The 70,674-nt window shown below is 43.2% G+C and overlaps 5 protein-coding genes across 6 annotated transcripts; 1 reads left to right on the forward strand and 4 right to left on the reverse strand.

The window, feature by feature from the left end:
• Positions 1 to 3,657: 3,657 nt before the first annotated feature.
• On the reverse strand, positions 3,658 to 8,631 carry rps4x (ribosomal protein S4 X-linked). Its single transcript, XM_079184794.1, has 7 exons — positions 8,597 to 8,631; positions 7,929 to 8,006; positions 7,198 to 7,378; positions 5,998 to 6,095; positions 4,832 to 5,003; positions 4,586 to 4,743; positions 3,658 to 3,801 (listed from the first exon to the last, which is right to left on the reverse strand). Exons 1-7 carry the CDS (start codon positions 8,597 to 8,599, stop codon positions 3,700 to 3,702), a joined length of 792 nt encoding a protein of 263 aa, XP_079040920.1. The 5' UTR covers positions 8,600 to 8,631; the 3' UTR covers positions 3,658 to 3,699.
• A 4,689-nt stretch (positions 8,632 to 13,320) lies between these two features.
• On the reverse strand, positions 13,321 to 18,399 carry cited1 (Cbp/p300-interacting transactivator, with Glu/Asp-rich carboxy-terminal domain, 1). Its single transcript, XM_079185159.1, has 2 exons — positions 18,307 to 18,399; positions 13,321 to 14,619 (listed from the first exon to the last, which is right to left on the reverse strand). The coding sequence occupies exon 2, from the start codon at positions 14,596 to 14,598 to the stop codon at positions 14,023 to 14,025; it is 576 nt and encodes a 191-aa protein (XP_079041285.1). The 5' UTR covers positions 14,599 to 14,619; positions 18,307 to 18,399; the 3' UTR covers positions 13,321 to 14,022.
• Positions 18,400 to 22,797: 4,398 nt separating this feature from the next.
• Positions 22,798 to 43,699, reverse strand: hdac8 (histone deacetylase 8). Its single transcript, XM_079184987.1, has 11 exons — positions 43,478 to 43,699; positions 42,944 to 42,996; positions 42,598 to 42,728; positions 41,721 to 41,862; positions 41,473 to 41,585; positions 40,822 to 40,899; positions 40,617 to 40,725; positions 40,229 to 40,401; positions 39,605 to 39,699; positions 30,786 to 30,891; positions 22,798 to 25,199 (listed from the first exon to the last, which is right to left on the reverse strand). The coding sequence occupies exons 1-11, from the start codon at positions 43,595 to 43,597 to the stop codon at positions 25,177 to 25,179; spliced, it is 1,143 nt and encodes a 380-aa protein (XP_079041113.1). The 5' UTR covers positions 43,598 to 43,699; the 3' UTR covers positions 22,798 to 25,176.
• An 861-nt stretch (positions 43,700 to 44,560) lies between these two features.
• Positions 44,561 to 60,346, forward strand: phka1a (phosphorylase kinase, alpha 1a (muscle)). 2 transcript variants are annotated; one of them, XM_079184985.1, is made up of 31 exons: positions 44,561 to 44,829; positions 46,597 to 46,755; positions 46,977 to 47,024; positions 47,171 to 47,339; positions 47,528 to 47,610; positions 47,698 to 47,778; positions 48,396 to 48,494; positions 48,601 to 48,747; positions 48,971 to 49,024; positions 49,901 to 50,023; positions 50,119 to 50,214; positions 50,303 to 50,410; positions 50,599 to 50,677; positions 50,749 to 50,883; positions 50,981 to 51,090; positions 51,544 to 51,688; positions 51,833 to 51,911; positions 52,467 to 52,624; positions 54,048 to 54,212; positions 54,298 to 54,392; positions 54,477 to 54,622; positions 54,807 to 54,960; positions 55,086 to 55,244; positions 55,343 to 55,472; positions 55,608 to 55,709; positions 55,820 to 55,935; positions 57,386 to 57,430; positions 57,584 to 57,745; positions 58,398 to 58,451; positions 58,638 to 58,838; positions 58,922 to 60,346. In XM_079184985.1, the coding sequence occupies exons 1-31, from the start codon at positions 44,752 to 44,754 to the stop codon at positions 59,093 to 59,095; spliced, it is 3,654 nt and encodes a 1,217-aa protein (XP_079041111.1). In that variant the 5' UTR covers positions 44,561 to 44,751; the 3' UTR covers positions 59,096 to 60,346. The 2 variants fall into 2 exon arrangements, with proteins under 2 accessions (XP_079041111.1, XP_079041112.1); XM_079184986.1 differs by lacking the exons at positions 57,386 to 57,430; positions 57,584 to 57,745; positions 58,398 to 58,451; positions 58,638 to 58,838; positions 58,922 to 60,346 and adding an exon at positions 56,817 to 57,370.
• Positions 60,347 to 66,547: 6,201 nt separating this feature from the next.
• Positions 66,548 to 70,033, reverse strand: leap2 (liver-expressed antimicrobial peptide 2). The gene is made up of 3 exons (XM_079185033.1): positions 69,740 to 70,033; positions 69,001 to 69,176; positions 66,548 to 68,309 (listed from the first exon to the last, which is right to left on the reverse strand). The coding sequence occupies exons 1-3, from the start codon at positions 69,815 to 69,817 to the stop codon at positions 68,255 to 68,257; spliced, it is 309 nt and encodes a 102-aa protein (XP_079041159.1). The 5' UTR covers positions 69,818 to 70,033; the 3' UTR covers positions 66,548 to 68,254.
• Positions 70,034 to 70,674: the final 641 nt, after the last annotated feature.

Raw genomic sequence — 70,674 nt, forward strand, 5'->3', positions numbered from 1 at the left:
TGTGTGTGTGTGAGTGTGTGTGTGTGTGTGTGTGTGTGTGTGCAGCCAAAACGTTGATTCCCCCCCCCCACACACACACACACACCAAAAACAGAGAGAAGCAGAAGGGAGCGGCCACATTACGTCATGCGTACACAGCTCCTCGTATCTATAGTTGTAATAAGAAATACCTTCAACGAGCCAACGAGCTCCAGTCAGTCAATCACATGGAAGCAATTGATTAGAAACAGCTGTCCTCACCCACTCGCTCCTCCTCCTCCTCCTCCTCTTCCTCCTCCATCCTCCCACCCTTCTTCATCCTCCTCCTCCTCCTCAGATGACTGAGTTCATTGTTTCAGCAGCTCAGCCCACTTTTCTCTATTTTTTTTGCACAAAGCTCGCTCTCCAAATGAACCTCCATCACTCCTCCCTTCGTCTCATTATTGTGTTTTTACATTAATATTAGTTTTACTGATATTTTATGAGTTCATTTTATTATTTGTATTATTATTTTGGAGGAGGGTCACGAGATGATTAAAGTAAAACCAGAAATAACAAAATAAGATCTTCTCTGATTGGCTTTTTTCTTACTTGTAGGTGTTTGAAGGCCAGAGGAGGTTGTAAACAGCTGCTTCATAGAACAGAGATTAAAATGTTTATTTCCTGCGTCGGGTTGCACCATGAATCCTTCACCTTCTGTAAACAGGAAGTGACCGCAGCATCATGAGCTGTAACAGAAGCTCCTGAAACTAGTTTCACATTAAACTTTGTAAATGTAGACGGAATGTTGTTTTTATCATCCTTTCATCTGGAGATGCAGCTTTACATCAGGCGTGTTTATTTAACTTTATTCAAGATAAAGTTATGAATGTTTGAGTGTTCGATCTAAACGTGCTGCTGTGATGCAGCAGGTTTGGGGGTCGGGTGCAGTTCGAGTTGTTGATTAGTTTTCTTTTGCTTCTTTAATTCTGGTTTATAATATAAATATGAATATTTAGATCTTATTTGACTGTCATGTGCTTCCATAAAACAGACTTTACAAAGTGCAATTAAAACACTAATAAAACGGTTAAAATAGATGAAACAATTAAATAAAAGCAGTAAAAAGACAACGTCACATGAAAGCCAGTCTGTTAAAAAGAGTTTTAATAAGTGATTGAACAGAATGATCGACACCCAACATCTAACTCACACATGTCATATATATATATATATATATATATATATATATATATATATATATATAATGTAAACTCGTGTGATGCACTGAAAGCAGCACGAACACATGTTGTTTTTAACGCGGTCTCCTTCCTGCTCTCTGTTTAATCCTCTGTGAGATAATTAAACATTTGGGTTTTCTGCTCTTTCTCTGCAGCTCACTTTCTTCTGCTTCTCTCACCATCCAGCCAAACGCACTTCAAAGCCTCCACAGTGTGTGTGTGTGTGTGTGTGTGTGTGTGTGTGTGTGAGAGAATCAAATGTGATTGTTGCTCTGCTCACCAGCGGGATGCAGAGCAGGACCAGAGCGTCTGGCGAGTCTCACATTTCAAATGTTCAAAGGCTGTTTGTACGGAGTCACAGGCCTGTAAAATATATATTTAAATATAAAACACTGATTTTATTTGCTGTCGCATTACCACACACACACACACACACATCTGTTGACACTGCAGCCTCCAGTCATGTATCAAAGTATGTACGTTATGTGTTACTTGTACTTTATTGTGGGAATATTTTCCTGCACGACGACTACTTCTTAAAGTACATTTAGCTGCTAAAACATGCACGTTTGTACCGGAGTATTTTCAGTGTGCTTGTAGTACTTTTACTCTGGTGTACTTCTGAAAATACACCACGCTCACTGTCCTCACCTCTCACTGCCAAAAAACACCGGATTACTGTCCCGAACACCGGGTCAGAGAGCAGACGGTCGAGTGTGTGTGTGTGTTGTTATGAATCATGTGTTTTGAGGGACGGGGTTGGAAATGGAAGTCACGGGAGAGAAGGGCGGCTCACACACACACACACACACACACACACACACACACACACAGTGTTGGGCCAGGTTTCTGCAGAGCAGAGCCGGCTGTTTCCCAGCAGTCACCATATGGACTGATACTGAAGTCCGAACACAGAGATGGAGGGAGGAAGAGAGGAAGGAGGGAGGAATTACTGTAGGAAGAGGGTGGTGGGAAGGTAGAAAGTGTGGTAAGAAGGAAACAGGGAACTGAGGATGGAGGGAGCGAAGTTTAGGCAGCAAATAAGGATGGAAGGTAGGAAGAGGGAGGTAGGAATTATTGAGAGAAGTAAAGGCTTTGGGGAAGGATGCTAGGACTCGATGGAGGTAAGGAGGTAAAAAGGTAGTTAGGAGGGACAGACCAAAATATAACGATGTAGGAATTTGCAGCAATTTGAGGATGCAAGGTGGAAAGATTGACAAAAGGAGAACAAGGAGGGCTCTAGGAGAAAAGGAAAGGAACGAAATCATGACAGATGCAAAGGACGACGAAGCGAGAGGGAAAGGTAGAGGAAGGAGGGATAGGAATCAATCTGAGGAAGGAAGGAAGGTCATGGAGGATGCAAGATGGGAAGAAGGTAAAAAGAGGGAGCTAGGAAAGAGATGGTAGGAATCAATGCAGGTAAGGAAGGATGTGAGGGGGCCAGAAAAGAGGAGGGAACTAAATTATGAAAGGAAAGATGCAAAGGAGGAAGGGAAGAAACAGAGGGATAGGAGACAGAAGGTAGGAGGGAGGGAGGGATTACAGAGGACGAGACGAGAGAAAGGAAAGAGGGATTAAGAGGACAGATGGATGCATCATGACGGAGAGACGAGAGGAAAGAGGGATTAAGGAGGGAGGGAAGGAGGGAGGATGAGCTGCCTCCAGGTGAGCGACGGATCGTTGGTTCATTTACCAGCAGAGATCATTAAAATAATAGAAATATAATTAATACGATTCTTTCGCTTCAGATTTACTCAAAAAACAACAAACAGACTATTAGGTTTCTATTTACCGGACAATAAACTAAATCACTCTTTTCATAATTAAGTCACATTTAAGATAAATCCTAAATTAATTAACATAAAAGGGTTATGAAACCTGGTCCTGGATCAGCATTCTGAGACGCTGCCAACAAGTATGACCAAAAGTATTTGCATCAAAATACACTTAAAAGTACAAGAAAGTAAAAGTTCTGATGCAAAATGATCCATTTCAGTCAAATATACGATGAATCAGCAGTGAAGCAGCTCATTGTTCTACTGCTGAGCTGCTTAATGGATCAATAAACTGTTTATTAATAATAAAACTGATTTATTTGATTATATTTTGTGTTAATAATAAATAGAACGTGACTAAAGTTGAAATAAATGTGCTGGAATAAAAAAGTACAATATTTAAATGTGAGATGTAAAAGTATAAAGTAGTAAGAAATGAAATACTCAAAGTACAACTACCTCATAATTAAATACCTTAAATACTGTTAAGAGTCTCAAACAGTCGTTTGGTTTCTCCGGACTGAATAAAAGTCACTTTCATTTCAAACCAAATTAAAATAAAATCTTAAAGTTAAAGCGAATTTGGATAAAAATGCATCAAACCGTCTTCCCTGCAGACGTTCAGCAGGAAGTCTCGGGCGTTAAACGAACGTTAAAGAATAAAAACCAGAACAACAAGCGAGTGTTTTTGTAAATAACAGTTTTATTTTCTGCCCTTGGCGCGTTTAGCTGCTGCCCTGCTTGGCGGCGAGCCTCTTGTCTCTCTCCTCAGCGATGGTCAGACGGATTCCCTTCCCTCTGGGCAGGGACACCCACGGCTTGTTGCCCTGGAGAGGAGGAAAGGAGGCGGGGCAAGAGAGGAAAGGGGCGGGGCATAATTAGAAAGGGGGCGGGTACAAGAATGCAGGTTTAACCCGTGAATGCTGCAGCATCCCTTCACTATTTATAGAGACTGGATATTTAAAATCTTTCATATCTTAGTAACAATAAAGGCACGTTTCTGACAATTCAATAAATGTATAATATTAAGATATATATAAGAGTATAATCTACGTAACTGTGTATCAGGATATCTCAACATGATGTAATTACGATAAGACTCATGGAAAGACATTAAATTATTGTCTATCGCTACTTAAATGTCTAAATTAATGAGCAACAATAGATAATATTGTTATTTTTCAAGCATAAAAAATGCCAAATTTTCAAATTTCAGCTTTACAAATGTTTAAATTTACTGTTTATTTGTCAAATTTGGCGGTTTTTGGACCGAATATTAGATAAAACTAAGAATTTGAAGGGAAACTTTGCAGTCAGTTAAAAAAAACTAATAATAAACTTCCTCACGTGACGCTAGTATTTATAGGGATCGTGCACATTATTAAACATTTATGTATCATAGAGAAGTTATCTTAAAGCTAGCTTCCATATTGTTTAAATAAGATGAATTCATGACGTGTTCTAGTCGAGGAGCTCAGAACTTCTTAGAGGAATTCTCATCCGCTGATCAAAACCAAAATCGTCATCACTGCTCCGCCCGAATAAAAAGAATGAAGTGAACTCGTTGGAGTTCAGCGGTTCCATCCACAGACTGCTGCTACTCTTCCTCACCTTGCCAATGATGAAGATGTTGGAGAGCCTGGTGGCGAAGTTGTTGCCCGTGCTGTCCTTGACGTGGACCACGTCGAAGGAGCCGGGGTGACGCTCCCGGTTGGTGATGATGCCGATACGCCCCAAGTTGGCGCCGCCGGTCACCATGCACAGGTTACCTAGGAGGGAAGAGGACGGCGTGTCAGGAGCGAGAGAACGCCGAGCGGCTCGTTCTTAATGTGCGAGCGGCGGCGGCGAGGAACCTACTGGTGTCAAACTTGATGAAGTCGGTGATCTTGCCGGTGTCCAGGTCGATGCGGATGGTGTCGTTGACCTTGATCAGGGGGTCGGCGTAGCGGATGGTGCGGGCGTCGTGGGTCACCAGGTGGGGGATTCCCTTGGTGCCGACCATGAGCTTCTTCACCTTGCACAGCTTGTACTGCGGGAGGAAGAGGAGGCCGGTTAGGAACAGAACCGGGAGCGAGTCGACCCTGAAGTTCAGCCCAAGTTTCTCCGATTTGTTCAATCGTAGCTTCATAAACGCTTTATTTGGGACGAGATTTTAAACGAGACTAAAACGTTTTGATGAAATATCACAATTCTCAGCTTTGTTTTGACGGCTTTTTATGCCGGAAGCGTTTCGTCACACATGACGTGTTAAAGGACTGTCAGAAAGATTTGTTTTTACAGCTTCTGGCTGTGATAAACACAATAAACCATTCAACCTTCAGGAAACTACTTTATGATGTTTTATTTTTATGGTTATTACAAATTTAAATTCTGCTTGTTTTACCGTCGTCTTACCGTTTTATGAGTACTTCATATACTACTTGTTTTTTCACATCTCTTATTCGTATACAAACAGTTAATTTTGTCGCACTTTGTGCCTTTAACTTCCACGACACCAGATGTTTTGCACCGTAGGAATAAAAAAACAAAATAAAGTAAAGAGTTTAAAAACAAAGATGAATTTGTGACGCGTTTTAGTCGAGGAGCTCAGAACTTCTTAGAGGAATTGGTCGTTTATTTTCACCGCTGATCAAAACCAAAAATATCATCACTGCTCCGCCTGAATTCTGTCTCAAATTAAGACGATAAAATAAGTGAATTTGTAAGTTAAAACTCGAGTTTAGCTCTTAAATTCAGTCTAATTTAAATGACGTCGGTCTGTTGTTCTCCCCACAGCGGAGGACTTTAACCAGAATTGACTGAGAGGCAGAAACCAAATCCTGAAAAGCTCGTCTCACATGTCGATTACACCCGTTTACCGTCGTCTGAATCTCAAAACTCAGCCGGCAGAACATCCAACAAGAACCTGACGATGACTTCTCCCCTTGTTTCCCCGTCTTCTCTGCGTTCATATTTTACTGGTGGAGCTCGACCGTTGTGCGATCATCCAAGAGCATCAAAGAGACGGCGCTTCCGTTTCTTACCTTGGCCTCCTCAGCGGTGATGCGGTGGACGGTGAAACGTCCCTTCACATCGTAGATCAGACGGAAGTGCTCGCCGGTCTTCTCAATGCTGATCACATCTGAAAAAACACACAAAAAAAGGGTCTTAACATCCACATCATGCGTCTGTTTTAAATATTCCACCTGCAGGACGCTGGTTTACTGCCATCTCGTGGTGTTAATTTCAACCATTAACGCCGACACACCGAGTCACACACACACAACAGTGTTCAGTCGATTCATTGTAACAAAATGCAAATTACACCAACGCAACATCTCGTCTTATTTGACAACGTTCAGCCCACTGATGTTCTCCTCGAGCTACTAATGAATCCTCTCAAAATAAAACTCAACACCACGAGAAGACGCGACAGCCCAACAGCCACAATTAATACCAAGAGACACATAGAAAGAGGCCCAAGTGTCGTGTTTTTAGTGTGTATAAACAGGCAGCGGTCATCGTGCTGCGATGCCTCCCGTGGATTTAGAAATTAAAAAACACCTCACCTCCACACGGAGGCTGTTTGTGAGCGTCACGTCTGAGAGTCTGGACGAAAACCATTAAATCCTCAGTTCAAGACACAACAACTCGTTTGCGATCTTAACAGTAAAGCAGAATGTTTGTGTACATGAAGCTAACCCCATAATATACATAACGTTCAACAAATAAAGCAGCTTTCCCCTCAAATCCATCAGCGACGAGCTCACGCTGTCCCATCTTTTCTGTGGCGTCATATGTGGACGCTCGACCCGTCAGACAACCAACTAGGACAGTTTCAGATCCGACAACCAAGACTGAACCAACAGCTTCACAAATAAGAGTTTATAAACTCTCTAAAGACGCACTTTCCTCAGAAGAAGACTGAAAGTAAAGCCTCACATTTAGTCGACTAAAGTAGAAGGAATGTAAAGTCAAAGTCACACTTTGGAGGAAAACAGCTCTTCACCCTTACTGTGCAACTAGTTTACGAGCTTCCAACGACCTCTCATAATGAGTTAAATACACAACAAGTGTTGTAGTTTGAGGTTGTGTAGTTTCAGCTCATTGCTGATCAAAACCAAATATTCGTCACCGCTCCTCCGGCCTCCTAATAACCGACACATCCAACAACACCGTACAGACTTCCTTAATCTCTTGACACGTCTGTAAACGTGAGATGTGATCCGTCTTGGTGAACTCACCCATGAACCCAGCGGGGTAGGTGATGTCGGTGCGGACCTTGCCGTCGATCTTGATGAACCTCTGCATGCAGATCTTCTTCACCTCGTCCCCGGTCAGGGCGTACTTGAGGCGGTTCCTCAGGAAGATGATGAGGGGCAGGCACTCCCTCAGCTTGTGGGGGCCGGTGGAAGGACGAGGAGCCTGAGAACAACAACAACAACAAGTGTTATAACAGTCAGCTGATGCTTAGAGTGGTAGAAACAATCACAGCTGTTCTTAGTTATTGTAGTGACAGATACACATTCTTAATCTGAGATTTTACTACAGTTGCACCGCCATGATGTTGCATAACTGATTTTTCGAAATGCATTGACGTGAAGCTCACATGAGCCAGATGTTAGCATACATCCTATTATAACGCTAACACCTGTCGGTCATATTTAAGTAGAAAACTTTACATTTTACTCTGATATTAAATGTTTATCAGTCAGCTGGAGATGAAGTGCTACACATATGGGCCACAGACTGGCCTTTAGTAGAGAAACACACGTGTATTCTGGTACATATTAAAATATATACACACAATTAAGCTTAAGTGAGCAACCACCTATTTTTATAACATTTTACATGTGACTCCCAACATGCAGAACTATCTTACAGCTGAAACAACAACGTGTGCAGAGACTTAACTGAACAATATATGAAAAATATGTAAACAAATAATAAAATAGTACAAGAAAATGTGACTTACGAAAACTCCAGTGAGCTTGTCAAGCATCCAGTGCTTTGGCGCTGCGACGCGCTTCAAGTGCTTCTTCGGTCCTCTTGCCTGGAGAAAAGAAGGTAAATATACCGGTTAACTGACGGAGCAACAACCGAGAACACAACAATAACCGTGGATTTGTGTTTAGCAGAGCCTGAGGCTGGAGACCCCGGGAAAGAGAGGGTAAACTCGGATCGGTGCCGTTAGCATGGCATGCTAACGTGGCATGCTAAACATAGGAATGAATGGCGATTAGCTGCGGCCTAGCCATGCTAACGTTAGCACACGATGAGCAGAATTTATTTAAAGCTTTGTATATTGTTTAACTTTTACAACGTGCTGCGACACATGTTCACAAGTCTCATTGTGCCGCGAATTTAAGAGCGACGCTTCAAACACTGAAGAATAGTTGTCCGTTAATGTAGCAAGCTAACAGCGATAGCCACGGTCAAGCTAACAAGCCGTGGGGTTTGAGATCCATTTTTTAAGTCATCTATAAAGAGCAACCATCGATGCTTCTGGTTACAATTTAGACATCGATCGTTTAATAAGACGTGGGATTTCAACCTAGGACATGTATGTTGGCGATATTACAGCAGCAAAAAGTGATGTTTAGTGATTATTTCAGAGAGGAATCGTGAGGAGGAACAGCTCACCATGTTGGAGTCTGCGCGGAAAAGGACCAGCCGGCTTCCGGTTTAGAATGATATGGCCGACGACGGCAGACTGGGAGGGACAAAAGTACGGAAAGTCGCAATGTGATTACCGAATACTTACCAATCGGTTTAGTGTACTATCGATATTTTTTTATCTGTACTCAGTGATGCAAGTATTTTAATTACTTGATATACTGCTGGGAACATGAACTTATAATAAATAATATAATAATATATCATTATGAATTGCAAAGTAACTAAAACTTTCTAAATAAATGTAGTAAAAGTTTAAATGTTTACCTCCAAAATATAGTAGAATAGACGTATAGGGGAGCATAAAGTGAAAGTACATATATATATACTTGTATGATTCTGACATATCAATATGCAGCATGAGTCCTTTTTCTTTTGGTGCTTTTAAGTGTAATGCTAATACTTTTGTATGTAAAAGCACAAACGTGTTTTGAGGCAGAGCTCCAACACCAGTAACCTACATTGTATTCAGCACACACACACACACACACACACACACACACACACACACTTCAGCCAAATTCAAGTGCATTTCCAACTTTGTACGCCCAAACCAGATCATGATTTAAAACTCATCTTAAATTATCAGCATCAGTTTCTATTTGTTAGCTGTTATAATCACATTAATTACGTAGATAACAATATATTTATATCAAATACTTACTGTTCCTATTGTTGTTTCTGATGATTTTATTGTTTCTACTCTTCTTTGTTTGTTGTTTTCTTCTGTTTTTTTGGGTGTTTTTTTTACCAGTGGTGGAATGAACTAGTACGCTCTTAAGTACAAATTCAAGGTACTTGTACTTCGCGTGTGTATTTCCATCTTCTGCTACTTCATTCTCCTCCTGCACTGAATCTCAGCGGTAGACCTGTTCGTGTTGTCTCACAGCTTCAGTGATCAGTTACTGTCCTGTCCAGTGAAAACCCGCCATCACCACTAGAGGGCAGCACTGCGTTAAGCTCCTCAATGAGTCTACAGAGAACATAGTGAGTTTAAAGCTGTTTTGGGACGAAAGACTGAAAGAAGTGTGTCAAATAAAGACACACTCATGTGGTGTGTTTTATTCCTTTATGTAATGATAATAATAATAATACTCAAAGACACTTATTATAGAATAATCCTCAGCTTTAATGTTAAAGTCCAGTTCTATTTGCTGCCAACATAACTCAACTGATCACAAATAATAAAGCAAAATGTGGGATTATTTTAATTCCCAAATAAAATGTTCTTTTATTTTGAATTTCTAATAATTTCCGAGGATGTTTCTTGGAAATAACTATATCATTTGGCACTAATTCTAATAAGAAATAGATGAATTGCACGCCTCCAATTACAGTAATTAGTTCCACTAAAATGCTATAATAGCAACACAGAGAGTCTAGTGTTTAAGTAGAATACGTAGTATTTAGGAATAAAGTTTCCCATAATAAATTAACAACAAATTACTTCTTTGAAACGGAGCACAGAACAGAAATAACTATGTATTGTTGTTGTATTTACCATCACATGCCAGCAGATGGAAGCCTTGTACAATAATGTTGAAGGACCAACTCTTTATTAAACATTTATTTAGTTATTCTGTATACTAAACCTCAACGTGTTCTATATTGTTTTACGTTTTATTTAACGCACATGTATCTGTTGATGTCGTTAAACTTAATAATTTTATTGGAAAAACCTTTAATATTCATTGTGTTTGCTTCAGCTGAAGTCTGTCTTCTGTTTCAATGAAAACATTCACACCAGCTCAGTTTTCATTGTCTTTATTTATCCCCCCCCCCAAACTCAGAGCCGTAACAAAAATACAAGCATTTCATTTTAATATGATCTCAGTCATTTACATATTCATATAGAGATGTACAATGAGAGCCGCTGAGCAAAAGTGCTTAAAAATCATCTTTGAATAATATTCATTTAATAAGAAAAACACAAATAGACTCAAATCTACAGGTTTAGAAGTAAATATGATGAAATAAAAAACGGAATAAATCAGTGCAGAGTCTCCTTCACCTCCACGAGGTGAGCTGGAGGCTGAACGCGGTCGCTGCTGAGGAGAGCGGGGACCTCGCGGGGACCTCGCGGGGACCTCGCGGCATCGACCCTCAAACACATATATCACCGCTCACCTCGGAGGCTCCGCAGGCCTTCATGTGGTGGAACATTGGTCACGACCCTGAGGCCCCGCGGGCCACAAATCACCGCCGTCACCGGCAAAAACCTGTAAATCCACCTCACGCGCCCGCTGCCCGGGACCGCCAAGGTTTACGTGGACGTAGAAGTCAGGACGAGTCTCGGCCTCCGAAGGGTCGTTTCAATCTGAATAGAGAACGTTTGTTTATCCCTGCAGTCGTGGAAATGGTCTTTATAGATTGTGTGTGGGGGGGGGGCAGCAAGACTGACAGACCCTTAAAGTTGTTGTTTAGTCTCTTTTTGTCGTTGTTTTTTGTGTCTTTGTGGACATTTTGTGTGTCTTTGTAGTTGTTTTGTCTCTTTGTAGTTATTTTGAATCTCTTTATGACTATTTTGAGTCTCTTTGTCATTGTTTTTTGTGTCTTTGTGGTAATTTTGTGTCTCTTTGCATTTATTTGTATGTGTCTTTGTAATTGTTTTGGTCTTTTTGTCGTTGTTTGGCGTCTCTTTTCAGTTGTTTTGGTGTCTTTGTCTTTATTTTGTGTACATTTATAGCAATGTTGCGTCTCTGCAAGGTTGTTATACCAATTTTCACAGTCATTGTGAGTCCCTTTGTGTCTCTTTTTAGCTGTTTTGGTCTCTTTGTAGTCTTTTTGTGTCTTTTAGCTGTTTTATGATTCTTCGCCATCATTTTGAGTCTCTTCCTGGTCGCTACACGTCTTTTTTAATGACATTTTGTCGATGCCACGTGGTATTTCGAAGCTAAATTGAAAGCAAAAAGAGGAGTTGAGCTTTAGTCATCAGACACCAGATCACTGTGAGCTACATTTGGGTTCAAAAGGTCTCTGCCGGGGTTAATCTGCAATATCGGGCGTCAAGGAGAAGAGGAAATGAAACCTCAGACGATTCAAACATCTCGACCGGGACACTTCTCAGAGGAGGAGGAGGAGGAGGAGGAGGAGCAGGGGGGGGGGGCTTCATACAGCAGAAATAACATTCACTCAGCTGGGATCAAGGCTGGACCAAGACACACACACACACACACACACACACACACACAAGGAACTTTAAAACAATGTCGAGCAGATGGAAACAAACACGAGACTTTCTGTAATGTGAAGAATGTTGTTTTGACCCACTTAGTCGACGAGACGGGCCGGAAAACCAGAATCAGAGCGTCTGTCTTTTGGATTTGAAGGCGATGAGAAGCGTCTTTCTGCTAAATCCCTTTTTTATAAAGTCAAATTACTCCCGTCGTCAGGTTTTCATTAATCACCGCTTCATGCGTATCATTTAGGAAACAAAAAGGAAGTTTAATGACAGAAACCGAGACTCTGATGCACATCAAGAGCTGGCATTAGGCAGCGTGTGTGTGTGTGTGTGTGTGTGTGTAAGCCGACCTGTCTGTATCTAAATAAATGAACGAGGCACGGCGCGTTGTTTTCCCTCCGCCATGTGGTCTTCCTGCTGCTCATAGTTTCCCCTCTCACACACACACACACACACACACACACACACACTTCCACCTCCAGACGCTCTTATCTCTTTTCAAACAACCCCAATAACCCGTGAAGTGTGTGCAACTGAACAAGTGCCGGTTTCACGGCTGCTTCTCCCGTTTCCCTGCTGTAACACCATCCCCAACGCTCCTTTGTATAGCCCGCCGCTGTAGCTTGGTGTGTGTACGTATATATATATATATATATATATATATATATATATATATATATATATATACACGTATGCAGGTGTGTTATTTCATGTGTGCGCGGTCCAAGAGGAGACCCACAATGCCCGGGATGACAGACACGCCGGGTTGAGGTGAAAGGCCTTTGTTGCCGTCGCACGGTTCGAGCCCCCGTCTCTTCTTACCACAACAGATATATTAGGTCAGACATGCAACCGTCTACAGGAGGAACCAGCAACGGTGCAGATCCTATAGGGGGGCGAGAGGTGGAGGGGTGGGGGTCAATTCAAACCCCCGGGGACACGACGCCCCGTCAGGTGGAGAGATGACGTTGTAAGCACCGCGTTTTCTTTACCTTTCGAGACACAGCAGCTAAAGCAGTGAGAACGATCAGAAGCTGGGAGCTAATGATGCTAACATGTTGATGCAAAACCACAGTGTGTGTGTGTGTGTGTGTGTGTGTGTGCCTCCAGGTCTAATGATGGGGACGAGTGGTGATAATAGGATCTTTTGAAGGCCGGACAAACTTGTTTTGACACAAACATCTAAAAGCGATAAAACAGGAAAAGCCAAAGGCTCGTGAGTTTATCCGTCTCTGCAAGTCAACAACCTCGTAACCTCCGTGTAGGAAGAAGTGTCATCAGGATCACTTGACACCAAACCCAGGTCAACAAAACATGTATCGGCGACTCACATGACCCGACAAAAAGGCCCCGCGTCGTTTTTAATTGGGACTGAAACAATCTCCTCCATTCAGGGTCCCGTGCTCCGACCCCCCCCCCCCCCCCTTTGATCTAATTCATTACGTTCAGAGAAAGTAGAGCCGATCGCGAGACGCGCTTACAGACGCGCTCCTTTGTCCAGACGTCCGGATGCATATCGGCCCGCTGTCTTAAATAACGTGTTCTGTGAATACGACTGGTTGATCTTAATTCAAACACACGAAAAAAAAAGGAAAGAAAGGAAACAGAACATTGAGAGAACCAAGTTCTCAAGACAATCGGTGTCTTTGTGAAGGCGAGAGACGGGAGTCCAGAGTCTGATGTTGTGCATTAAGAAAACAGGAAACGTGGTGTTTGTCATCGTTCACCGATCTCCCCGTGAAGTCCTCGTTTTCCTAAAAGTCGATCGAGAGAGAAGAACGCTGAGGAAAGTCCAACAGGTGTGCCGATGATGTCATCGCTTCCGTTCGGGTTAGACACGTCTCCGAGCGTCCGCCGATCACCTCGTTTCTGTTCGTACTCTGCCGATGATTCGTTAAAAAGGGAGAAATAAAATAAAAACATGTGTGCAATGAGACTTCTTAATCCCACCAGTTTCATCCTGGAAAAGACAAACGCACGGACCGAATGGACCGAAACACAGTTTGCTTTCTTTTTATCCGTCGGTCGGCACAAAGAGAGCGTGAAAGACACGATAGAAACAAGAGTTTGCTTCCAATCTCTTCCTGTTTGTCACTCAGCGTCTCTTCATTTTCCTCATTTGATCGACCAAAGAAAGGGAGGAGAGAGAATCTTCTCTCTCTTTGTCAAACAATTCGCGCTGCGTCTCGGTAGTTTCTTTTGTTCTCGTCGGTCAGCAACCGGCCGGCACGTCCGACATGAAATCGAACTCGTTCTGCCCGAGCCAGAGCTCGGGCAGCTCGTTGGCTCGGTCCAAACCGAGCTCCACCACCAGCGACATGAGGACCTCCTCGTCCACGGGGTCAAAGTCGATAATCCCGCCGGCGGCGGAGCTTTGGTTCCCCCCCATGCCGACGCCCATCCCGCCTCCGCCGAGGCCCCCGGACGCCCCGAGGAGCTGGTTCCCGGGGCCCAGGGGCGAGGCCCCGAAGCCCCGCTGGGGGCCTCCGGGCGCCGGGTGTCCCGGTGAGGCCCCGGCGAGGTTCTGGTAGTGCGAGTTGAGCTTCTGCAGCTGCATGCTGGCGATGAGGTGGGGCCCCGTCTGGAGGCAGAAGGGCTGCGGTTTGGCGAGCGGGGCCGACGACAGCGACGACCCGGGCGGCGAGGCGGCGCCGGCGGACGGGGAGAACGGCGCCGCGGAGGTCTTGGAGGACGGGTAGTGGAGCAGGGAGCTGAGCGGAGAGGAGGAGGAGGAGGAGAGGTCCTTCATCGCAGCGTGGGCGTTGCCAGGGAACAGCAGCGAGGTCATCACCAGGAGAAACACCAGAGCCTGCCGGGAGAAAGAGGGAGATGTTACCCAATGTCATGAAAGTGGGACGTGAAGGGGACGAGATGAACTCGTTAGATAAACTCGTTAGAGGCTCCATCATGGAGGCTGCATGTCATGAAACACAAGAATTCACTGTAAACACACAAGAGAACCAAACAGGAAATGTTTTTATAACTTTATTGTAGCATGTTTCATATATCTAGATTTGATTCCCTTTAGAAAAGCTCTCATGTTACTGCAGCAGGTCTGACAGTCGGCCCCTCTCAGGCCTGGTTCTGGTTCTCCCGTGCCCCCCTTCCCTCCAGCGGGTCCAGCAATACGTCCTGGGTCTCCAGCAGCGTGGTGTCGGTGCTGGAGACCCAGGACGAGAGCGGAGGAGGAGGAGGAAACGCTGCTGCCGGGAGCTGAGCTCTCCTCCTCCCTCCGGAGCTCCGACTACGGGTCCAAGGCTGCAGAGAAGCCGGATCTGGGTCGGTCCACGGTGGACCAGGTCTCTGCTGGAGTCTGAGCTGAAGGAGGTTCTGGTGAACCTGCATGAGTTCATCTGGTTTCACCAGAATCCGACCCGGTGGCTCCGATGACGAGCATCAAGAATAACTCTATAGAAACAGACCATCTTCTCTCTGATGGTCTCTTTACTGATGGAGGTCTGATAGAGGATCAGGACTACACTGAGACTGGTTCAGGACCAGATAAAACTTCCCCACAGTGACTTTTAAACGCTTCCACTCACTAAAGAAAGGACGACGAATAACTTAAGTGCTCGTTAAACAGCGTTTCCTGACAAACACGCGGCTGCTTTCAGACCGCAACACAACGACGGCGTTGTTGACTTAAGAGCGGCTTTACTCCAGTTCCTTTAAATCACCGGAGTCCTGGTTGTCTGAGAAACGCACAACGAGCCGAGCCCGGTGACTGGGCGGCCGCATGACTCGTGTGTGTGTGTGTGTGTGTGTGTCTGTGTGTGTGTTCGCTTGATGTCTGCTTTTTCCTCTTGACCTATTAAGCAGCAAATTAACCGTGAGAAGGCCTGTGGGTACTAACGGGGTTAGTGAGTGTTTATAGGTCTGTGTGTGTGTGTGTGTGTGTGTGTGTGTGTGTGTGTGTGTGTGTGTGTGTGTGTGTGTGTGTGTGTGTGAATGGAGTTCCCAACACAACAGAGCCTTTGAGGATCTCACAGAGTGATTGGGTCACATGGTAGGATAAATACATATGGGCCCTGAGAACAGAGCATATGTCTGACCGTGTGTGTGTGTGTGTGTGTGTGTGTGTGTTGTGTAAAGCCTGACACATTGAGAAAATGTGTGTATTTTACTCTGTGTGTGTGTGTGTGTGTGTGTGTGTGTGTGACTGAAAACCCTTTTGCAGAAAAACTCCTCGAGGCTCACGTTAAAGTCCCCGAGCTGGTTTATATTACATGCAGTTCAAACAGCGTGTGTGCTTTACCACACACACACACACACACACACACACACACACACACACACACACACATCATGCGGCTATCCTTTGAGTAAGTCAATCACTTAATATGTGCACACACACACACACACACACACAGCCCCTCCTCCCAGCACTGGCTCGTATTTAGCGAGAACATAATTGCTACAGGCAGGCATGCAGCTGCACTCCACTGATAGAGTTAATACACACACAAAGATACCAAACAGCTGTCAATGAAAGGTCTGTGTGTGTGTGTGTGTGTGTTCATTATTCATTGACTGATTACTGTCAGGGCACATGGTGCCTCCGCTCAACAGCTTTCCAGCACATTGAGTCCAGAGGACACAAACAAATACAAATTAAAAGAATGAATGCACACATTCTGTTTTTGGAAACAGAAGAAAACTGCTTTTTTTTTAAAGGTTTGGACTTTTAAAAGCTAAATATAAACGTGTTTTTAAACATTTTATTCTGGGGACATAAAGCCTTTGTGGTTTGGGTTAAAATAACTCATTTCAATTTGGTTCAGGTAAACTCTGGTCTCTGGGTTTAAGTCTTTGCTCCATCATAAGAGGTGGTTCTTGCCTTTTAATACTTTGTCACTCGCTGTGGCTGCTGCGTCGCGTTGATGCGTTTAATTTGTGTTTCCACCACGAAAAAAAGCATCCTAACTGACTTTCCATTGGCGTCGTTTTCACCCGAAACATCACGACAATTCCTGTCCATGTACACGAAAACCAGCAGATTGACATTTGGTTTAAATCCCCACAGAGCTCAAACCTGAGGAATTATGGGTATCGAAGCAGAGAAACCTTCCGGTTTGCTTTTGATTTTGTGGTGGGAGCGATTTTAAGTCTTTTCTAAGAGCAAATTTCTTGATTTTAAAGTTTTTAAAACCACACATGTTAACGTAGAAGACTTGCTAAAAGAACTTGGAGTTCATCTCTCTGCACACAAGTTGTTTTTTTATTCCTAAACTAAATAAAGTGAAGAAGTGGATGCTCATAACAGCCGTTCTTGTGGCTGCAGCTCCTCACAGCAGCGCTGAGTGGAGGAGGATGCTGCGTGAAGCCGCTGGAGGAGAGCCAGTGCTCACTGTTCTCAGCTGACCCGACTCACTGTGTTCCTTCAGCGCGCTTTATGAGGCTGTGCATGTCGGCGCTGCAGCTTTAAAACATGTTCAATTTAGCAGCTGGGCTGCCGTCTCGGCCGTGAACCGGTCTGCGTTTACTTTAATGATCTGAAAAGTCTCCTCCTGCTGTACAGCGCTTACATAATCAATACGCAGTCTCCAGGTGTGAACCAGTAGCTGAACCAGTAGAAGTGGATCTCTGCGTTTGGTCAATAAATGTGATAGAAATTAAATAAAAGTACAATAACTTCACTACACACACCAACAACAACAACAACAACAGCAACAACAGCGGTTTCAATTACACAATTAAAGCGTGACGAGCCAATTGAGTCCCTTTCACTCACACACACACACACACACACACACACACACCATATGCCGTCCCAGCATGACGCATTCACCATTTGCTTTAATTGCCTCCAACTCCACATTGAAGGCGGTTAATGAGAAGCCAATTAAAGAAGAAGACAAAAAAAACAGACTGCAGCAAAGCTTTTAGTCTGCTGTATTATTTTGCAAAACTTAGAAAAAGACGCTTATTACTTCTTAAAATGAAGTACTTTAAAGTATTATTAAGACTATAATGCTTAAACTGTACGATAACTTGAGCAGCTCCATTAATACATAATTTATACTTTTACTTGTGTTGTATATTATGTACATAATTTACATTTTTATTCTACATAATCCCTTTTTCCTCCCCGGGGATCAATTAAGTATTCCGATTCTGGAAAAACTCCCAATTAACATTAAGCTGGTGTCACATGTTTTATCGATTTAATTGTGAAATGACGTAAGATCGCAAACATGCTTCAAATAAAGCAGAACTGGTTGCATTTAGAGAAACAAATCGTTCATTTCTACTATTAAAGATGAAACCCGGTGGGCATAAAGAGACTTTATGATATTTAAAAGCTCAAAACCAAAAGAGGAAATTTAAATTTCACACGAGCTCCCGCAGCGAAACCCGCTGAGCTCGAGGCAGAAACAAACAGCCGCTTGACCTCATTTAAATGTTATGTAAACACTTTAGGAGGGAGACTCACTCACACACACACTGACAAGTCCTGTCAGAGCAACAGAACCCCCAACAGAGGGAATAAACCGACCTGTGAGGAGGAGAAAACCGAGCCCGGTGCAGCCCGGAGGAGTCCGGTACGAGTCCGGAGAGTCCGGAGAGGTTTGTTGTGGAGATTAAAACAGCTAAAAGTGTTTCTTAGAGGCCGAACTGCAGAGACTCTGGAGGGTTAGTCAGCTCCTCAATGAGCTCCTTACTGAATGAGGAGCGCTCAGTGCCTCGCGCTCTCCTCTCTGACCGGCCCGGTGTGTGTGTGTGTGTGTGGGGAGGGGGGGGAATCCCCAAAACCAGGAAATGGATTCACAGAGGATCCGGATGGACAGATCTTATTGGTTGAGGCCAAATAATGATCGACTCAAATTATGAATAAAGCAAATTATCACGCATACATAATCATTCATATGCGTTTTATGCTGCTTTATAGGTCATTTAAATAAAAAGAAAATATCCAAAAATTCACACATTTTAATGGATATCACACAAAATATCACACATTTTCCTCAAGGAATAAATAACATCAGGTTTTTTGTATTTGGTGTATTCGTGTTGTACACGCCCATCGGCTGCGATCGTACCACAAACTGGATTCTCGGCAGTAGAAGCACACGAGGTGCAGCTGCAGCTCGGAATGGGCGGATGAATACTTATTCTTCAGAGCTTGTTGACGCTGAAAAGACTCCGCCGTGTGAGGACTTGTCCATAGAAAACAATGGGTGTGGGTGTTATTTAAGGTTTTAACAACTCGTCGGATAAAGTCGTGAGTTGCTTCTTTTCCCACGAAGCTTTCGAACCAGCTGTGCTTGTTAAGCGTCGACACAGTGACAAGTCACAACAGGCGCGAGTAGCGTTGCACAATTCAATCTGCTTCCTGTGATTCTGACGGATAAAAACCTGCCTTATTTTTGAAGAGGTATTTTCACCTTTATTTGACAATCCAGAGGGAAGAGGCAGACAGGAAACGAGGGGAAAGAGAGAGGGAGGTATAGAAATAGTTGGCTGGCTAGTTAGCTGGTTAGCATCCCCGTCTCCGGAACGGCGGAGAGTGAGATGGATGGACTGTTCGGCTTAATTTTCTGTAACCAATGTAACATTAAAGCATGGTGGAATTAGCAAGTTAGCTAGCTAGCTAGCTAGCTTGCATTCGCTGTCTTCCCAGACATGTGTTGTCACCAAAACAACAAACGGAAAAACACTTCTACTCTTATTCTATTTCTATGATAAAATGTTACATATTGAGTAAAGAAATGATTCTAAAAATGTATCATTGAGCATTCGTAAATGCAACATATTAACATAATGAAACTTGTCGTGATGTGTGTGTGTAGAAGATCTTTCAAGAAATGTCCCCGTAAACCATGACAGCGGGACAGCAAACCAGCACTACTATACCAGGACCCTGAAACTGAAGCAGCTAAATGGAACCCAGCCATCGCTCTTTCATGTTATGTGTGTGCTTTTTTTTTCCTGAGACGTGTCAACACGTCTTCTGTGGAAGAAACAACACAAATAGGGTCTTTCCAGCTCCGGGTTCGTGAGGTTGAATCCAGCCTCCAGAGTTTCTACGCCGCCGCTCCGCAGGGCAGATGTTGCTCAGTCTGAAGTGAAAACACCATCAGGAATCAAATGGACCACTTCTGTCTTTGTCTCTCACCCAGAGAGAGAGAGGGGGGAGAGAGAGAGAGAGAGAGGGACTGGTGGTCTGTGAATGATTTGCATAACTGCATGGTCTTGTTGTGGAGACGTCCTCGTGTGATTAGAGACACTGATGAATATGTACCGAGTGATTTATCGCGTCATGTGGCGGTTGGAACAGAAGAAAAGACCGTAGTAATGTTTGTGTTCTGCTTCGTGTCTCATTGATTCATTAATTAACCACCTTTTAAATACAAAAGGACATCGGAGTCAAAGCTCAGGCTGCCGTTAACGTCACTTTGCTTAAATCAGTCACGGCCACTTAAAACCCTTAACGTGTATTTATAGCTTGTTTTATTTTATTGCACTTTTATTTGGTCGCACAATTTGGTTCGGCTGGGTCATAAACCCACGTGTACATAACTAAAATATAAAGGAAGACATGTTATGCATAACAAATGACACATGTCACAAGATAAACACGCTTAAACGTATTAAACTTTCATTTGTGTGCTTCTTGCAACTTTTACTACAACTTGATTTCCTCTCAATTCATTATTGCTGCAACAAAATCAATTTCCTCTTATTTGTAATGAATCTGTAACACCAGACCACCCTGTTGCTGCGTTATTGGAGGCAAACCAACACTTTAAACTACTTTCTGCTGCCTATCAGGTATCAGAGGAGATCACAGACACACAGGATGCAGATTTAATGTTTAAAAGTTTGACCAGATTCTCTTCTCCTATTTTATTCACGAGGAACAAACAAAAGGCTGCTTTGGAGGGAAATCACCCAAAGTGTCGTTGGGGGACCTCCACCAATTCATCCCCCCCCATCCCCCCCAAAAACAGTCCATTCACCATTCATGTCTGCAGAGGGACGACGTCATTACGCGCCAACAACACGCAGCCGCCGCGGTCCAAGTGCCACGCGCTCGGCCTCTCTTCCGTTAAGCAGATAAAAGGTGGCATCTGTCTTTATTGTGCGAGTAAATCCCCTCCGCCATTGACCGCAGACACTTCACATGTTGATGAGGAGGAGGAGGAGGACGTATAGACGGAGCCCCACTTTGTTCAACCCTTCTGGGGCGGAGACTTTATGCAAATCAAACTAAACCGTTTGTGATTTCCATCATAGAAGGACAATTAATTACAGCATGTTGTTTTTTTTAATGATAAAGTGATTAAACCTTTAATAAAAACAGCATGAACTTCCTCCCAGAGCGTGTGCGTTCTGCTTTGTTTTGACAGAATTCCCCAAATTTAAACAAGACTCATGCAAATGTTTAAGCGCAACCGGCAAAAACTCCCTTTACCCAACAGGACGGGCGAGGCTTCGGTTAATCTGAATCTACAGCGAGAGTCGGATGACAAGCTATTCAAAGCACTGGTGGTGAAATGATAAATAAAGGGACCCGCCGCTGGCCATTTGCATAAAAGTCGTTGGGAAAAAGTTTGTTTACGGCCTCGGAGCAGTGAAGGTGCGTCCAACACAAACAACCAGAACATGGAGAACCTGTATGTCACAATGAAACCAGTTGTTTTAGTCGCAGTTACGACGTTTCTTTGACTGGAAGTCATTTTTCCAAGTGTGGTAAAGAGGTTTAATGAAACTGATGAGAGAATAGAATTAAAAAAAATACTTTTGATTGAGCAAAAATAAGCTTTCCGTTTTCATATTCGGAAAACGAATGAATCCGCGTGCGTCTGGAGGACGACGGTTGTAGTGCCCGGCTGGTTTAGGTGGGATTCAAAATATATATATATACATATATATACATGTACATATATATATATGTACATGTATATATGTGTCATAATCTTGTCTGTAGGCAATTTAAAACTGGGCTGCAAGTAGACACTCGTTATGTAACGAACCAGGACCAGTTGCTCCCAAAAGAAAGTCCTCCAATGATGAACCTTTCTACACTTGTGTCATTTCTGAGCGATATGCTACATTTATGCTACATTTATGCTACTATGCTACATTTATGCTACATTAAATTAAGTAAATAATTTGTTTTTTTCATCACACACTGGTTCGTTCAATTTGCGCTCGTCAGTGCTCTCCAGATAACTCTAAGGTGGGAATTTTTCAACTTCTGACCTTCCGGGTGTTCCACACCAAACGTAAACAAAAAACATGGCCGACCGTGACAAATGGATGTTTCTTTGACTAGTGTTCTTGGTTAAGTCTTATCAGTTTTGTACGGCTACATATCCAACTGTAAACAACCAGGAGACCAATTTTCCTTATAAATAATGATTTGAATGGGTCACGATGGATCTTTTTTTTTTTGGTGAAAAGACAATTCAGGAATTCCAGCGCTGCCCTGAATCCTCTCGAGTTTCCACAAGTTTTTCCAATTTGATTCTGCGGAGCAACAAAAAGCTACATAAACACACACAAAGTCTCTCACGTCTCTCATGTTTACAGCCCTTCTTCACGGTTACCGTGTAACCCCCACCCCCACCCTCACCCTCCTCCTCCTCCCAGTTTATGAGATAGAATTTCAATCGTCTCTCCTTTTCCAAACTCGTAAACGGTGTAATGGGTTTCATTTGCTCCGGCTACGTTGGGCTCAAACCGCCGAGGTGACCGCAGCAGTGTTCATAAAGATCACAGGGAATCCTCTCACACACACACACATACACACAGACACACAAACACACACTTCTGTTCTGCACATGCCAGCTCCGGCTGGTGACTTCTACATTTGGTGTGAATTTCCAGGCCATTAATTTAGGGGGAACATCACTTCTAAAGGAAACTGGCCCGACATTTGTGGTTCCTCTTTCAAAAACGCTCTCCATTAAAAAGCCTCTTTTAACCGACACACGCTTCATAAATCACCGCTTAAAGACGCAGCAGACACGTGACAACAACATGTTCTCATGTCTTTTATTTTCAACAAACGCCCGCGGTATGTACATAAAAACATGCCAACAGTTTAAAAAACAAAACAAATGCATGAACATACGTACTCGAACAAATTAACTCTATGCTAAAACATTCCGACACAAGTTTCATCCGAAGTGGATTTAAAATGTTTTGGACAAATGATGAAATGTGAAAAGCGTGGTCACATACATGTATTGACAATTACATTGTTAAAAGGCTTTCCAACCTTTTGGAAAATCTGCAAGAAAAAAAAAATAAAAGAAATATTTAATTTTTAGATAAAACTAATTATGGATTGTAATGTCCGAAAATGTTTTTTAGTTGCCACAATTAAAGTAAAGGGGCTAAATATATTTACTCAAGGTCCACTTTGTCTTTTCCAAGTATGGAGGATGGATTTTAAAAAAAGCCCTTAAAAAAGCTAAACGGTGTTTTTTGTTGTTGTAAAACTGCCATTTCTAACTAGCAAACTAGCTAACTAACTTTAGCATATACACATGGTGGAGAAGGAACCTAATTTTAGCTAGCTAACTAGCCAGCTAACTTTAGCATATAAACATGGTGGAGAAGGAACCTAATGTTAGCTAGCTAACTAGCCAGCTGCCGTTAGCATGAAAACATGGCGGAATAAGGAAGCTAACGTTAGCTAGCTAACTAGCCAGCTAACTTTAGCATATAAACATGGTGGAATCAGCAAGCTTACATTAGCTAGCTTATTAGCCAGCAACTTTAGAATGAAAACATGGTGGAATAAGGAAGCTAAAGTTAGCTAGCTACCTAGCCAGCTGCGCCAATGAGAAAAATTAAACTACTCAATGCTTCATCTACACACTCACATTGCTGTCGTCAGATATTAAGTCATTAACTCTGATTCACCAGATGTTGTAACGCGCTGATAGCATAATTTACAGTCTATAGAAAGTAAAGAACAGGCTAGTGTTGTCGTTATAAAGCTACACGGTGGTTACATAAGAAGAAAAATTAATGAAAATACAGATTTTTATACATTTGGTAAGAAATGTCATGAAACAGTGGGATTGCTCAATGCAAAAAGAACATTTCTGTGATGATGCATTTAGCCTCCACATGTTTTTTTCCCCCACTTGTGTTAAGATTCCATCTTCATTAAGAGGATTTGAAGAGTCTGATGTGCAGCTGTGCAACGTGACTGATGTGCCACATCACAAACGCTACAGCTGGAGGGGTTAAAACAAGACGCTTCTGTTTTAGGACCGGAAACAATCGGATGTTCTCGGCAGCTATTTTTAGAACTGTTTCGGCATTTTAACGACCGACAACTGAGATCTTTGCATTTACGCAAAGAAAACTGACTTTGCGGAGCATTTGGGGACATCATAGCTACATTTAAAAGGCAGCTACAGTGGAGATCATTGTATTTATATATATATATTTAAACAGAGGAACAGATTTCAACATTTGTTCCCCAAAGATTCCTAAGATCTCGCTCACTGTTTTCAGTGATAAACTGGAAGCGAGGACGTGTTTAGTGATCTTCAAACGTTTTGTCGACGATGCATTTACGGTCCTTGTGAGAAAACCTGCGTCTGGTAATCTTCAAGCAGCAGCCATGTTTGTTTATTGACCTGAAGATAATTGATTTCACCTTCTTCTACCAGTTTACGTCTTCTGCTTTCATCTAAAAAAAAAACTTGAAAAGTTCATGAAATCTTTGGAATTTTAAATGGTAAGATGGAAAGTTAAAATGTGTTTGTTTTTAAATCCATAGACAGACAACAACAAACTTCCTCTGCGTCTAACTGTCCAAACTTTTTCAGACTTTCCAAGTTTCTCAATTCATTTAATCTACTTTTCAGACCTGCGTAGAAACCCTCCTGTTTTTACGAGTATAACGAGATGCTTTGGGGAACCTCAGTGTTCGTATTGTGTCTGTTTTAGTGCTCATCTGTCCTCAGGGGGCTGAAGTCACAGCAGCACCGAGGTGAACGTGAAACCGGACACCTGCAAAAATCTGTTTCTCCGTTTTACGTTTAAAATATCCGACCGATAGGATGAACACAAACGCTTCCCTCGATACAAAAACTGAACTTTCCCATTCACACAAACCTTTTTCCAAAAAACAAAAGAATTATAAACAGTGTACAGAAACCACATCACCCCCCCCCCCCTCGTATTAAACTGTTTTCCCCTGGAAACACTCAGCTAATGTTTTCCAAAACCTTTTCCTGCCTTCATCCCTCCCTCGTTCGCTCCGCGCCTCGGGGCCGAAGGGGTCTGCTTCATATTGTCTTCATTAAAGCCGGCGAGTATCGACCTGGTTTGGAAACATGGTGTGTGTTTGTGAGGAGGAGGAGGAGGAGGAGGAGGAGGAGGAGGCTGCCAACTCCTAAACCACATTCTTTAAATTCCCTGTAAACAAGAGAAAGAGAGAGAAATGAGAGGGGTGAGGGTACATGGGTGAACACACACACACACACACAAAAAGGGAGGAGGAAGTACAAAAGGGTAAAACTCATCACGTTAAACGGGACGCAAAACGATGCTAAATCAACGATTTAGAGACCAAGAGAAACCAAACCAAACATGGAAGCAGTTTATATATTTTGACACAAAATGCAAAATAACATCTGGCCGAATCCGTCGCCTCTGAAGAAACACGACGCAAGCATGCAAAGAGGGAATCGATATGGAAATTACAACGTTAAGCAACACTGCAAATTCATTTGCATCAGGACACAGATTTGGTTTCCACGTCTGACTCACACACACACGCACACACACACACAAACACACACACACACACTTTTGACACAATAGCTGCATTATAAAAGTCTAGTCGCCGGTTTACGTTACACGTTGCACTGCAAACAATGCCGCTTTGTTCGTCTATTGTTATGTTAAATTGCCTGATTGAGAAAAATAAACATGTTGTGCGTGCACACACACACACACACACACACACACACAGACGATCAGAGGGTGAGTAATTGCCCTGACGCAGTGAGGGAGGATGTCCTGTTTGTTGGCCATTGTGGAGCTGTCAGTGGAGTCCTGTCATGTTGGGCCTGCAGTGACAACAGCAGCGGCTTCATCGAGAGGACAAACTGAACCGTTTTAACGCTCCCGTGTGTTTTTCCTTCCTCTGGACGCTCCGTCTCACTTTCTGTGTTTGTATCTGTCTCTGACCCCACGTGGCAACTCCCAACACGAGAACAAATTATGTTAAACTGCACAAAGCGTGCTGGTGTTGACTGACCAAAGCCCGTTTGTGTTTGCTCAGGACGTCGTGTTCAAGACCCACAGAAGCCTCCGGATTCATTTTAACGAGGCCGCGTGACGTCGATCACTTCCACGAAAACAATAAAACCCTGAACCGGTCTTTCTACCGTTTACCAGACGGAAAGAGAAAGTGGTAAAACTCTGTGTGATGAAGCTTTGTGGTGTTCTGACATTAATTAACCTCATCAAGTCAAAAAACAAAAAGAAGTTCAGCGTCTGAGGCGGCTTTTATTTATTTAGTTTGTATAATATTCTTTCCGTCTCTTTCTCCATCTTCCTGATTATGTTTCAGGTGTTTGTCAGATGGTTGGACGTCTTTTTATTTATATATTATCGTATATTTTATAGACTAAAAGATTCATTGAAAAAGTTGCAGGTTCTTTCTTTTTTTCCCTCCATCAGTTCTCTCTCCATCCCTCTTGCTTTACCAGATGTAGACGGTAAATTGTGGTAAAGTGACGAGTGTCCACGGGGTCCTCTGGTATTTACTACCTGCAAACATTAATCTATCACAGCATCTGTGGGTGGGTTTTATACCGCGTGTGTGCGTGTTTCCTCACAAAGTCTCTTGTTTGAGTCTGAATGTGCTCATACGTCTTCTCTGAACACGTTTGGATGTACTTCTTCGTGTCAATGTGTATTTTAAAATGTATTTTGTGTGTGTGTGTGTGTGTGCGCAGAAGAGAATTAACGACGAGTAGCAGGATGTAAAGATGCCGCCGTAATTCCCTGCTGACACACACAAACACAGATAAGATACAGTCACACAGAAAGGCTGGCAGTTCACTCACACACACACACACACACACACACACACACACACTCTATCTTCACACTGATGAAGCTGAACACACACACACACACACACACACACACACACACACACACACACACACACACAAAAGCAGCCCCTGGGGAAATCTCGCTACCAGTCTCGTAAACACAGAGTTGTGAATCCACACGGTCAGGCAGCTGCTGCCGCCTCTGACAATCACCTAATAAAAAAATAAAATCACATTTTAATTGACACGCCCGCTTAACAAGCGTCAGTGAGAACGCATGAGAGAGAAACAATAAGAAAGACTGAGAGAGCGAAAGTAGAGAAACACGCGCAGACTTATATTTGAACGCTTGTCACGCTGTTTATCATTTGTTTATTCTATCAGTATTCAGTTTATGTTGGTTTAAGATGCGAGAGAAACATGTTGGTTTTAATTATCTCTGGAACAATAACTGACTTGGTAGTAAAAGGCTGTTTGAAGACGTGTTAGCATCTTTATCCATAATAATACAAAGTGTATTTGTTGAGTTTGCAACGTAAGATATCAATCAAATGTGTCCCCGTGTAGCAGGAAACGGAAATACTTAAAATTAATACTGCACTTTTCAAAAGCGAGGTAACAAAGTGCTTTATGGGAATAAATAGAAAGTAAAAGAGCAGACAGATATGAAAGAGAAATTAAGAGCGCTAACGTTGGCATTCGGCTCAAAGTACAGCGGAGGCTGATGATGTAGAGCTAAGTCCGATGCTAACGTTAATATGCTAACGTACGAATGTTAGCACAAATACTTCACTGATATAAGCACTATTTACACGTCCAGGGATTATTTAAAGAAGGAATAGTTAAAAATCTACATTTGAGTGAATATTTTGGAGCTAAATTAAATTGTTTACAGGACGTTCAACCTTCATGTAATACTTGACTTGTTTCTTCACTAGTCCATGAATATGTGATACGAGTTCACAGTGAAGTGTACGATCCCTCCTTGAGCTTGTGGACGTTGGTTTATGGTGTTTTGCCGGCTACGCTCTTGTCTTTTTGATTTGCGACGGTTCATTTTGTTTGTACGCGCTCTGGCGTTTCGGAGAATAATGCAACAAACGCCTTCGTTCACGCTCCGAGCTCGCACGCCATCAGTGGAGTACAGAGCGGAGCCTAAAAGCTCTTTTGAATTTGACTAAACAACGAGTAAAAAAATTAACGGAAATCTTCGGGGCGGGCCGCCACGGTCAAATCTGTCCCGCCAGTTTCATAATAAACAGAAAATATTACGACACTCTGATTATTTTTATACACGCCGCCAAAAATACTGTGCAGTGAGCTCATAATGTGCACGATGCATGTGCACGTTGTTAGTTGAACATATGGGATTGGGGAAGGATTTTGGAGATTACCACTTTAAGATTGAAATCTTTACGGTCCGTTCGTGCCAGCAGACAGAACAAAACACAAATACTAACTCACACTGCACAGTTTCTCAGGGAAACCAATGTTTATAAGCTGCACAGCACTTCCAGACCAGAGAAACACAGATCCACCCCGATGATGTCATGTGTGTGTGTGTGTATGTGTGTTACGGCCTATTCTTATTCGTGTGAATTTGTTAAGTCGGCAGACGTGTGGGTCTCTCTTTTAAATCGGAGACAGAGACCAAAAAAAATATTCCGATATTTAAAATGATAAAGCCGTCACTTCTTCGGTGGTTTCGGTGTCTTGCTTGTTGTGCGGTGACATCACTCTTTTTGTGAGTAGAAGAGACAGAAAGACATGAAGGAAAAGAACGAGAGAGGACATAAAGCAGATGTGACAGGTCGGAAGAAGTGGATGGAAGGGAAGGCCAATAAAAGAGGTGAAATCAATGCATCTCTGATAATAAATTCAGTTAATTTACACACTTCAGGTGGAATCAGAGCGAGCCGACCCGAGAGAGGCAGCCAGTTTCTCTCCGTCTTTGGCTCGTCTGCGTTTCATTTCTTCCCCTCTTTCTCTTTCTCTTTTTCTTCCCTCCATCCGCCTCGAATCCCCTCACGTCGCCCCTAATAAAAGCCGTATGACTGCAAACCGGCGATTACTCTCGGCCCCGTCTGGTTGTGATGATTTAATGCGAGCCAAAGCACAAAACGAATATCGGCAAATGAACTCCCGTCCCCCTGATTTGATGTGACCCGGAGCCTCTCAGAGGGTTTAATGCTGTTTTGGATAAACCGGGTTTAAATGTATGGGGGTTTTATTTTTTTTCTCAGTTGCTAATTGATACCATGTCCGCTCTAATGCGGGTCACATTTGAGAACACTTCTTTTTTTCCTCCCTCTGTTTTGGCTTTCCGTCCTCGCTGAGCAGAAGTTTTCCACTCTGTGATCACTTATATTTGTTTCTGTGTAGCGGACATCTTTGATCATTTTAGAGAAAGTTATAAATGATTAAGACCACACTGACACACCAGATCTATAAACAGGCTAAATTTATCATTATTATTTTTATTAGCTACATTTCCTTTTGTGTGCTGAATAACCATTTTTCCTCCTCGCAGTCTTCATGTGAATTACTACAGAAGCAGTGTTGCTGAAAAACAAAGAGTTGCTGAGTCACAATTGCCCGGATGAAAAAGCTGACTAGAGACCTGATAACAATGCTTTACATTGAGGATAGATGGAGCTGAAAGCAACTTCTGCACTTCGTTGTTTGTCAGGAAAAAGCTTGTTTACGCGCGAGATGACAACAGCCACGCTTGCAATTATTTGTTTTTCATTGTTCAGATATTCAAGCTGGTTTTCGTGCGATAACTGAATTTATGTCAATTCTCGAGAAACAAAAGGCTGATTTCTTGAGATCACAGGATAATTAATCACATAAATAAGACGATTTCAGCTTTCAAGATCTCGATAGTCTTGAACTGAACCCTTGAGTTTGAGATCCCAAGATAATACAATTCTGACAGTTATTTTAAGGAGATTTGATACGGAATATCATGTTGACATTCTTCAACATAAAACATGGTGTTGTGTCCAGATTTAATTCCTCCCAGGATCATTCACAGAGAATGGATCGCTGCCGTGTTAAACATTACATTTCACCAAAGAAGTGAACATGAGGAGGATCTCCTGTTCGTCTGCGGTTAACACTTCCACAAACCGGATCTTTGACACCGAAAACGATCCCGAGTTCAGACCTCAAGAAGCCGGCTTGGCGGCTGCACGCAGCGCGACGCTGGGAAAATGAACCCGACTCGTAGACGCGCTCGTTCCCGACCTCGCCCTCCTTACAATAACGCTCCCGCCGCTCAACTCTTCGCCCGGGTTTCACCCCGACGGAGGAGCTCTCCTGGGCGCTGTGGGCTGTCAGCGCCAAGACTAAAAAGGCCCGGCTTCAGGGGCTTAACCACACGGCTACAAGCACAGAATCATATACACACACACACACACATATATATAAAGGAATGTATGGAAAGACAAAGATGCGAAAAGGGTAAAATACCACATGTTTGAAGCCTCTGATTGAGGTTGGGGGTGAAAGAGCAGCCTGTATTCTCTCACACACACACACACACACACACACACACACACACACACACACACACACACACACACACACACACACACACACACACACACACACACACACACACACACACACACACACACACACACACACACACACACACACACACACACACACACACAAAAGGATGTTAAGAGCCACAGGGAGGAAGAAGAAAAAAGAGAAGAAGAACAAGTCATACTTTCATCCCACACAGAGACGTATAGAAACAAGACCAGACACATGAAACCACACATAAAAAGAGCCACGCAGAGACAAAAGGGCTTCAGGTGAGCCAGGGTTCAGGGTGTCACACCCACACACACACACACACCTGTTTACCCTCCACACCCACACAAACAGACACACCTGTGCATCCACACACACACACACACACCTTTGATGGTGCTGATGACCTGGTCCAGGTGTTTGGTGTCGTTGCGGTCTGGTCGACAGCTTGGGCTGATCTCCAGCGAGTAGTCGGGTCCGTACTCTGTGAAAAACTAGACATCACATCACAGCGATCAGTACGACAACTCCTGGATTTATGGATTAGTAAAATGTCTCTTTTCTGTTACTCGAGTCCTACTTTCATCCCTGACATCTGCAGCCGAGGGCCAACGTACGCTCGCTCTCCTCTTTGACTCTCTTTAAAGAACGCAGCTGCTTTCCTGGAAGAATTCGGGCTCCGCTTGGACTTTGAAGAGCTGGATTGTGAAACTTGACCGACGATTTTCCTTTCAGAGGAAAAAACCTGATGCTGTCAACGGTTCTGAATTTATTTTTATAGATTTGATCCTGCGTATTATGGTCTATATAAATCAATTTAAAGTAACAGAAGTATTCAAGTGTAACTTTGGTATTCTTCAATCCATTTCCCATGTTTTTGTGACTCCTTGTTTGTGCCGCTGACAGGCTGAGATTGTTATTATATGATATATTCTGAATACCATGGCTGAGCTGATTTCTACAATGTGGATGAAGCCACGAGAGTCCAGAACGAGACTTCTCCGAGCGAATGAACAGACCGGCTCAAGTGGAAGTTAAAGAAAAACACCTTATGTCTCCGTAGAGGTTCTTTCCATTATGTAGTCAGACACTTGATAACAATCTGAGCCCGTCAGTGGAAAGAAAACAGCACTTTTAGTTGGACGTGCATTGACGGCGGGGTGATAACATTGCAGCGTTCTCCTTCAACACCGGACCAAGAATCATACAGAAAGAACCCTGAGATGTAGGAGCAAAAGTAGTCGTAATTACAGTTTTCTCCCCTTCTTGACGTCGGTGTAATGTTTTTGGTTTGGCGCGTTAGCGTTCTTAGACTTATTGCAGCCGAGGCCGACGGGAATGTCGTTAGTTTTGCAGGTGTTTGGACAAAGTACCGATATTGATCTGATCGTCTACGACAAATGTCACTGCGATCCGTCCGATAGCTGTCGAGATAATTCTCCTCAAAAACCACAAATGTGAACCTCATGGTGGCGTGAGAGGAAAAGTCAAGGCTTCACCCAAGTCATTCGGATCCATCCATCAGATTTCGTGGCTGAGACGTGAGATATTTCAGTCCGTATCATAGCCGACTGAAATAACCGGCATGCCCGTCCCTAGAGCCAGGCCGCTGGTGTCGCTACTGAACACATCAGAGCGCTCAGACGGACACATGTTCCTTATATCTTCTGACGTCTATGGAGTCGCATTGACACAGACAAATGTACGAGACGGCCCTCGTCTGGTTCACGTACAGAAATAAAATGAAAAGCAGAAACCACAAATCAGTCAAAACCTCCACTGGACCGCCTGGGCCTCACCAACAAGGAGAAGAAGAAGAAGAAGAAAAAAAGGCCCGAGATGATTTCAGCACATACCAAAGGCTCCTGGCATTTCACGCAGAGTCGGGACCGATTCCATGAAACAAAACCAGCCAATGTGTAACGAGTGAAATAAAAAAACCAAAAACAGGTGGAAACCCAGAGAGTTGTGGGTTCAAGCAGAAGTTAAAACCCGAGCACGTCGGTTTAGAAAAAACACATTTCCAGGGAATTTGTTCGGGCCGTGACTGTGATGAGAGCAAAACAAACTCGGAGGCCAGGCCCGACCACAAGTGCGTCAGTCCGTCCCGCAAGCGGCTGTTGTGAAAGCCTCGGACTCTGAGGACTCAGCAGAAACACGCCCGAGACGAGCAATGAGACCCGTATTCCTCCAGACAAACTCCAAATATACGGACGTTTGTCTCTCAAATTAAGTTTGGAATCATCTGTTCTGAAACCAAAAGGCATGAAGGTTGATTCTAAGAAGGCTGGAACTGTCGGGCAACATTGATGAACCTTTAATTTAAGCTTCTGACCAGATCTAAAGATGGTAAACACCCCAAAATAATGTGACACTGCTCCTTTAAGTTGGCGGAGTGAGTCTGCAAACATCCCGTAATGATTTCTGCGCTAATGCCCCCATTTTAAAGACGAGGAATATCTGGTTTTGGATTGAACCCCTTTAGTGGATTAGATGTATGTCATTAGAGAAGACTTCAGAACAGTCTGTAATGGCAACACACACACACACACACACACACACACACACACACACACACACACACACACACACACACACACACACACACACACACACACACACACACACACACACACACACACACACAGAGCTGAGCCAACATGCAGTAGGAGTATACTTTGGTGTACTTGAAAGACAAAGACAACTCTGTCTTTGTTTAATAGCCCTGTGTGTGTGTGTGTGTGTGTGAGTCAGAGAGAGGGAATGCTAGTGTGTGTGTAGATGAAGGTAAGAGTGTGTGTTTGTGTGAAAGTCTGCTGATATTTGCTTGCGTGAGTTCATGCCTACAAGCAAATATCCATGGTGTCTTTAAATGTGTGTGTGTGTGTGTGTGTGTGTGTGTGTCTGCTTCCAATTAGCTCCGATGAGTTTCTGTGTCTTACCTCCGGTCTCAGCGGAGCTCAACATGAGAGTGGTTACTTAACACACACACACACACACACACACACACACACACACACACACACACACACACACACACACACACACATGCACGCCCGCAATGTATTTCCCATGAACCCAGTGCTCTGTCTCCTGCTGTCCAGCAACAAACACACACACAGACACACACACAGACACACACACAGTCTCTACTGCTGCTTGCTTGTTTGGCTTGGATGACCGTGGGGAGAAAGAGAGGTGCAGACACCATCCAAAGACATATTTCTATAATATTGGTGATCCTACTTTAGACCACATAAAGCAGTAGAACGAGAGGAAAAGAAGAAGAGCGACGCTGGATAGAATCAGTGAGTTTAGCGGGCGATCCGGTGAGGTATGAACGAGGTCAAGAGACAGAAAGAGAACCAGCTGACTGGCTCCAGTGTCTCTGGCAGAGACTAAACGGGGAGATAAATAGAGGAAGGTCTCTGGTTCTTCACCCTCTGCCCATCACTCACTGTCTGTATGAGAAACACCGGCCTTGATGCAGAGAACACTGTGCGTCTGGATCTAAATGTGTGTATATACACACATTTTTACTACCGTCACGAAAGATCTTTACTGCGGCTACACATTTATGTCTGCATTTCTCAATGTGCTGACCGAAAAAAAAGCCGCGTCCTCCCTGCTTGTGGGGCTGTGGCGGCAGTGCCTACATGTACCAGGATGCATTGCGCTCGAGCTTCAGACGCTCAGGGTCTCCGCCAGGCCATGTCCTCGTGCACCGCTAACGCCTCGGCTTCGACGAAACACCGTGACACGAACGCTCGCCCACAACATCCTGTCGCCGTTTATCGCTTCTGGGATAAATGTTCCTGATCACAGTTGTAGCAGTGATAGTATTATAAGTATTACAGTAAATAGTACACGAATAGTAGTAATAACAGTTGTAGTATATCCGTAATATCCATCTGCATACTTGTCAAGTACATGTGTATTTATTATTGTGCGTCTATGAAAGTTCATGTGCGAGTAGAAAAACATGAACATGTGTGTGAAAAAAGTGTGTGTGTTCGTGTGCATGAGCCCATCTGTTGACAGCAGTGTGTGTGTGTGTGTGTGTGTGTTTTCACAGCGATCAGCAGGATCTCCAGCTACGAAGGATGCCGAGCGGCACAGCGGAGGGGAAACGTCTCAGAGAAAACAAACGGACTCTTGTGTCTGCTGTGTAATAAATGTTTTCAACAAGGAAAAGAAAAGCGGCTCGATGCCCGAATCACAGTCACATAACACACGTACACACACACACACACACCCCCCCTCTCTGGACTCTCTCCCATCCTCCTCTACCTCTTCGTCAATCCGTCTTTTACAGACTCGTCTGTCCTTTTAAGGCAACAAACACTGTGTTTTTTTGGGGCATAATCAGGAAAGCTAGAAGGAAACCTGGGAGATGAGATTCAAAGCCAGAATGAGTTCACCGCTGAGCCGTTTAAGCTTTGAATGATGTCGCTTCTATCGGCTAATTCTCCCTTCAGAGCAGAAAGGTGAACCTGCAGGTCTGCTTAGTCTAAAAGGAGTCGGCTGCTCCGGTCAACATTCTTTACATTTTAAAACTGATAGAGAAAACTTGGCAGCAGAAGACAATAAATCAATATTTTTGCCTTGATGTTAGGCAGAAGATGGCGGTCGGCACGCTGCCAGTCTGGAGAAGCAGACCAGAGATAGTTTGGATTCTCCAAAAGTCACACAATAACTCAAACTAACGAACCGATCTGGGCAGCGGTAGACCGGTTACTCCTGTGTTCTACCAGGTAAAGTCACTGTTTCTGTTAATGGAGTCTTGTGGATTTGAAGAGAGGACGGATGACACAGCTCAGTAAAAGCTGTCTGACAGCAAGATGATCCCATCTTCTAGGATCAGACATTAAGAAGACAAGATATCACACAGACGGGACTCTCTACGAAGGAAACCAGACATGAAACGAACTCTTTCAGCTCATTGTTGGTTCAAACCAACGGACACTTTCCCCGCCATCGCTCAGACAAATGATCCACAGGAGCAACACGTTGGATTCATGGAAGATGGATGATCATTTTGTAAACAGGCAAATTCCCCTCGGTCTCAACACACACACACACACACACTCTCTCTCCTCCGGTGACGTTTCCGGTGATTGAGCCCGTGACTCTGGGAGCCGACACTTCCCCGACGGCAGCGAGGGGCGGGACAGGAAGTGGCTGCAGACAGGAAAAGAGGAAGTAGGAAGTAAAGACGCGGGACGCTTCCCCCCTCCCCTTCTGCCAATCTGGGAGCAGAGACGTCCTCCCTTCCTGTGACACTCATTCGTATTTACCTTTGTTTCTCTCACTGGAGACGAGAGGAACTGAACTCAGACAGTTCTTTAATATCTATTTATGACTGACGGAGGCGGAGCCTTCCACAGATGGTTCTGGGTATAACGCAATTAAAATTTTCCATAGCAATGGCGGCTGGTGGCTTTTTTTTGTTGTTGATTTAAGTTCCCCTGGTAAACAGTGATGTACATGTGTGGGGCTTTTATTGTGAAAGGTAAGAACGGATGGAGTAAAGCAGCATGCGTTGACGTTGTGGGGGTTCAATAAGCATATTCTCCCAGTTTAACAAATAAATAAAAAGTACTTTATTGCCGTTTGTATCGATTTGTCTAAAATCACGCTATTCTCTCGTCCATCTGCCAGTTTCTTTCTTCAGCGCAATGCATGATGGGATACATAGTTCTTATTTAAAATGTACAAAACAAACAGTAGAAAACTGAGCATTTATGCGGATTGATGTTCTGCTTGTTGGCCAGACGTTGTGATAAACTGCTGCTGTTTCCTCTCCTACTTGTGTTTGAGACAACCAGAGTTCTCAGCTTCTACTGGAGAGACAGAGAGAGGACATCTCACTCTGTAACTTTTCACAGCACCGTTATCTCCGGACCTGATCAATACTCCGGGTTTGACTGATTTAGAGCCGTGTTTCAGGGGGTCCCTCCCTCGTAGTGGACAGCCGTAGAGTCCAGAAACTCTGCTATCAGCTGCTGCTTACAGCATGCGGACATCAGACGTTACAAATAAATCTCCTTGAAGAAGTAAAAACAACAAGTGAGGACACGTTCTTGAAAACACTCCCCACGGCCGTCCAATCAGAGACGTGAACGGACCTCTGACCCGGATTGTTGCCCTCCGATTCACACACAGATTGGCTCCACCACTGTCACACAATGGGGGGTCAATGCGGATCAGCTAACCGCTATCGGACAATACAAGTCAACAGGGAGGGTTAATGACTTTTCGACCCGGCGGTTTGAGTCCCGGTTCAAACTACAAAAGGCACTTTCACTTGTGTTTTCATAAGATATTGGAGTATAATAAGTGTGATAGCAGCGGGGTCATTGTGTGTCATATTTTGACTGGTAATCAGAGAACACTGCAGCACTATTGTTGATGTGACCGGCCAACTGTGACTGATGTTTGTGTTTCTTAGACTACTATTTTTAACCGTTTAGTCCAGTGGTTTGTGCACGACAGACTGAACACTCGCCCTCTCTGGTGCTGAGAAAAAACAGATGAAGTTGATTCCATTCAAAATAAGCCTAAACCAACACAAATCAAATATCTTTGGACTAATTTCCGTGAGATATGAGTAGATAAAACAAACTAAAGTGGCTGTTTTTCGATGCTTGAAACTAAAAGAAGGTTTTTTAAGTTAAGGACACATTGCAAGGCTGCAATTTCCGGGTCTGAAAAGGGAACCCAAAGCTTCATGTGTTAAAGCTGCATTCTCTCTAATGTCCACCAGGGGGCGACTCCTCTGGTTGTATAGAAGTCTATGAGAAAATGACTCTACTTCTCTCTTGATTTATTACCTCAGTAAACATTGTAAACATGAGTTTATGGTCTCAATCTCTAGTTTCAAGTCTTCTTCAATACAGCATGATGTTCATTTAGTAAATGATGGTCCATTTAGAGTCACACAGACCATAAAGCAGGGGATGCTTTACCAGTCCTAAACTCTCTTAAACCAGTCCTAAACTCTCTTAAACCAGTCCTAAACTCTCTTAAACCAGTATTGACTATGTCCACTTTATTATATGCAGTCCATGGCAGCAGCACAGTGGAAACATAAAAGCATTTATTTAACTTCTACTCGGTGTGACTTCCTAACGGAAAGTTTCCCATTTGAGTATCAGTTGTTTTCTCCACATTGGAGGCAATTTATCATACAAAGAAACACAAAAAAACCTGCTATAAAACAGACTAGTTCATTATCCCACTGTAATGAATGTGTGCATTCATGTGGTTTAGTCTACAGTAGAGCAGAAGGGTGGACGCACACACACGCGCACACACACACACACACACACACACACACACACAGAAAAGGGTACAAAGGTAGTTTTTGTTCCCCGTGTCGCTGGAACTTCAGCTTTGCTTGGTCATCATGGATAAATGCCCCTCTTATCGAGCACAACGGGCACAGACTGGGCCACGAACACACACACACACACACACACACACACAGACACACACACACAGAGACACACCTGTGTTAACTTGGGCAGTACTTCAACTTCAAAATAGATTAACTACTAAATTTGAAAGCCAATAAGCAACATTCAAGTTCGTAAAAGCCATTAGGTTGTTTGTTTATTCAAAGAAAATGTGTGTGTGTGTGTGTGTGTCCTCGTCTTCATCGTCTGTGGCAGCTGCCCGCACTGATAGTTGCTTTGTTTTCAGTGAGTGCTTCTTAATGAGGTCAAAGGCTATTTAGGGCCACTGGACGCTGACAAGGAGAAACAAGAGGTACCTTCATCACAGTCAGAACACACACACACACACACACACACACACACACACACACACACACACACACACACACACACACACACACACACACACACACACACACACACACACACACACACACAGCTATTCATTACATTTGACCAAGACAAGGTCCAAAATTCAGTGGCTGGAGAAAGAGCCTCTTTGTGTGTCTATAGGAGCGAGAGAGGCAGATGGGTCTTCTGATATTTGGAGGGTCTATTTGATTTAGCAGTTAGCATAATGACAACATTCGTGATCACACACACACACACGTCCCTTCTATTAAATCACCGCCATGTTTTTCCTCCCTTGCGGAGGCAAATCCAAGAAGTGTTTCCACTCACTTCTCAGTAGGTTAATTTGTTTACATCCACGCCGTGACCTGATTACGGCGAATAATTAGATTCAGTTCCACTTTAAATGTTAACAGTTCACAGAAAGCAGACTGTTGCAATAACTAAAGGTCTGCTTAGTGCTGCGTTTCATAACGCTGTTACTGGAGGCCTACAGGAAGCGTCTTAATAACATCACAGAATACAGAAATCAAATGAATGACTTGATTTGGAAACCAGACTTCATTGCATACTTGTTGGAGTAAATCAGAACTTTGATGATTATCAGGTTATACTCTACTTGCATTCTCTCTAGTGTCCACCAGGGGGCGACTCCTCTGGTTGTATAGAAGTCTATGAGAAAATGACTCTACTTCTCTCTTGATTTATTACCTCAGTAAACATTGTAAACATGAGTTTATGGTCTCAATCTCTAGTTTCAAGTCTTCTTCAATACAGCATGATGTTCATTTAGTAAATGATGGTCCATTTAGAGTCAAACAGACCATAAAGCAGGGGATGCTTTAGGGGCGGGGCTACACGGTGATTGACAGGTCTCTACCAGAGACGTGTACGGCAGTAATCCAAGATGGCTCGTTCATAACAACAACAAAGAGAACTAAAGTAAGTACCCACATGAAGGGAAGTAACCCATGCATTATTTCTTTAATATATGGAACATCAGTAACTCATTAACTTAGATTTATCCTTTAATAATAATAATTATATAAATAAGATGGAGAGAGAGGAGTCTGTGTTAGATGAAGCAGACAGAGAGGAACTGTCAACACTAGTTTCTCACACACACACACTCCGAGTCTGAGTCACCTGCAGACAAACCCCTTTATTGAGAAGCAGGCGGCCATCTTTGATTAGATGGAGTGACTCAGCAGACAGTGAACACAAGGGGGTGTGTTTGTGGGGTTTTTGGTGTGACAGTACAATGAATGAGCGCGTTTGTGTTCATGTGGGAATATGTGAATGTGCATGACTGTGGCCATATGAGAGAGACAGAGAGAGAGACAGAGAGAGACACACAGAGAGAGAGAGAGAGAGAGAGAGAGAGAGAGAGAGGTCATACCTCGTGGTCCGGTATCTCAGAGGAGAGAGTCTTTCCGAGCACCGCCGCCGTCAGGTAGGTCCAACAACGAGCTGTGTTAGCCAGGTTATAACCTCCTGGTGAAAGAAGAGGAGAAACAAAATTAAATTAATCTGTGTGGACTCGTTTTATTGCAATTAACAGTCAATTAGAAGGAAACATAAACAGGAAGTAAAGATAATCTCTCTCTCTCTCTCTCTCTCTCTCTCGCTCTCTCAAGAAGTGAAGAGGATGGACTCGAGTGAAATCAAGAGAATGACAAGAACCAAGAAGGAGAGGAGGATATAACAGAGAGAAAGTATGTAGGACAGAGAGGGAGGGAGAGAAAGGAAGAGAGGTGGGATTGTAGTTGAGTAAAATGGCTTCATTGTGTTGTATAAGTAGTAGCTATCATCTGGCCGAGGGCTGAGGGGTCTGGAACAGAGCATGATGTGTGTGTGTGTGTGTACTTGTACACAAATGAGTGAATCACTGAGATTCAAAGCAAACACACACAAGGGATATATGACAGTATCCACCTTTCATTAGGAGTACTTTAATAGTACATGTACAGAGACACACACACACACACACACACACAGTTCATACGCACCAATACATACGTACCTCCTCCCAGCAGCAGTGTCGGTAGCTGCCACTCCAAGACGTGCTGCAGACACTTGCCCACCCCCACCGGGGTCATGTTGAAGGAGCACATGGGGTCACCCGCCATGGTGTCTGCACCCAGCTGCATGACCATCGCCTCCGGGTTGAACTGCGCTCGCACTTCCTGCATCACGCTGCACGACAGAAAACGAGACGGACGTAAACATGTTGACGCAGTCTGGGGGCCAATCAGGAGCCTGAGGGCCCTCAGGAGAGTTACTCTGTCTGTGTGTGTGTGTGTGTGTGTGTGTGTGTGTGTGTGTGTGTGTGTGTGTGTGTGTGTGTGTGTGTGTGTGTGTGTGTGTGTGTGTGTGTGTGTGTGTGTGTGTGTGTGTGTGTGTGTGTGTACCTTGTAAAGATCTGGTAGTATCGGTCATCCTTGATGCCGTCCTCCAGCGGGACGTTGACGGCGTACCAGCGGCCTTTACCCAGCCCCGTGTCACACAGGTCACCCGTACCTGAACACACACACACACACACTTATTGTCTTATTGTACACTGTCTCACAGGTTATCATGTTAAAATATATATTTTAAATATCTGTAAGGACAGACCTGGGAAGAATCCAGGAGAGAACTTGTGGAGGGAGACGGTCATGACTTTGGATGTGAAGCTGAAGGCATCTTCCACACCTGAAGGGAGACGAGGAGAAAGAAACAGCAACACAAAATATATATGTTTAGGTGCTTTATGCTAATAATTATTTTGATAACTTGATTTATATAGCACCTTTAAAAACAGAGTTGCTTTGACAGACAAAGCAGCAAAAGAAACAGAAAGCTCAGTGAGACAGAATGACTTGAATAAATAAAATAAATAAAATAAATAAAATAAATAAAATAAATAAAATAAATAAAATAACATTTAGTTAAATACATTTAGTAAAATAAAATGTTGTAAAATAAATTAGTCAAATAAAATGTAGTCAAATAAAGTTAGTAAAATAAATTTAGTAAAATAAATACATTTTGTATTACTGAATTTAGTAAAATAAATAAATAGATTTTGTAAAATGAATAGATTTTGTAAAATATTGTTTGTAAAATGATATTTTTAAACCTGTGCACCTACACTTAAAAATACTGGAGGGATCTATTTCAGGATTTTCAGCCTGATGACAAACATCCCTCTGACGACACCACAGCTTGAGTTCTACTTGTTCGATCTTTTCTCTACTTGTTTGATCTCATTGTTTCCGATCGTACCATCTCCGTGATGCAGGTCCACGTCCACGTAGAGGACCCTCTCGTACTTCTCCCTCAGCTTGAGGATCCCCAACACGGCGTCGTTCACGTAACAGAAACCCGAAGCCTCGTCCCTGTGACAAGAGAACAAATAAAACATCTGTGCGTTTTTAAAAAGTGTGACCTTTCACCTGGAGCGCCCCCCTCAGGCCCATCGGTGGAACTGACGAGGACGGCTGCAGGTGAGTGGGATCCACAGGTGGGCTTACTTCTTGGCGTGGTGCCACCCCCCCGCCCAGTTGATGGCCACCTCACACTTCTGGTCCACCAGACACTGGGCTGCTGTCAGCGTAGCGCCCCCTACTGCTGCCGCATAGTCGTATATCCCCTCCACCACCGGACAGTCGTAACCTGGAGGGGGGGGGGGACAGGTAGAAAAAAAAAAAAATATATATATATATAGAGCCCACAATGTCATTCACAAATACATTTGAGTGTTTCTTGAACATAAATAGACATTTTTAACTTTGATTTAAAGTTTTTTCTGCACAGGCAGCGCTTCTCAAGGCTCAATCGTGTCCTCATAAAAGAGGTAAAATGAAACTGAGGGGCTGTAACTAAAAGAAGAAAAGAAAAGGAGGAAGGAAAGGAGACAGAAAAGAGGGAGATGAATGGACTCGAGCGAAGGAAAAGAACAAAGTGTGACGTAACAATAGACTAAAGAGGTGAAGGAGAGCGACGGCAGAGAGAGAGAAAGCGTCTCAATCCAGGAAAAGGTGGAGCCGTTTGCTGATGAACCCGGGAGAGGAAGCGACGGAGAGACGAGTCGAGGACACGAAGAAGAGCACTGATGGATGAGGGGGGGGATGAAAGAAGGGAACAAGTCAAGGAAATGAAAACAAGGAGGGTTGAACTTGAGGATCTAAAGTTAGAAATGTAAACATTCGGAGAAGGACGGACGTAGAGGAGGCTCATCCTAGAACAACAAACATGGAGGGATGTCTTTGATAAGGAGCTGTGCTCTCTGCTTGAATCTTGTGTTATAGTGCCCCCTGCTGTCGATAACATGGTACTGCATGAACACTTGTTTCCACTTTACTCCCTCTGTCAATAACGCTGTAATGGTGAGGTCTTTGCTTTCCTCACCCAGGCCGTAGTCGACCGACTGCGGGTCGTCGTTGTCTCCCTCCTGGCTGATCTTGTGGAGATGCTCCAGGTAGGAGTCTGTGTGGAACTTGGCCATGTCCTCTATGGAGGCCACCTGAGGTTTAATGGTGCTGGAGAGGAAATAAAACAGAGTTTAAAACTGATTTCCCTCCAAAATAAGACGAATCTGCATCATTCAGGTGAACCAGAGCTTGAACTGTGCAAGCAGGAAGTTATATTTGACATCTTCCCATGAATGTTTAGCCGTTTATCTCCAACGTAAATGAGTTTTAATCGTTGTGCAAACTCTGTTTGTGTTACTAAACTGTCATCAGCCGTCACTCACCTCACGTGCTTCAGGAGTCCGTAGGCGTCTATCAGTGAGTGGACCATACTCGCCTGGAAGATAACAGGAAGTAATAAACAACAATTACTACAAGGTCTGGACGATGAAGACAACAAAGCAGAGCTCGTGAGTACAACGTTCGCTCGTGAGTACAACCGGTTGCTCGTTGAGTACACAACGGTTGCTCCTGGGCACACAACGGTTGCTCCTGGGCACACATCGGTTGCTCCTGAGCACACAACGGTTGCTCGAGAGTAGTTATACAACGGTTGACGGTTGCTCGTGAGCACAGCGGTTGCTCGTGAATACAGCGGTTGACGGTTGCTCGTGAGTACAGCGGTTGACGGTTGCTCGTGAGTACAGCGGTTGACGGTTGCTCGTGAGTACAACTGTCACTCGTGAGCACAACGTTTGACGGTTGCTCGTGAGTACAACGGCTGCTCGTAAGTACAACGGTTGACGGTTGCTCGTGAGTACAACGGTTGCTCGCGACGTGAATACAACGGTTGGTCGTTAACGTTCGGTCCAACTCACCCGGTTTGGCACTTTGGATAAACTGTCGCAATGCTCGATGTACTCCGGGCTGTAGACATACGCGACCTTCCGGTTATTACCGCAGCTGTCGTCATCATCACGGTCTCCCCTGTGACTCATTTACGATGTATTATAATATAAATAATGTTTGAACGGAGAATGGAGCTAAAAACTAAATGTTAGAGTGAAGAGATTTCCGAACGGACGGCGTCTTCTTCTCAAGTGTGGTGTTACACCGTCAACATTCCCCCCGGTAAAGTCGGTTCCCTGCCGGTGTCTCACCACGAGACGTTAGACGGAACACAACGATGATACAAATGTAATTTATACAGCGTTAAATAAAATACACTTCATAGTATTCATTAACTCGTTTGAAACACGGGAATGTCGACGATTTTTGTTCACGAATACAACGGAGAGCTGCGTCCTAAACCGTCCTAACGGTCACCAACATCGAATCCAACGTTCCGCGCGCGGACGTTTTCAAAGTGGAACGCACACAGATCATTCTGGGATTTCTTGTAGTCTTTTCACTTTTCTTCTCAATAAGTAGCTAACAAGCTAACTTTTCAAAATAGTTTGCATCAACGATTAGACAACAGATTGTGCTCAATACATACTTATAATATTATAAGATATATTTATTAAGATATAGATTTTAAATTAAATTAAATAAATATACATGTAACTTTTCTTTTCGCTAGAGGGCGCCAAAAACAGCTGACTTGTACCAACCACATTTCATGCAGTGAGGGGTACACTCATTCAAGGGTGCCCTAGTGTCAAGTTATTTAAAACGAGGATTACCTTTTCCGGTTACGGAACTCAAAATAAAATATGTAATAACAGCTAAGCACGGAAATACAATACTGCAGTGAGAGTAAAGTACAAAACATAAGATATTTATTTAAACTAACGTGTAACAGAAGTATTATTCTTAATACAGTTTTATCAGTATACAAAATAAATGTATTTATTTATTTTTTCTGACACGCCTTTATTCTGAAGGCCGCGTCTCTTAACTTCCTGTATTGTTCCTGCTTCCTGTCACCAGCTTTACGGCAGCTTCAGGTTACAACCCTCGCTGTGGGTCCTTCGCTCGTCACTGCTGCCGCCACCGTTGAGCAACATTTTTCGGGACTTCCAGCCATGCAGCAACTTTTCTAGTCGATAAAATGACTTCACCGTCGAGGATTTAGCGAGTTTAAGTTGTTGAATACATTGAACCCCCCCCCCCCCTCTTACAGTGCGCTCAACCGTTGGACCTGTCAATCATGAGGAGCAGGAGCAACTCCGGCGTTAAGTTGGACAACTATGCCCGGATGGTGCAGCAGACTATCCTGAGGCACCAAGTGAGTGTTTCACGTGTTTAATGTTCAATATTAAGTCACAATAAAGTAGTGTGGTGGGTGAGAACTCAGTCTGAGGTGTTCATGCAGGAGGTGAAGTCAGTGCATGTTACGCAATGCATCAGGTCTCTCTCTCACACACACACACACACACACACACACACACACACACACACACACACACACACACACACGCGCTCTATTGCGCCTTACATTTTTAGTCTGGCCTTTAAATTGAGTTTTATTTATTTATCTTTCTTAATATTTATAGTATGTTACGTTTTAAGTATGTATGTGTGTGTGTGTGTGTGTGTATATATATATATTATGAGCTTTATTTTTATTTATTGTTGGTTAACCTTTTAGTCTGGCTTTTATTTGAGCTTTATTTATTATTTATTGTACTTAACATTTTTATTCTGGCCTTTGAATGTATCTTTATTTAGTTATCTTTCTTATTATTTATTGTATAACGCCTCTTAAGTCTGTCTTTGAGCTGTATTCATTACTCCCACTAACAGTCTACATACCTTTAAAGTATCATGCACACGTACAGAACATAAACCATAACAAACATAATCTAAACATAACTCTAATAGGCATGAGATGATATTAAAACATCATGTCACGATCATCCTCGCCAAAATAATCATGATAAATATGCTTAAAATGACTCTAAAACATGACGGGTTCTGCAGCTTTTTCATATTCACGATCATCCAGATTATGGAAATTCATTCAATTATTTATCGCAATCTAAAATCTCTCAAATAGCCTTTTTTAAGAAGTGATGACGGGTCTAAAAACACTCCTCATAACCCCTAAAACTCAATGTGGTCCTCACAAAGATAGAAGAACAACAACAACTCTTCCTCTCCGTTCACTGGAGGACAACAAGCTGCAAAAACTAGATAGAATCTGAAGACATAAGGAGAGAAAACGTATTAAATGTATTATATTTAAATGGAATAGAGGCTGGTTTAGAGGGCGGGACTCTGACTGCTTCATTCAAACATTTCTTGAGTTGTGTAGAAACCAGGAGAAACGTCTCCATAGAAGAAGAGGAGGACAGACTGTGTGTGAGGTCACCTTTTGAATCCGACCCAAAATGGCTTCCAGCCAGTGTTCAGCTCACCGGATCGCTGCACTAATGACTGTAATGTTCTCACTGAGACTGAGGCTGCACAGTAAATCTATCCGTCTGTTGCTCTCAGGATTATATATATATATATATATATATATATATATATATATATATATATATATATGTGTTGTTAAGGGACTCTACGTTTGCTCCTCTAAACACATGAAGAAGAAGAAGGAGGTCCAACACGTCGACTCGCTCGTTGTTTGTGCAACGTTTCGGTGACATTTCTCTCCGTCAGTGATGAAACCGGACCTGATGGCGAAAGAGTGCTTCAGTTAGCTTCAATAGAATCACAATTTAAACATGGAGGAAAGAGCAGCAGCTACAGAAGGAAACACGTGTTTTATATCCAGTACACAAAGAAGACATTCTATTCTAGTTCCTCATCAAACTGCATAGTTTCACATTTCCTCATCTACATGTCTGTTATGAAAGGGTGTTGTCTGTCTTTACAGCAGGAACCAACAGGGCTTATGGGTATCAGTGGGTATATTTTTCAAAATAAAAGCATACATTTCCAGGTCATCCCAGCGTCCACCTCGCCTCATCAGTCTGTTAACAGCTGACCTGTGACCTGTGACCTGTGACCCCCCCCCCCCCCCCCCCCTGTATGTGTCCTACAGGACCCGGTCACCGGTCTTCTGCCGGGCAGCGCTGACCAGGCTCACTCGTGGGTCAGAGACAACGTCTACTGCGTGCTGTCTGTGTGGGCCCTCAGTCTGGCCTACAGGAAGAACGCAGACCGGGACGAGGACAAGGCCAAGGCCTACGAGCTGGAGCAGGTGTGTGTGTGTGTGGGAGTGTGTGAGAGAGTGTGTGTGTGTGTGAGAGTGTGAGAGAGTGTGTGTGTGTGCGTGAGAGAGAGAGAGAGAGAGTGTGTGTGTGTGCGTGAGAGAGAGAGAGAGAGTGTGTGTGTGTGTGTGAGAGAGTCCAGAGTGTGTCTCTACCTGAGCTCCAGCAGTGATGTGTCTAACGCTGTCTGTTGTTGTCTCCTCTTCCTCAGAGCGTGGTGAAGCTGATGAGAGGAATCCTTCAGGGCATAATGAGGCAGGTGTGTGGTCTCACAGTAACACACACTTACACACACTCACATCATGTCTGTTTGACACACACCTCTACGTCTGTCGTCTGTCTCTCTGGACGGAGGTCTGAGCCTCTCGTGCGGCTGTTTAACGCCTCCCGTGTCCTCTGTTGCAGCTGGATAAGGTGGAGAAGTTTAAATACAGCCGGAGCACCTCGGACTCGCTGCACGCCAAGTACAACACCAGGACCTGCGCTCCGGTGGTCGGGGACGACGAGTGGGGTCACCTGCAGGTGGACGCCACCTCGCTCTTCCTGCTCTTCCTCGCTCAGATGACGGCATCCGGTAAATATACGCGAGAGACGCGTTTCTGCAGCGTGAGGGAACGCTGCAGGTACTGCAGCTCATCCCGAGTACATCTCTGGTGTTTACAGAGTAGAATCTACTGAGAGTCATTCGTTTGGTTCCTCTCAGCTGTTTCTAGATCAATCATTGGACTCATTAGTGAGTTGTTGTGTGTGTGTGTGTGTCAGGTCTCCACATCGTCTACACACAGGATGAGGTGGACGTGGTTCAGAACCTGATGTTCTACATCGAGGCGGCGTACAAAGTGGCCGTACGTTCAACTCCAGCGTCCATTTCTAATAATCGGTGACTTTTCTTCTTCATGGAACCGTTGACGTCTGTTTCTGGTTCCTCGCAGGATTATGGGATGTGGGAGAGAGGGGACAAGACCAACCAGGGCATCACTGAGATCAACGCCAGCTCCATAGGAATGGCAAAGGTCAACACACACACACACACACACACACACACACACACACACACACACACACACACACACACACAGCTGCTGCGGTGCGGCCTTTAGGCTGACCTTTAGAAGGAGTTCCTCTTGGTGCTTCAGTTGGAATCTCTCTCAAAGAGTCATTTTCAAGCTCAATGTTTTTTAATGTCATGAAATATTAAAAACATATAAATCAATATTAAATATCAGATTCTTGTGAGGCAGCTCTCACATAACAGGACGCTCACTCTCACCGGCATCGGCCCGCGGTGCAGAGGAGGAGTCAGGTTCTCCTGACTCAGAAATAACACAGGACTCCAAATACACACACACACACACACACACACACACACACACACTCACACACTCACACTCATACTCAATATATTATAATTTATTAGTTGATTTATAATTATATTAATTATATAAATCTGAGGAGTAACTAATTAAATAAATGTAAATTAGTAAAAGAAATACAGTATTTTAGAAACATTTTGAGGAGTATAAAGTAGCACAAAACGAAGCTACTAAAGTAAAGAAGAAGTACCTCAACATTGTACATAAGTAAAGTACTACCGTGTTGTTGTTATTGAGAGTCACATGACGTCCTCCAGGCGGCTCTGGAGGCTCTGGACGACCTGAACCTGTTCGGAGCCAACGGAGGACCTGGATCTGTGGTCCACGCGCTGGCTGACGACATCCAGCACTGCCAGGTACCCACGCACACACACACACACACACACACACACACGCACACACACACACACACACAGTGTCGTAGAGCGGCTTGTGATTGTGGTTTCTCCTCCCCCTCACCAGTCCATCCTGACGTCCATGTTGCCCAGAGCCTCCATGTCTAAGGAGGTGGATGCCGGAGTGCTGGCCATCATCTCGTACCCGGCCTTCGCCGTGGACGACATCAGCATCGTCAACGCCACCAAGGAGGAGATCATCTCCAAGCTGCAGGTGCAGAGCAGTGCGTCGTGGTTGTTGTTGTCTATCCTCAGCTCTCCAGACCGAGCGGTGACGGGACGAAGCGTGATTAAATGCTGCTTGTTTTGACACAGTAACGCGTGTTTCTAACGGATGCCGCCGCGCTTCCTACCTCGTGTATTTGCACGCTTAAGGAATCAAACGCTCGCCGTTTTGAATGTTTCCTCTCTTGACTTCCTGTCTCCTCTCTCTTCAGGGGCGATACGGCTGCTGCAGGTTTCTCAGAGACGGACACAAAACACCCAAAGAGGTAAACCGCCCGTGATTTGGTCATTAAGAGCCGAAGATGCTGAGTCAGCAGATAGTTTGTGGACTTTGAGGACTATTTATGAGCCAGACTTGAGGGTTAAACTCTCTTTTCTTCAGCTACATTAAGCAGACGGCTAAATGAGTCTCTGCTCACTGAGCTGCTCTTGGAGCTTCATGTCACGGTCAGCGTTTCGCAGCTCTTACGTAATGATGACTCAGCAGGACTGTTTGGTTTAATGGACCGTAACAGAAGAGCTTCACTGCTTCTCTCTTAGAGGAGAAAAGAGCTTTATTCTTTCAAAGTCAGAGCTCATGTTGCTGAACTTATTTCCATTATTGTGGAGTTTTCACAGGACACCATCGATTGACGGGCATTAAAGGGCCACTCAGCTGTTTTTAAACCCTGTTTTCGGTCCAGTGTTGAGGGAGAACGCTGCAGACGGCTGCCGCTAATGCGCTCAATGTGCGACCACTAAAATAGCTCAGATTGTTATTCTAAGTGTCTGACGTGTTGGAAAGGATCCCACGGAGACGCAGAGCGTCCTTCTTAACCTTTCACTCGATCCGTCTCTCCTCTCTCCAGCTCTTCACTGGTGTTTTCTCTCCACCGTAGTGTTCCGGCGACACGTCACATGACACAAGAACACACTCTTACTGGAAGAGCAATCTGAGCCTGTAACAGTCCTGTTTGGGGGGGAAGGTTAAAGAGCTTATTAATGCCCCCAAAACTTTGTATCTTGTGACATTTTTGGGGGATTATTGGGGGAAATAGTCTCAAAGGGTCCAAACCTTCCCTCAGTCCGACTCAAGAGCTCGTGTGAATGAATGTTTGTGCAGCAGGTCAGCTGTCTAACGACACACTAATGTAATTTTCCAGGATCCAAACCGCCTGTATTACGAGTCGGCAGAGCTGAAGCTGTTTGAGAACATCGAGTGCGAGTGGCCTCTGTTCTGGACCTACCTCATCCTGGACGGCATCTTCATCAACAGCCCCGAGCAGGTAACCCTCACCCGTCCGGCCTCTTGTCTTTTATATATATATATATTTATATATATATATATATATTTATACATGCTGTTGTGTTTGTGATCCAGGTGCAGGAGTACCAGGAGGCTCTGGAGGGCATCCTGATCAAACAGAAAGACGGGATTCGGCTGCTGCCGGAGCTCTACAGCGTCCCCGCAGACAAGGTGAGGCCTTTTGAGGGAAGCTGACATTTTCTGTCGTACCTGCTGTGATTCAACATTGTCTTGTTTGTTTATTGGCTCGTGCTAACAGGTGGAGGAGGAGTACAGGAACCCCCACTCTGTGGAGAGGGTCCCGCTGGGCAAATGTCCTCTGAAATGGGGACAGTCTCTGTACATCCTGGGGAACCTTCTGTCCGAGGTGAGCCGCAAACAAAACCCGATCCTACCAGCGATTACCACCATGTATTCTGTTAATTCCTCTGCTGATAATCATCCGTCTTATGATGCCTTTAGAGTTCATGTTGTCGTAGGTTTCTCTCCTTTTGTTTCTTCAACTCTCACTTTCTTTTCCAAACAGCCAAAACTCTTGTGGATTCATTTTTTCAGGGATTTCTCGCCCCCGGAGAGATCGACCCTCTGAACCGACGTTTCTCCACCATCCCCAAGCCGGACGTGGTGGTACAGGGTGAGTTCACGGGACAGCCGACGAGGTTTCGGTCCCAGATCGGCGTCCAAACCTTCTCTTTGCTCTCGCAGTGTCGGTTCTCGCGGAGACGGAGGAGATCAAAGAGCTGCTGCTGAAGAACGGCATCGACGTGGAGACCGTCGCCGACATCCACCCGATCCACGTGCAGCCCTCCAGGGTCCTCAGCCACATCTACGCCAGACTCGGTACGACCTCACAGGACGCGTTTCCGTCTTCCTCTCTCTGCGTTTTACCTTTTCCGGCGTTAACCCGACTGCATTCGCTCTTGTTCTTCTGTTGCAGGTCGTAACCCGAGGCTGGGTCTGACGGGACGGCCCTACAGGAGGATCGGAGTGCTGGGAACCTCCAAGTTCTACACCATCAGAAACACCATCTTCTCATTCACGCCTCAGGTCAGTGAGGAGACCGTCACTCAGCCGCTCAAACCACGGCCGCTAATGACTGTCAAGTTACATGAAAACGTTATAAGAACCAATGGTGCAACTTGTTTTATTCCAAAGTGTCTCTAGTGGTGGAAAGTAACTAAATGCATTCACAAAAGTACTGTTTTAAAAGTTTGAGGTACGTTCTGCATAATAAGTACTCTTTGTACTTTTACCCGTACATTTTGCAGGACTTTTACTTGTAACAGAGTATTTCCACACTGTAGTATTACTATCTTTACCTCGTTAAAAGTTCAGAGTACTTCCTCCAGCACTTCTTACTCGTGTTTGACAACTTGAAAACATCATAAAAAGACGAAATACTGTGATAAAAGTGTCACTTTTCTGCGTTCTCTTAAGTCTTCACTACTCATGAAACATCATCCAGGTAAAAACCACGTTTCTCCCCTAAAATCCCTCCAGTTCATCGACCATCAGCAGTTCTACTTGGCGCTGGACAACAAAATGATCGTGGAGATGTTGAGGACGGAGATCGCCTACCTCGCCTCCAGATGGAGGATGACCGGGAGACCCACCGTCACTTTCCCCATTTCTCAGACTATGCTGAGTCAGTACACACACACACACACACACACACACACACACACACACACACACACATTTAGAATGTGACCGCTTGATATATATGAAAATTACAAATGTTCAGTTGGTGCTTTGCAGAGTGAAAGTGTTCCTCGTGTTGTGTTTTCAGCTGAAGACCACTCAAACCTGGACCCGGCCGTGTTGGCCACACTGAGGAAGCTGCAGGACGGATATTATGGAGGAGCACGGTGAGTTTTACTCAGACGAGGTTTTGTCTCGTGTGTCGCTGCTGCTGAGAGTTCAGTGGTTTTAATAACAGGAAGAGGACATTAACACACAAAGTCTACACGGTCACTTTAAGCTCTTTAGATCAAATGTAAGGCCCAAAAATATGCAATTCAATCTAAATGTTCCTGTCAGAATTACTGTTATCCAGAAAGTCTAGCTGTGTAGATCAGCGAGTAAATTTACCCTTTTTAATTTCAAAATTTTCACACAAAATTCACAGAAATTTCACAAAAATTTCATAAAATCTTTCACTATATTTACGACTTTTTACGCGTTTTTTAGTACCTCCTCCCAAAAGCTCAAAAAGCTCTGCATTTTATTTAATTGTTTTACTTACAATGGCCCTAATAATACTACTACTACTACTACTACTACTACTACTACTACTACTACTACTACTACTACTACTACTACTACTGCTACTGGAAACGTGTGTGTATAACCTCAGTGTTTCTACTGTAAAGTGACGTCAGTTTGTGGAGCATCATTGACATTCTTTTGTGTTTCCTCTCCAGGATCCAGACGGGGAAGCTGTCGGAGTTCTTGACCACTTCCTGTTTCGCTAACCTGAGCTTCCTGGATGGTAAGGGTTCTGGCAGCATGAGCCGCCGCGACGAAGATTATGATGAGGGTGACGGCGATGGATACGTGCATGAGTTACGTTATGATGATGGTAAGAATAAAACAAAAACACAGATGGACGGATGGGGGGGGAACGGTGACACCAGCGATGGAAAATGAGTCTTTATATGACAGTTACATGGCCTGCTGGTTTGTTTTTCCATCGTTGGTTTGACTCTTCCTCGTGGTATGAACTCCTAAAATACATACACGCCATCAACTGTAGAAGTACGTACTGATGAACTAGCTGTATGTTCTGGTAACACCATGATTAACCCACAAATACACTCAAAATGAACACGCTCTAACTCAGCTAACCTCTTATTTTGAAAATCCAATAAAAGAATACATCTTTAAATGAATACTACCTGAAACATGACGTTAAATAGAGTAACCCAGTTCTCATTAGTCTGCAGTTCCTCCATCACTGACTGTCCCCATCTTCTCTGTGCTTTGACGCTTGTCTGTTTTTAAATGTTTCTCAACCTTTGACGTACGGACTCCTCGTTGGTTAGAAATAAGCTCCGGCTGCAGGCGTCGCGGTTTGAGAAGGTCGAGAAACGATGCTTTGCTCATCTGGACTTTTAAAGCTTTAAATTAAAACTTTAAAGCGGATCTTAAATGTACAGATTGCAATGTTAACGTTAACAGTTCTGCGTGTTTCTGCACGTCTGGCATCGTTTAACAAACGCGCATGTTTTAACCGTCTCGTCTCACAGCTGCTGTCTGTAAATGAATGCAACAACTTCTGCAGACGATGCTTGTGTAACATCTCGCAGACGTTTTGATGAGTGTGTGTTGCTATGCAGATAATGTTGTATTTTAATTATCCGCTGCTGCTGCTGCTGCCGCCCTAAACCACTGAAAACTGTCTTTATAACCGTTTTAACTGTAAGATTTTAACGGGCTTCTGAACAATTCAGTATGTATGGTTGGACGCCACGGAGTATGCATGAAGACGTATGTTATTTGGGGGATTTGGGTGAAGAAACCTTTTTTTTTTTAATGTATGTTACTTGTTAAAACATGTTATGAAAGTAGAAATAGGAGAACGCAGAACTCCACTACGGCTGTTTCCATGAATTAATATTTATTTTATTGTTTATATTTTATTTTATTTGTTTTCAGTTTTTCTACAAATTTTTTTTGTATTTTATATTTTGTAGATATATTTATTTTTTACTTTTTTATGTTTTTATTTAATTTAATTTGTATTATATTTCTTATTATTGATATAAGTGTGATGAGAATGAGGCCAGTAGATTTCCTGAGGTAATAATAGCATCACTTCTAATAACTTTAGATATTTAAATTCTATTAATAACTCGGATGGTTTATTTTACACGCTGACACTACATTCAGGTGAGTTGAATCTATTTTAAACTCTTTTCTCACTGACTCGTTTCTCTATTTATCTCCATCTTCCGTTCTGTTATTATTCCCTCCATCATCTCTCTCTCTCTCCTCCTCTCCAGAGGCTGACGACCTCGCTCAGTACCTGGACCACCTGCTGGCTCACGCTGCCCCCAAGAAGCCCAAGCAGCATGCCTCGGGAGGTCTGCGGAGGTTCAGGTCTGTGGCCACCAAAACCAAGGAGATGGTGTCTCTGATGAACAAGGCTCAGAACCTCGACGTGCACAGTGAGCGGATCCGCCATTTAAAACGACACCGAGCGCCACATATCTACGCGGCGCTTTAATTTCACTCTTGTTTCCTTTTGTCCAGACGTCAACATGTACCTGCCCAACAAGCTGTTCCGCTCCCCTCAGCCCTCCCTCAACCTGAACATCCCCGACTCCTCGGCGCCACAGGACACTCGGGTGTGTTTTCGCGTCCCTTTTCTTATTAAAATGTATTCTCCGCCGCCGCCACCAGCTTTTAACTTTCCTCCCTCGTCCCTCCAGGCTCCGGAGGTGACGGTCACGTCAGAGAGCGGCGTCCCCAGAGAGGCCGGCGGCGGCATCGACTACGAGACTTTGGTCCAGCTGCTGAAGGACACGCAGAGCCTCCAGGACCAGGCCGACATCCTCTACATCCTCTTCAAAGACAAGTGAGACGCGGCGGTTCTTCCATAAATACAAAGAAACTTAGTTACTATATCCTTGTTATTATCAATTTAGACGACGTATTTGTGTATCGCGACGTCTCAAGATACGATTCCGTCTCGATCCGACTCCAGTAAAGACGATAAGTGATGGTATTGAACGATCTCTACGTCTGGTTCCTCTCTCAAGGGGCATGGACTGGGACACTCACCTGCACGGCAAAGGCTCCACGGTGAGATCTCTGCTGTCCGACCTTTACGAGAAGGCCGGCGAGCTCAAACACTGGAGCCTCATCAGGATGATCTCCGGCATGCTGAAGAAGAAGGTGGAGGAGCTCGACTCGGTACGACACACACACACACACACACACACACAGTATTGTAATAGCAGTGTAGGCTACGTAGCGCTGTAAAATCACTTCCTTGTTTTTAATTTAACAAGATATTCTGCTTAAATCCACATTGGTAGGCCTGCTCTGATTTGCTGGCTCATCAGAAGCACCTGACGGTGGGTCTGCCCCCCGAGCCCCGAGAGAAGACCATCAGCGCCCCCATCCCTCCAGACCAGCTGGCGGCGCTCATCGACGAGGCCAGCGACAACAACATCAGCGTGGCCATCCTCACTCAGGTGAGTCTCATCCTCCACCATCACCCGGGGGAGGGGTTGGTCCTCCTGTCTCCCTCTCTAACCCCCTCCCTCCCTCCCTCCCTCCCTCCCTCCTGCAGGAGATCATGGTCTACCTGGCTATGAGCATCAGGACTCAGCCCAGCCTGTTCAGCGAGATGTTCAGGCTCCGGATCGGTCTCATCATCCAGGTCATGGCCACCGAGCTGGCCCAGTCGCTCAACTGCTCCGGTGAGAGAGAGGACGCCAGAAATATGAAGTTTACCGCCAGCAGAGTATGAAAACACACATTTATGAAGCTGTTTTTGCCATTTGTGTGTGTGTCTGTGTGTGTGTGTGTGTGTGTGTGTGTGTGTGTGTGTGTAGGAGAGGAGGCTACAGAGAGTCTGATGAGTCTCAGTCCCTCCGAGCTGAAGAATCTCCTCCATCACATCCTCAGCGGGAAAGAGTTTGGCGTGCAGCGCAGCGGTCAGTCCACCGATCATCAAACCCCTTCACACAGCCAATCGGATGCTTGTGTTGCCGTTACTGTAAGCCCCCCCCCCCCCCCCCCCCCCCCCCTTTCTCTGTCTCCACAGTCAGAGAGCTGGATGCCGGCGTCAGTCCTGCCATCTCCATCCATCACCTGGGGAACGTGGGCGCCACCAAGAGCGAGAGAGCCGGCATCAGCAAACTGAAGAGCGACATGAAGATGGTACGAAACGGAGGAAAGAGTGGAAGTTAATGATTAAACACAGTATAGTTCTATTTATTACACATTAGTGTCGTGATATTACCTCATGTGTTGCAGGAGGTTTTTCTTCATTTCAGCAAAATGAAATGACTGATATTCGTACTGATCTCCAATGTCCAACGTGTGATGAGATTCAGGACGTTCGAGGATCTTATTTTGAAAATATTGTGTGTTGTTTGGGGACAAACGGACTCTTGTCTTTTCACAGCTGGAACACAGGTTGTCTGTGACGGATCCCAGTAAGGTGATGATGATGATGATGATGATGATGATGATGATGGTGGTAATTCACCTGGTTGATGCTGATGAGGGGAAATAATTGTGGAGCTGCATCGGAGGAGAATTGTGGAAATAATTCAGGATAACTGATAATTTCAGACGGTTTCGATGGCAAAACAACATCAGGAGCTGGTTGTCAACAAATAGTCCCATTTGATTGTGTTTGCTCTGTTGCAGATGGACCGCAGGGTGTCTTTGAGTGACTCAGTGAAGGTGATGATGAGATTCATAAATAAGAGAGTCTGTAAGAAGCGTTGCAGAAGCGAATTTCAGTGACTTTAATTCAGAGAAAGTAATAATTGTAATCAAGCTTTAATTTGTACGTGTATGTCCGGTTGTCTTTGATGAGAGCTGATCAAAAGTGATGATGATGATGGTGATGATGATGCCGCTAATTGAAAAGGTTTGAATCTGAAATAACGGATCCTTAACTGCGATACTTAAGAGTAATTCGTGTATTTGTACATATTTACTAATAATGTATGAGGAGCAATGCTGTGTTTTTGGGGTGTGAACAGGTTTGTATGAAGTTTTTAATGCAGAGTGGATTTTATTTGTTTCAGCTCGACCGGTCACTGACCTCCACTCGCAAGGTGACGGTGATACCGACATTTAAACGTTTCTGGATGTTAATTCATCTGAAATAATTAACGTGAACATCGACGTATGAGCCTCTAACACGCTGTGTGGCTGCTGATTTCCAGTGGAGCGGGGCTGCAACTTTAATACCTGATTATTCATTGTTAATAGAAACTAATGGTTGTTTTCATTATCAATCTGCTGTTTCTTTTAATCTTCATTAATTGTTTGGTCAGAAAATAATTAAAATATGGTGTATGGTACCAAAATATATCCAATTAAATTTGGCATTTCTGCTCGATAAATGATTTAAAACAGGTTTTCAAAATGGTGAATTTTCTGTTGGTCGATTAATTGGTGTTTTCTAACCTCATTGCTGTTATTTCCCATCCTGATATTCGCTCATGCGTGCAGTGACTCTTAATGTAAGAAGCCGGACTCCTCCGGCTCTGTGGTTGTTTTGTTCTCATCCACTTCTACTACCTGCCCGGCTTCCTGTTTATTCATCTTTTTGTTTCTCTCCTTCTTCTTTTGCTCTTTTTCTGCCTCTCAGGGCGTTAGATCGCAGTCGCTGGACGTAGAAACCTTTGAATCTGGGGTAAAGATTTGCTTATTAAATTTGAGTGGTGCAGGCTAAATCTGCTGCAGTTCAATACAAGCCAATAACTTCCTCATTGAGGTCAGATTTTGAGTTTTTCTTCCACAAAAACAAACCTTTTTAATATTTTTGTTGTTTTTTTCGCCAATTTAGAGGTACAGGCTGCAGCCCATGGAATCGATGGACATTCCGGAATTCTTGCCGGTCGCAAAGGATACCAGACAGGGCCAATGGCTGCGCAGGAGGCGTCTGGACGGAGCATTGAACCGGGTCCCTATTGGCTTCTATCAGAAAGTCTGGAGGATCCTGCAGAAGGTTCACACTGAACCGCTTTTACACATTGAGTTTCCGCGTTTGTAGAGCACGTACAAAGGTCTAGAAAAGTCATAACATTGCCAAATAGTAGTAATTTTAGCATTTATGTTGGAAACAAAAACAACATAAAAGACATTAAAGAGAACAATGTACTGCTGTGAACGGTGGCAGCAGCAAAACATATTTTAGACGACAAATAAAACTGTTTTATTTCAGTTCCAACGTGTTTTTACAGAAGAGACTCGTTTGTGTTTTCCCTAAACCTAAACTGGTTTCGTTGCGTGAACCTAACATTCATTTTGTTGCCTAAAACTAACAGTACGTAATTGTTTTGAGCCCAGCTGTGATGTTTTGTCGCTTCAACCTAACGTCTGTGGTTTTGTCGCTTCAAATTAACGTCGGTGGTTTTGTCGCTTCAACCTAACGTCGGTTGTTTTGTCGCTTCAACCTAACGTCGGTTGTTTAGTCGCTTCAACCTAACGTCGGTTGTTTTGTTGCTTCAACCTAACGTCGGTGGTTTTGTTGCTTCAACTTAACTTCGCTGCTTTTGTTGCCTAAACCTAATTTTCGATATGGAGCGTAATGTCATCCCAAAAAGAAGAGAAAACAATAGAGAGTTTGTACATAAAGTAATGATCACATTGTTTTTCAGTGCCACGGTTTGTCCATAGAAGGGTTCGTCCTTCCTTCATCAACCACTAGAGAGGTAAGAGATCCACTCGACTATTGTCCAATGTCAGTATTTTGATGTCTTCATTTTTGTCAAAGCAGCTTGGTTTACTAAAGTTGAATGTGTAGATACACAAATTTATAATCAGTACTGACCCACCACAGTGTGGGGAAAGATGTCTGACAGCATCTCATCTTTTTCCGTCTGAATTGCCCGCTCCAGATGACACCTAGAGAGATCAAATTCTCCGTCCACGTGGAGACGGTCCTGAACCGCGTCCCTCAGCCCGAGTACCGACAGCTGCTGGTGGAGGCCATCCTGGTGCTCACCATGCTGGCCGACGTGGACATCCCGAGCATCGGCTCCATCATCCACGTGGAGAAGATCGTCCATCTGGCCAACGACATGTTCCACAAGGATCAGGTGAGCGGGACGTCCAAAGACACAAATACAAAGGGTTTTGTAGTTGAGTGATGGAGTGAGTAAGGTGGGATTTCCTCCTCCAGAGGGACCTGGGAGCAGAGGAGCACATCCTGGAGCGGGACCCGTCCACGGGAGTGTGCAGGCTGCTGTACGACAGCGCCCCCAGTGGCCGCTTCGGGAGCATGACCTACCTCACCAAGGCCGTGGCGGTGTACGTGCAGGACTTCCTGCCCAGCGGGGCGTGCGCGGTGCAGTGAGACGACGACCCCGTGACACCAGAGCGAAGGGTGAAACCACTCGGTAGTAAACATGAAATTAAAATAACCACTGCAGGCGCTGTAGCATTAATGCACATCTGGTCCTCTAGTTATGGACAGATTATGAGGTAAAGGGCCCCGTCTTTCTGGTCTCTTTGTGGTCTTTTTGTTTCTTTTCGGTCATTTTGCATCACTTGGTAGACCTTTGCATGTCTTTTTGGTAATTTTCCATGCCATTGTAGAGGTTTTCCTTCAATCTTTGGCTGTTTAGTTTCTCTTTATGTTTTTTTTGTCTATTTTTTGGGGTGTTTTGCATCAGCTGTTGGTCTTCTTGTGTCCCTTTTTGGAGTCTTGTGTCTCCTTTTGGCTGTTTTGCATCTCTTTGTGATAGAATTCTGTCTCCGCATCTCTTTTTGGTAATATTTTGCAATTTTAACATTTAGTTTTATAAAATCGAAATAATTGTCATTACCTCGCATAAAACATGTCACTTTACCTCCAGTCCTACATGCTGTATGATGTATAAAATAATGACGAATATTACAGAATAATAATCTATTGACTATTTATTTTACAGCTCTAAAATGATAACTAAAGGAAGCTAAAAAAGATGTGTCTTAAAGAGGACGCAGGTCTATTTGAAGGAGAATTCTTGAATGCTTTAACATTGTGTGTGTGTGTGTGTGTGTGTGTGTGTGTGTGTGTGTGAGAGAGAAACACTTTTGTCGATATATTGAAACCAACTTATTTTTTCACGCATAAAGAACTTTTATTGTGGAAATTAAAGCGTTTTCACCATAAAGTTATTTTTGTGATGTCTAAATTGACTGCTTCCATCGGCTAAACTGCAACTTTTATTGAGTTTTTTTTAGTTAAATTGCAGTAAAACTTAAAGCCATTTACTCATATTTACACTTTATTGACACATCTGACCTTTTAACTGTTTAATGCACAAAGCGTTGAAGGATTCAGTGTCTGGTTCACTGTGAGAAACATAACACCCGTTTGCTTAAATGTACAATAACCGGACTGATCAATCATTGTGAGACGTTAGAAGATGTGAGCGCCACACTCGTGTGAACTACAAACAATCATGGCTGAACGAGTGAGTCCCGTCTCTACGTAGTAATACACTGTGAAAAGAAAGGAAGCGTTCATTTCTCTGTCACTAGATACCAGAATCCACTGAACAACTGTTGGATGTTTTTCTTGTTTTTGAGATTCATTCTGTAATAAAACAAGAGAGAACAAGTCGTTTCTGAGCAATTCTTTCATCCAGTCATAATGTAAAGGTAGATTATGTCACTTTTTCGCATTGAAATGTCTAAAAACGAGATTTTGTTTTTCCAAATGTTTCCAACAATTGTCAAACCCAGAGAAATCTATGATTTTATGTATTAGTTGCCTGACAATGACACGTCTGTCTGCCAAAAACTCTCATCGATGCACTTTTTAGTTGTTGTTGATTTTCCCCTCTGGGACGTCCCGCGTCCTCCAAACCGCATCGTAAAAACACCGATTTCTAACGTGAAACTGCTTTATTTTTATCGGCTTGAATCACAGAGTCCGTTAGTTTTGGTGAAGAAGAGAACTCTGGGTAATTCGGCTCCCGGTAAAAACCTCCTGAACGATGAACACCGAAGGAGAAGCTGACGGTAATGGTGGTGAAGACAACAACTCCCATGATCCCCCGCTGCTTCACAACGTCACCGAACTCCTTTTCTTTTTCTTTTGATTGACAGAACAGAAAAGTACATATTGTGCATTTAAGGTTCGCCTACTTACTATTTTTTTTCCGGAGCTTTCAGCTATATCGCTCGCTCTCTTCTGCTCTGTTTTCCAGAACTTTCAGTCACTTCACACGGTCTTCATCAGCTGATGGAGTTTTTCGTGGAGACGGATCTGCTGACATGATCTTGACACTTTCAAGACTTCTCGACTTTTAAAGAGTGAAATGGTTGAAAGCTCCAGAACAAAAGCAAGTAAGTGGGCTTTGAGTTTGGACTGTTATCGTTTGCTAGGACTTTTAGAGATGCAGTCGTTTGCTCATTTTACAACAAATAAAAAGTTACATCTTGTTTTGGATGTTACATGATCAAATGTCCCTTTCTCTGAACTGAAGCTTTCATTCAGTGAGGTCAGAACTGCACAATGATGACTGTGTGAAGGTTGAAATGTTTTGTTTGCAGATGTGTTGAGGCCTCCAGCAGGTGGCGCTACATGTGCACAGATCTAAATCTGACTCTAGTGTCATGACTTCATGGGTCAGGGCCATCCTCAAAATCTTATCTGCTGTATGAAGAGATATTACAACAACCTTAGCACAGTCAGAGACAGATAAACGTTGACGTATTCTGTGGAATACATCTCAAGTATTGCCAGTCTGTACCAAATATTTGGTTAAATATATGTTTATAACTTTATAACTGACATCTATTATAATTAAGTCTGTGCTCCATTTTTATTTGCTGTTCTTAATTTGCTGTCGTTATCTTGCAGGGATTTCTAAATGTAATCTGAGTCCATTGCTGCTGTTTTTTCCACCTCAGTTTAAAGCTTTTTGGTAAAAGTTTTGTTTTCATCACCCAAGTATTTTTGAGTCTCCGGAGCAAAGTTGAAAACAGAGAAGGAATGTTACAGCTAAAGCCGAAAACTGAGTATTAACGCTCTATTGTTGCCTTTTTACACATATTTTCTTCGTCAAACTTTCTTTGTTTTCCCTCCGACTGTGACGTACATGTTTGAATATCTGGGCGTGTCCGATCTGACTTTCATCCTTATATCTGTTCATTTTATCTCCCTGCATGATGTTGTGTTGACAGTTTATTTTTGTCTAAAACAGTCGCATTTTAAAATATGTTTAAGAGAAGAAGAAAAAACGAATATTACAGTCAAAGCCCCAATTTTGTATAAATAATAAAAAAATCCAGCGTCTTTAGTGGTTCAGCCTCATTTCTACAAACACGTTTTCATCTTTGTGATAAATGTGTTCTTCATACAATGTACGACAACAACTACTCCAAATACATTGTTTGTTGTTTACTTAAATGATCAAAATAAAAAAAATCAAATCTCCAGGGGTATGTGGTAGTGTGGACATATGCAGACGTTTAAAATCAATATTAAAGACTCAGTCAGGAAAAAGTGAAATAAATGACATCATGCTAAACTTTGAGACGTGGTGTTCAGAGTTCAAAGTTTGCTGTTCTTAAACAGAGACCAAAATACATGACCTGGGGGTAAAAAAAAATAACAGACAGGAATAAACACAGACAAAGGCCTGGAAATATTGACTTCTAACACTGATCACACGCACACACATAAAAGTCCTCAGGTCAAAAATAATTAAAATGTCGAACATAATGACCCAGTTTGCACCGGTCAGCTTTTAGTCACTCAGTTTCAGTCGTCCATTAAGCTAGCAAACTGAATTATGTCGTCAATAAGTGAAACCAGACGTGTTTGAAGTAATAGTTTTGTATTTATTAGCAATGCTAGCAATTAGACTTTGGTCCAGACGCGATATTTCAACAAAAAAATGCAATTATTAATACAATGTAATTAAGTTTGACTGAAACATTTAAGACTTTGAGCATTACCAAGAAAATTTGTTATGCAAACAATTTTTTTTATCTTCGGTTTTATTCACGGTTTGTGAATATTAAAATATTAACATGGCGTAGTTACCTTCAGTGTGTTAGTTTCCTTTGTAGCTTGTGGTGAATATAAAACGTTATGGATGCTAATCGCTAACGAACGTTAACCGTTAACTGCTGCAGCCGCTAATTCTGAGCTTGCTAACGTTAACATTCAGACACGGAGTAAGTAACATTGTGGCTAACGGAGACTAGTTACGCCAACTAGTCCTCCTTGTTGTTGTAGTTCCTTTATAGCCTAACGTTAGCTTTTTACTTCTGCTTATTGTATTCACGTTTTAATGATTATAAATGTGGTGTTCATTTGTGAAGATTATCTTGCTAAACAAAACGAGTAAATATCATAAACTTGTGTTTTATTTTTGGATTCATAATCAAAAGTCAAATGGGAAAATCCCTTTTGACTTTCTGTCAAAGGAACCAGTGCGATGCTAACTTCCTTGTTGCCTTCATGTAAAAGCAACCAACTGTGTGAAAGGAACTTTAGATTGTCATGTTCTGTTCGCGGAAGCTTAATAATGTATGTTAATGTTTGTAAAAGAGAGTAATGCAGGCTGTTAGCTTGGCTGTAGACCTTTGTTTACTCTTTAATAAGGTCAGCTGTTCAACCAACCAAACACAATGCAACTTTAAAACGTTGCTCTTATACAAGATTATTAGAGGAAAGTTCAGGAAGAACATCTAAAGTCATTAATACGTCAGGATAGTTGCAACACAGGCTGGAGCACTCTCACTGGGAGTTTGTATACGTGCTAAACAGAAAAACGAAAGTCATGGTAAAGGTGGCAAACAACACTCATCATTGTTCATACATGCGGTCATTATTGTCCGAATGTTTGAACAGTGTCTGCAGTTAAAGAAGTGGAGGGGAGGCCACTGACCAGCTGTATATTGGCTCCAATGGGACAACTTGTCATCCTAACACTAATATCCATTAAATTCGGGTTTTATTACCTTGAACGGCAGTATGAGGCTGACGTGAGGCATCTTTATTGGCTTGATTTTAAGGCAGTAAGTCGAATATATCATAGCTTTCAGAAAAATTAGACGAGGCCCAATTGAATTGAATTGATTTAATGGAGAATAATAGAAGCCAACCCCCCATTAATTCACTTTAAAACGCCATGAAACTTTCTCAGGTTAATGTAAGTTTGTGTTAATCATTGAAAACCAATGGAATATCATTTCTGTAAATCAGAGGTTGTTTTAATCGGGTGGGATTTCCTTTCTCCCATTTGAATGTGTCATAGCAGGAAAAGCAACAGGTGTAATTAATAATATGATTGATTAGTTGAGCCAAACTCACCGGTAGGGCCTAGAGGGACAACTATTTCACCTGGGCTTCTTTCCTGCTATGACTTTTAAGATTCTGCTGCAGGATTAGGTCTTCAAACGGGCGGACTGTCTTAAAAGTAATTAAAAGTAAATTGTAGCCTTTGATTTTTACTTCTAAATAACCACGTGCACCTCAAGCAGAGGCCTGCTGTGAACGCAAACCAAGGACAGAAGATAAGAGAGTTTCCAGAACAGACATGAAGGCTATGAGATAATGAATTATAGCAAATATTCTGCTACTTAAATCCCCATAAATACACAAATTAAATGGATCAATTGAGCGAAATGTACATTCCTGTCTCCGTTGATGTCTGGCCACTAAATATAACCATCACCATATACGTCTATGAGAAGACGTAGACCTTCACACAGTGAAATGTCGGCCAGGACAGCTTGACTAAAGAACACAGTGTGCGAGGCGAGAGGTGCCAGATGACTCCGGCCCAGACAGAGTTTGATGGATAGTGATGTGGAGGAAGCTGCCAAGTTGAACATCGGGGTCACCGGAGCTTTTCACAATATGACATGAAGGAACGGTAAACACATATTTTAAAGCAGCACTGATATGACACCGGGGGCGACGGTGTTGTTTTGACGTGATAACAGCTAATTACTCACATTTACCCTAGTGCGCTAAAGATATGGCCAAACATACGTGGACGGTACAACCGTGGTACAGCCTGTGCTCTTCTGGTTTCAGGCCTTGGGCTGCGAGGGTTTGACATTCAGCCACGAGAGTGTCAGCGAGGCTCAAACGTTGATGTTAAGCAACAAGGTCAGGCTTCTAATTTGTCCCCAAAAATGTTATACAGGGTTAAATCTCCATGTTACATATTTTCAAGAAAAACGAAACAGAGTCCCAACTCACTCACCCGCCTTAGGCGTATCAAAATATTAAGGTAAGAGTACTTCTATTACTAATACTGATAAATATTGATTACGTCTAAGAGCAAGAGCAGTAAACGTGTAAAACACATGTGCATCATTTATTCTATACATACCTGCACTGCCAACTTTGTTAATATTGTATGTTTATTCCTCATTCTTTTCATTTTATACAATATTATATATACTCAGCAACATAGAAATAGAATAGGAGTAAAATGAACATCGAACAATTTCTGCTGCCGTTTCGACTACTACAAAAGAAAATGGCGACAAATGGCAATTGTTGTTGGTGACGACAACCACGTCAGTAAAGTGTTAGCGAGTTAGCACCGTTTGTCTTCAAAAGCAACGGGTTGTGAGGCGCTGTTTGGCTCATTTTATGTTACCAGTGTAGCAGTAAAGCATGGTGGAATTAGCAAGCTAGCTAGCAAGCTAGCTAACTACCCAGCTGTCCACTAGCTAGCTTGCTAATTCCACCATGCTTTAATGCTACACTGGTTACAGATAGCACCGGTCACAATGGCAACGCTACACATCAAAATGGCCGCCGCTCTGCCCATCCAGCTTCGTTGAATTGAATGTCCCTTCTACTCCTATTTGTATTTCTATGCACATGCTACATGCTACATGCTACATGCTCACCCACCACGTCAACCTACAAACATGTCCGATATGTTTGTAATATCTCGGATTACTGGGCTGATTTTTCTACATCAAACTGTGAAAACTATTTCTTTGTGGACCTGGCTTTGGGCACGAGGTTGTTGTCACCTTAAAATCCTTCCCCAACCTGTTTCCACAAGTGGAACTAAACACAAAAACACACCTTAGACTAAACGTATGTGGTCACTTCTGACCCTATCCTCCCACACGCACTAATTTAAAGTGAGTTAATAGATATAAAATAAGTGTATTAGTATTAACTCTGACATGTAGACACAGATAACTCACATGGACCTACACTAAACACATTTCTCATGACTCTGCACATTCTCACATGAAGTGGAAAAAAACTGGAAACGCACTTGGCTCGTCTCTTGTCGTTGTGAAAGCCCGAAACATCTAGAAATGCCAACAGCTGTTTGACGTTTGAACCCTGACGTGCAGTCTCGGTCTCGAGTTAGCGCACAAAAAGAAATGTGATTAAGTAGGGTTTTAAATCACTTTCAGATTAGCGCCGGTGTTTGCTGAAGCCAAGCAGCGTTCAGTGCGTCGTTCACGCGACTCGTGAGCATCCAGGACAGACCTGCTGAGCATATTTATATTTTATAAGTCTTGTTTTCAGGTGGTTTTTGTTTCGCAACTCTTGTATTTCCAGAAAACAGGTTTATGTGGCGTTAAAAGTCGTTGCGTGTCAAATTGAGTCATAAAAACAGGCGATGTATTCTTTGAAATAGTTTTATCACTCGTAAAACATCCTGCAGTGAGGTGTCACACTGATAAAAGAGCAGAGGAACATTCGAAAGTCAATAAATGAATTCAGTTGATTTTACACTCCAAGTTCCAATCCTGTTTGTTTGTTTTTGTCGGAATATTTTCTCTCAGTATTTCTCTTTTCTGTACTTGTAATATTCTTCCTCGCTATTTTAGTTTTACTGCATGTTGTAATCCCTGTAAACTTATGTGAACATCTTTAGTCGTTACCCAGAACAATTACATCAAATCAAAGTGATTTTCCTGACTCGGGAGGGAATTCAGAGGTCCTGGAAGCAGGCTAGCGTCATAATAGCAAACAGAAACCTAAACAAAATGTTTAAACAATCACAACTAAAGGTCCACTTACGAGCTTTTTCCAGAGCGTTAAAGCTATACCTGCAATTTTACACTCAGTACTTTTTTCAAGTACTATGGATTTGTATTATTAGTTTGCAGTTTTGCTGATGAGTTCAATGTAAATAACATTTATGTGTTTTGCCAACAAAGGAGCGAAAAGGACAAAAAATATGTACAATAAACTACACATGTGGCCAGTTATGTGCTTTAACATACATTATTCTAAATTAGGAACAAATGCGTTTTTCTTCCCCAATGCTTTTATTCCACTTTTCCTCCAGCCTTCCACATGTAAGTAATACAGTACTTACAGTAGACAGTACACAGTACAAAGATAATTCGGGTTTCAAAAGTGCAATCCTACTCAAACATTTCTCAACGCTGAGTGTACAAAATATCAGCGAGCACCTGCTCTGTGCGTGAAGTAAACTGTGCAGGCGAAATCCACGATCGCTTATCGATTTGAGGAGATGGATGTGCAAAAAGAAAAAAGCCGTGCAGCTAATTGTTGAATTGGTTCTTGGTTGCAGATTTAACATATCTTAAAGTTCCCGCCGGAAAAAAGCTGAAAGAAATCCAGTCGGGGGGTGATTGATTATTCTAAAACAAAACCATTAAAATATCACAAAACAAAAGAAAATACGACATTAAATGATGTAAATGGGTACATTTTTAAACAGAGGATAAAATAAATAAAATATGAGAATCACTGCATGACACCAAATCAGTACACATTCATAACATACATTATGAATAATGTTGCCGTAAACTAACTTTGACAAGATCTTGGGTTTAACATAACAATGTTGTCGCTATAAAGAATGCCAGAAGGAATTTAAACGGTTGCAAACTAACCCAAATTATTTCTCTTCGGGGGAAAGAAGGGGAAGTTTATATGTAGGATTAGACACATTATCAGTGGTAGTGATCGGACCTTCTACGCACACAAGTCGGGTCATAACTTATCAAAAACGTGGTCAAAATGTCAAGGCTGTGAGCTCTTGAGAGGCTCGGTCTTCCCCTTGACATCCATCATTATCTGTTACACATAGTTGTTTTCAAGCTAGTTAAACATCAGACTTTATATCATTTGTGGAGATAACTGAGAAAAAAAAGTACTTTTTTGTTTGTATTTTGACTCACAAAGAGTTCAAGGCGAAAGGGATTTTGGTACAAACAAGTATTTGTTTGCAGATGAGCACATGATGGAAAACATCGAGTTTCAAAAGACTCCCTTGTTACATTCTTGCACGTTGCCTCAACCTTCCATTTTTTACCTTTTTGAAATACATCAAGTGGAGCATTGACGTGCCTTTTGTCTCGTATGTAACTACCTGCAGTGTAAATTCATATAAACATGTCGATATTATCAGCAACGTATTGGCACATATAAATATTTAGTGTTAAAAACGATTACAAAATCCCAGTTCATGAGATCCTTTTCATAAGGATTATGGCCATATGTAATATTATATGTAAACACGCTGGTTTTTCCCACTCGGACGTCTTAGTAGTTCACCGGCCCCGAGGTGGAGCGGTGGCTGGTGGAGCAGTGACCCGTCCTAAAGAGAGGGGAACCAAGAAGAAGCTGTGAGACCACGTCCATCGATGCCATAAACCCGAAAAATAAAGCGTTACAGAATAGTTTAGCGTAGCATTTGATGGATGAGTCAAAAGTTAAAGTAACACTAAATGACTTCTAACTTTTTCATTTTAATATTTCAATACATTTTCTGCCATTATTTAGCCTAAATTGGATTTGGCAAGTTTCCGGCTAATCTTGCTAACGGTGCTAGCTACAGCAGATGAATGAATATTAGCAGAACAAATGTTAATGTCTGGAAGGCTACAGTTAGCATGAAGGCTACAGTTAGCATGAAGGCTACAGTTAGCATGAAGGCTACATTTAGCATGGTCTACAGTTAGCATGAAGTCTACAGTTAGCATGCAGGCTACAGTTAGCATGAAGTCTACAGTTAGCATGAAGGCTACATTTAGCATGAAGGCTACATTTAGCATGATAACTATTTTCCCTTTTTAAAATAGTAATTGGGAATTGGACATTGTTATGCAGCTGAGATCTTACAAATTATACATCATATAAATAAATTAATTGTATTTACACTCACTGCAACCTGATTTAGCTACTTTTCACATGTACTTTATCTTCCTACACCATTATCTTTACCTCCACTTGAGTACAATTCCCTCAAACTTTCACTTGAGTCGGGTATTGTATAGTTGTTTATGTACCTGCAGAGTCCCGTGGAGCATTCGTAGTTGTTCTGGCAGTAAGCTCCAAACGGTTTACTGTTCATGATCCTCCACAGCGGGGTCATCCGAGCTATCCTCCTCAGCGCCGGACTCTTTGATTCTGCCTTCTGGTCAGAGCCGGACCGGACCCGAGGCACCAGCGGACCTGCACACACCTGGAATCGAACACAGACAAGATGCACGCGGGAATGTTCGTTAGAAAGGAACAAAACAAGGCGCAAATAACTCAATTTAGATCCACACAATGCAAGTCAACTATCGCACCAAAACGTGCAACAAAAGCGGCACAAAACAATCCCTTCATTAGCTTTAGCTCCGGAGCTTTCCACCACATCTAATGTTCTTCATCCGCTGGAAAGTGGACCTTGAGTTAAGATTTCTCTGCTAAGGTAAAGAGTGAATTTTACCCCTCAAAATTAAAGCACTTCATCAAACTGTAAATGTATTTAAATAGAACATGTATACCTTAATAGTGCATTGCAATTACACAATTGTAGTACTTTTTTTTGCACGTATAAAACGCATTTTCTCACTTGTGTCCAGGCTTTAAATGACTCGTTCTAGTCATCCTGATACTTTCACCTGTATCAACCTAATACACGTTTGTTTTTACAGTGTAGATAAAACGTTTTCTAATATTTAAAACCTCAAAAAGAACGGGTTTGTTCAAACACAAGAGAACAAAATTGACTTCAGATTTTCCGGACGATGCACTCACCTGCTGAGTCAGCATTAGCAGCACGATGCACAGCGCCACCGCTGCTTTCCTCTGGCTGAAGAAACCTTTCTCCTGCATCTTTTTACCCTTTTTTTTACCAGCGAAGACTGAAGCTCTTCAGTCAATCTCAAAGGTTCCCTGATCTCGCAACACTCTCTTGCAGGACTCTTCTGGACTCTTCTGGACCTGCTAGTAGTCTGGAGGCTTTTGCGTGGAGGTTTGAATTAGTCGCACCGGTTTTTGCTGGAAGTTTCCCTCAAGTCAGCCTGGATCAGCTGTGACACCGGCAGAGGAGGAGGCTGGGCTCTCCTTTATACAGACTGGCCCCGATCACAGAGGGAGAGGAGGCAAAGAGGGAGGGAGAAGGAGTCACAGTCCACCCCTCTCTCTCCCTCTCTCTCCCTCTCTCAATCCCTCTTTATCTATCTTTTCTGGCCCAAATGTGACATTGCAGAAAAAACACAGCAATTTCCCAAAATGAGGCCATCCAACACATTCCTTATTTGTGGACGGTAAAAAAAAAAAGGGTTGAAAGAGGCAAAGAGTTCACTGGATGTGTGTGTGTGCATGTGTGTGTGCGTGTGTGTGTGTGTCTGTGTGCGTGTGTCAATGCCACAGTGTGTGAATGAACTTCATCGGTGAGATAAGGCTTTATCAACCCAGCAGAGTCTGTGTGTGCTGCAGTCTGTCTTTGACCTGAACAGTCCCACTTACACAACGTAGACGGGCTATGAAGAGGCAGCAGGTGTGGTTTACATAAGCAGGTACACGACACACACACACACACACACACACACACAACCCTTGAACGTGACTTCATTTAACATCAGGCTGAAGAAATTCCTGACGACTTTAAGCCGAGTTTCGGGGGGAAAAATACCGATCTTCAAGTCAAACAGAAATATATATTTTGTGACGATATTAACACCTATAAA

Source organism: Pholis gunnellus (assembly GCF_910591455.1).
Source record: "Pholis gunnellus genome assembly, chromosome: 23".
Classification (NCBI taxonomy): domain Eukaryota; kingdom Metazoa; phylum Chordata; class Actinopteri; order Perciformes; family Pholidae; genus Pholis; species Pholis gunnellus.

Excerpts from the sequence above, each read along its gene's own strand:
- rps4x (XM_079184794.1), bottom strand. Across the intron at positions 7,379-7,928 it reads ACAAGCTCACTGGAGTTTTC|GCTCCTCGTCCTTCCACCGG; the intron begins GTAAGTCACATT and ends TGTTGTTCTCAG. Across the intron at positions 4,744-4,831 it reads CTTCATCAAGTTTGACACCA|GTAACCTGTGCATGGTGACC; the intron begins GTAGGTTCCTCG and ends CTTCCCTCCTAG.
- cited1 (XM_079185159.1), bottom strand. The coding sequence starts at position 14,598 with ATGACCTCGCTGCTGTTCCCTGGCAACGCCCACGCTGCGATGAAGGAC.
- hdac8 (XM_079184987.1), bottom strand. The coding sequence starts at position 43,597 with ATGAGTCACAGGGGAGACCGTGATGATGACGACAGCTGCGGTAATAAC. Across the intron at positions 41,863-42,597 it reads GTCGGTCGACTACGGCCTGG|GTTACGACTGTCCGGTGGTG; the intron begins GTGAGGAAAGCA and ends CCCCCCCTCCAG. Across the intron at positions 39,700-40,228 it reads GACACTGCTGCTGGGAGGAG|GAGGTTATAACCTGGCTAAC; the intron begins GTACGTATGTAT and ends TTCTTTCACCAG.
- phka1a (XM_079184985.1), top strand. The coding sequence starts at position 44,752 with ATGAGGAGCAGGAGCAACTCCGGCGTTAAGTTGGACAACTATGCCCGG. Across the intron at positions 44,830-46,596 it reads AGACTATCCTGAGGCACCAA|GACCCGGTCACCGGTCTTCT; the intron begins GTGAGTGTTTCA and ends TGTGTCCTACAG. Across the intron at positions 47,611-47,697 it reads AGGCGGCGTACAAAGTGGCC|GATTATGGGATGTGGGAGAG; the intron begins GTACGTTCAACT and ends GGTTCCTCGCAG.
- leap2 (XM_079185033.1), bottom strand. The coding sequence starts at position 69,817 with ATGCAGGAGAAAGGTTTCTTCAGCCAGAGGAAAGCAGCGGTGGCGCTG. Across the intron at positions 69,177-69,739 it reads TGCTAATGCTGACTCAGCAG|GTGTGTGCAGGTCCGCTGGT; the intron begins GTGAGTGCATCG and ends GTTCGATTCCAG. Across the intron at positions 68,310-69,000 it reads TGCTCCACGGGACTCTGCAG|GACGGGTCACTGCTCCACCA; the intron begins GTACATAAACAA and ends CCCTCTCTTTAG.